A 71,257-nucleotide genomic window follows, 5' to 3' on the forward strand; every position below is an offset into this window, starting at 1 on the left:
CAGATTCCTAAAAGAGTGCAGAATCAACACTAAATGTTGCAGAGAAAAGCATATAAACTATTTTTAAAATTTTAATCCAAAGTTATATTTAACTTGGGTCCTATTATGTGACTTGGTCACATTATGTTCTTTGTTTATTTGTTTGTTTTTGTTTTTAGCAGATTTACCTTTTCAATTCAGTCTTGCTGGTGCTAATAGCAAAAATCATTCTGAATTTCCTGAGCATAGGCTGGCTAGATTCTGCAAGATGAGGAGCTCCGTAGGGAGCTAGCTGGACCGGAACTATAACCACAGATAATCTGCAATGCACACAGTTCCCAGGAGGAGGCTCAGAGGCCACTGACATGAAGACGTCTCCTGATTTTCCACATCGGATGTTATTTCACTTTTACATAGACCAAAGAGCCACAGAGAAGATAGCTCTTTCTGTTGAGATAATCCCCTCCCCAGCCTGAGAATTGGATCTAACCTACCCGAACTGGATTTTTTAAAGGACACACTGTTCTCACGTAAAGCCAAATTGCTGACTTAGAGTGACTGTGTGTGATTGCCTCCTTGGCTGTCTCTCATCATTTAATTTTGCTAGTGGGAGATCACAGTTCCATCTTCAAAAACAAATTATATTGTAATGCTTTCTTAATTAAAAACCCTTTGAGTCATGCTTACTGAAATCTGTTACATGGATTTAACTGATCTGCAGGGAAGAGATTTTCTGTTCTCTGTGGAACTGAAGAACTTAGAAAGGAAATGAATAGATGAAAATGTTCCAGTCATGAAATCCCTCCCTTTAATAATACTTGCCACAATGAAGTATTATCTACTGGTAAGTTTACTTAACTTCAGTCAAATCAGAAGAACTAACCAGTCGCTCAGAGAGCCCAGGCCCTGGGGAAAAGTTGCGTTCATACCCAGCTCCTATAGTTACCAACGTTTTTCTTTGAGATGTAGAAACTGAATTTCCTTAACAGTAACATGGAGAAAATATGAACCATCTAGTTGGGTGGTTGAAAGAATGATAGATATTACATGTGTCTTCACGTGTGAACATACGTTTTAGGAACAAGGAACTATTCAATGAGGTAAAGCAATATTTTATCTATTTGTGAACTTTCCCAAAAGCCAAAAAGTTTTGCCTGGGAGGCAGAGGTTGCAGTACATCTTCACACCCCCCAAGCCAGTCCACATTTCTGGCTAGGGACACTTTCCAACATGTTACTCTTCAACATGGCACTCTGAGCCTCTGACTACCCCTCCACTGAGTACTGACCACTTAATGATAGATTGAAAATAGTCTTGATTCCATACCAAAGACAGCAAGTAGATTATGCTTGGTCAGTAATTTAAAAACTTTTAATGTATGAGAAGCTATTGTAAACATCAAAATATTTTACATAACCCCACTGGAGTACCTGTTAGACTTTTAATATGTATTGATTGAAAAAATTTACGGCTGGGCATGGTGACTCATACCTGTAATCCCAGCACTTTGGGAGGCCGGGGCTGGTGGATTACCCGAGGTCAGGGGTTCAAAGCCAGCCTGGTCAACATGGAGAAACCCCGTCTGTACTAAAAATACAAAATTAGCTGGACATAGTGGTGCATGCTTATAATCCCAGCTTCTTGGGAGGCTGAGGCAGGAGAATCACTTGAATCTGGGAGGCAGAGGTTGCAGTGAGCCGAAATCGCACCATTGCACTCCAGCCTGGGCAACAAGAGTGAAACTCCGTCTCAAAAAAAAAAAAAAAAAAGAAAAGAAAAAGAAAAAATGTATATTCACGCATGACCTGTGCAATAAAGGCTCCAGGCTCTAACACCTGCCCAAAGGGAACACCTGTTCATCTTTTCTTCTCCCATTCGCCCCCACAAATACAGTCTTTGAGTGCATTTAAGAAAAAAGTATATTTTTCTTTTTTGATGCAAGCCATGAGAAGCATTTTCTCATAGAAAAGTGTAAACGGGCCAGGCGTGGTGGCTCAAGCCTGTAATCCCAGCACTTTGGGAGGCCGAGACGGGCAGATCACAAGGTCAGGAGATCAAGACCATCCTGGCTAACACGGTGAAACCCCATCTCTACTAAAAATTACAAAAAAACTAGCCGGGCGAGATGGCGGGTGCCTATAGTCCCAGCTACTCAGGAGGCTGAGGCAGGAGAATGGCATGAACCCAGGAGGCGGAGCTTGCAGTGAGCTGAGATCCGGCCACTGCACTCCAGCCGGGCGACAGAGCAAGACTCCGTCTCAAAAAAAAAAAAGTGTAAATGGTAAGGAGAGCCCTAGGAAAAAAAAACATAAAAGCCTATTTTACCTATGCTGTTGCTATGTGGCCACCATGTACACTATTATTTTTCCTATATGTGAGTGAGAAGGGAAGCCCAAGTCATTAGGAAGTTGTCTCCATCTTCCCTTTATCTCTTTTCACCCCACAACCTTTACCGACAACCCTGGAAATATCTTTTCCATGCCTAGCACAGTGTCAGGCACACAGAAGGCCCAAGCATGTTATTGAATGTCCCACACTTTTTACCTCCATGGTAAGAAACATACTGCCTAAACACAGTGAGAAAGAGATTACTTTTAGGCACTGAACTACAGTTGATGATTATCCTTTGCCTACCCACATCTCCTTCTAAGGGATTCTTCTTTGCCTACAGATCTTTCTGCTCTAAACAGGCCCTCATCCCTCTCCATAAAACATAATTTCATGCATCAAAGTTGAGTTTCTGTCCCAGGGCAGTGCTTCAGTTGCCTACTGGACAACTTCCTGCTGGTATGGTCACTTGAAAGAAGGAGCTCAGCCAATAAGCGCTCTTCTAAGAAGGGGTTTGGGAAACACAGAAGCTGGGTCAATTAACGGAGGAAATGAGCTGAAAGGTCACATGGGGGAGGTAGGCTCAGGGCTGGGGTGGCCATCAGGCACTACAGCTGAAGTCAGCAGCTAGATATTGGTGAAGTGGAGAATGGAGTTGATGCTGAGAAACATTCTGTAAACCAAAAATAAAATTCTAAGCCCTACAACTAGCTGAACGGGACCACGGGGATTCCAAAGAAACCTGAAAAACTAACCTGAACTCAAACCACCGGAAGGAGGAGTCAGACATGCTTTATTATACCCTCCTCCCTTTAGAATTTAGACACAACTGACCAACATTAACATTAAAACACAGATCTTAAGACCTACCAAATGAACTCTTTAGCAATAAGATACCAAAATCCAACCTGACTCTAGTATAGCATCACATGACAGATAAAGAAGGAAATCAAAATATTTTACCCCAAAATATGTTTCTTTGCCACATTTTGGAATGACTATTTGCATCTGTAAAGAATCTCAATTAATGTAACTAGGTATTTCCCCTTCCAGGTCCTCCCAACCCCAAAGAGATCAACTAAATCTGGCACCATTTAAGGTCTGAAAAGAGACATTTATCATCTATTCTTTCTAAAGCCTGCTACCTGGAGGCTTCATCCATAACAAGAACCTTGGCTTCCACAACCCCTCTTATCTTAATCCCAAGTATTTCCTTCTGCTGACTTCAACTTTAGGGAAAGCTTAACTCTTTTAACTAATTGCCAATCAGGAAATCTTTTAATTTTACCTATGACCTGAAAGCCCTTACTCCCTTGGGTCTGGGCCAACCTAGTGTGTACCTCACTTGTATTGATTGATGTCTTATATCTCCCTAAAATGTATAAAACCAAGCTGTCTCAGGACTTCTTGAGGCTGGGTCGTGGGTCATGGTACTCACATTTGGCTCAGAATAAATCTCTTCAAATATTTTATAGAGTATGGATTTTCTTGTCAACAAGAACCATGCTGAGTGAGACTTTGCAGCTCCTAAGAGACAGGGAGAATAGTGGACTTGACCTTTTTTGAAAGGCCAGTTTCTGTTTTGGTTTTGGAGAATACTTACTATATTACACAAGGAGGTGTTTGGGTCATGGGTGTGGATCCCTCATGGCTTGGTGCTATCCTAGGGATAGTGAGTTCTCACATGATCTGATCATTTAAAAGTGTGTGGCACCTCCCCCCACCCCACTCTCTTTCTCACTCCTGCTCCTGCCATGTGAGATTCCTGCTCCCTCTTTGCCTTCTGCCATGAGTGTAAGCCTCCTGAGGCCTCCCTAGAAACAGATGCTGGTGCTATGCTTCCTGTACAGCTTACAGAACTGTAAGCCAATTAAACCTCTTTTCTTTATAAATTATCCAGCCTCAGGCATTTATTTATAGTAATGCAAGAATGGACTAAACCCCCCCTTCACCATCACACTCTTTCCCATTTCCCTAAAGAAACTTGAAACATTTTCCTCAAGAAACTCTGTACCTTGGAAGTAAGATGGGAGAAGCTCTGTGCTGCACCTAAAGGACATTACTGCTGGCAGCCTTTGCAAAGACTCAGAACGAGTCTGTAGCTGCCCTCAGGTTGGCCCAAGACTCGACCAGCGCTGGGTCTCCCCACAGCTGCTCATAGTTTCCACTCTGGCCCTGTACAGCATAGGACACATAATCCCACACCATTGGGCAAGTCCGAAGCAGATGTCCTGCATATGTTTGGGCAAATCTAGTCCTCAAGTTGTTAGTCAATAGATTGGGTGAAAGAAAAATATCTGAAGAGTCTCCATAAAGTTCTTTTTTTTTTGGTTTTGGTTTTTTTGTTTTTTTTTTTTTTTGAGACAGAGTCTTATTCTGTCGCCCAGGCTGGAGTACAGTGGTGCAATCTCGGCTCACTTCAACCTCAGCCTCCTGGGTTCAAGTGATTCTCCTGCCTCAGCCTCCTGAGTAGCTGGGATTACAGATACCCGCCCCCATGTCTGGCTAATTTTTGTATTTTCAGTAGAGACGGGGTTTTGCCATGTTGGCCAGGCTGCTCTCAAACTCCAGACCTCAGGTGATCCACCCGCCTTGACCTCCCAAAGTGGTAGGATTACAGGCATGAGCCACCACGCCTGGCCTAAAGTTCATTCTTGAGGGCTTTCCTACAGCAGCATAAAATTTAGAAATTAGATGGCATTAGAAGGCTGTATTTCAGCTATATGATCAGCTATATATATAGTTACTGGGAAAATTGTCAGTACCAAAATGGAGTCGCTTATATCAAATCCTAACAAAATAGAGTCACGAGGCCAAGAGGAAAGGGCCCTCACACACATATACCCTATAACAGGAACTGTGACAAGACTTTTCCAACTGAACTTTCCTGTTAAGCCACTTCTATGAAGACCCTTTTGTAGCCATAGCCAGTACCACCAACGAACAAACGCCACTACCTGCAATAAGTCCCTATAACCTATGATATTTGTTTCCAAACAGTTTACGTGGACTTCTCCTTTTTGCCTTTAAAAGTTTCCCCTTGCTTAAACTCCTCAGATGCACCAGGGGTTTGCCATATAGCACACATATCCCGAATTACAATCCCTTGCTATTCCTGAATAAACTCTTTGTTTTGGGGAGTTGATCACGCTGTAGCTCATTTTAGGGTGACTCTCTCTCTCTCTCCCCATATATATGTATGTGTGTGTGTGTGTGTATGTATAGTCATATATATAGTATATATGTGTGTATATGTTTAGATATATATATATATAGTTTTTGTTTATATATATATATACACACACACACATATAGCTATGTGGACTATCTATGTGACCTTAAATAAATCAGCTAATTATTCTGATCCACAGTTTCTCCACTTGTAAAGGAAGAATTCTGATCTTTATTCAGTTTACATCAGGACTATCGTGAAATGAAATGAGATAAGCAATATGAAAGTGTCCTATAAACTGTCTAGCCTCCATTCAGATGTATGTCTTTGGCAGGATGATAAAGAATCAGGAAGAAGGAGTATCCATGTTAGCAAAGGGTCCAGGCTGTGTCTGCTCTTATATTAGTGACCGATATTGCTCCTGACAGAAGCTATTCTTCAGGAAACATCACATCCAATATGGTAAATCCATCAAACAGGAGCTAAGAAACAGGAATGAGATGGGCACTTGTCCAAGGAAAAATGCCAGGAGAGCAAATAATGATGAAAACTAAACTTTTCCCTTTGTTTTTAATTTCAGGAAAAAAATGATGAGGACCAAAAGTCAATGAATAAGGAAAACAGCTCAGAGAAAAAGATGTTTCTAAATTGGTCATTAAGTATTTGTTCCTTGGGAAGAGACCTCCATGTGAGCTCGACGGAAAAATGGGAAAAATGTCAAAAGCATGATCTGATCAGATCCCAAAGTGGATTATTATTTTAAAAACCAGATGGCATCGCTCTGGGGAGGCAAGTTCAGGAAGGTCATGTTAGCAAAGGACATAACAATAACAGCAAAATAAAAATTCCCCAAATGCAGGAGGAAAATGGGGACTGGGAAAGCTTTCACAACAGGGTGATGAGGCAGTTGAGCATGTTCGCAACACCTCCCATCTATATCTGGGAACACAAAAATTGACTGGGCTAAGGCTGCATTTTTAAGGGAAATATGAAAAACTGAGAGCAAAACAAAAGACACGGTTAAAAGGCAACTAGAACTTTGTGAGCCTTCAAAGCAGCAGTGCCCCTTGGCAGGAACCCTGAGGCATTTGCCTTTAGGAAGGCCAGTTTTCTTAAGGAATCTTAAGAAACTCTTGAAAGATCATGAATTTTAATCATTTTAACTATAAAACAAATATGCGATGCATAATCAGTTTAGACATGGGTCACAATTTTATAAAGTCAGGCATAAAAGGATACTGTGTCCCAGCTCCGGATAGGTTAGAAATCATTAGAAATCACTGTCTCCCCTTCCTCACTTTTTCAGAATGATCTGTCATGGCCCTCACACACAGGCCCGATGTGTCTGACCTACAACCAAGTCTACAACCCAAGAGTCTCAACCATTGTTAACATGTCATCTCAGTAGGTCCCATTACAAATGCCACCTCCCCTGTGCATCCATCCCGCTCCACAGGAAGTCTCCCCACTCTAGATTTCTGCCTCACAATGTTACAGCCAGAAGCTCCATGGGGGTGAGGGTCTGTGTCTTACATATACCCGTATGCTCTACATCTCGGCTCACTATAACCTCTGCCTCCCTGGTTCAAGCAATTCTCCTGTCTCAGCCCCCCAAGTAGCTGGGACTACAGGCACACGCCCGGATAATTTTTGTATTGTTAGTAGAGATGGGGTTTCACCATATTGGTCAGGCTGGTCTTGAACTCCTGACCACAGGTGATCCACCCACCTCAGCCTCCTAAAGTACTGGGATTACAGGTGTGAGTCACCGCGCCCGGCCGAGGGTGGGTGTTTAATAATGAATGGCTTGAATGGTTTACTAAACCAACAGGGAAACAGCCAAAAGCTGTGATAATTTCAGGGGTTCCTAGGATGGGGAATGGTGCCATGAGCTGCCTGCCGCGTCCGAGACCACTGGTCCTCATCACTTCCTTCCCTCAGCCTCATTTTCAGGCTAAGTTACCATTTTATTCACCATGCTTTTGTGGTAAGCCTCCGCATCATTACTGAAATAAGAGTATACATAAACTAGTTCCATTCGGGGCCATCTGTGTGTGTGTTTAGGGGAGGAGGGTGTACCCCAGAGACTCCTTGAAGCCCCCAGCAGAGGTTTCCTCTCCAGCTGGGAGAGCCCTGCAAGCACCCGGGGTCCTGGGTGTCCGGAGCAAACTGCCAGCCAGCGCCACTGGTTGTTCTGGTTTCACTCTTCGGGGGCCTGTTGCTTTCTATTTCTGTGTGACCCATTCATTCATCCAGGCATTCATTGACAATTTATTGAGTATTTATAGCTGCCAGACACCAGAGACAAAATGGTGAGCAAAGCAGTCACTGCCCTACCTTCGTGGAGGTGACAGTTTCTCATGGAAGACGTGCAGAAGAAAATTAATAGCCAGCCAACTTAAACCCAGTGCTGAAAGAAGGGAAATAACCACTACCTTGAAGAACTGTGTGCAGTATCCCTTAACAGCCACAGGGCTGCAGTTGGCCTGCCTCATGTCCCATGAATGGTCCTGGTGCATCTGAGCTAGAGACTCCTTGGCTCCAGGCTGCAGAAAGGAAATGGAGATGGAAACTAGTCTAACGGAGAATCTGGAGGGGACAGTGTTTCCTCACAGGGAAAGGGGCCTCCGCGTCCAGGAGAATTCCAGGAGGTGGGGGCTGCAGGGATTGGGGATGCTGGGGCTGAGCGGGTGCTAAAGGCAGGAAGGTGAAAAGGGCAAGGCTGAAGCTGCCCAGACGTTCAGTGCCGTTCACGGGGTTGGGAGTTTTCCGTTGCTTCCTGTGAGCCTTTTTTTTTTTTTTTCTCTTTTCTCTGCTTGGAGGAGAATACGTCTATTTCATGAAGGGATGCAGTTTCATAAAGTCAGCTGTTAGAATTCCGGGCTGTGCATGGGTTTTCCTTCACGAAGGCCTTTATTTAATGGGAATATAGGAAGCAGCTCATTTCCTAGGCCATTCATTTATGGGAGAAGTGACTGGAGTCTTTTCTTTCATGTCTTCTGGGCAACTACTCAGCCCTTTGGTGGACTTGGCTTATGCAAGACGGTCAAAAACCTTGCAATCAGGAGACTTGGTTTTCTTTCTGGTTCTGCCATGTGTTGGCTGTGAGACCATGGGCAAGTCTCTCTCCTTCCCTGGGCCATAGTCTTCTCGGCTGTAAAGACCCTTGCAGCTGTCGTGTTCGGTGAACACTTCCCTGTGATTCTCTGTGAGGGGGGATGTTGAGAGGGGAAGGAGGCAGAGCTGGAGCAGCTGAGCCACAGGGGAGGTGGAGGGGCACAGGAAGGCAGGCAGAACCTGGGCGATCCATCAGTCCTCACTGATCACATCAGACTCCAGGACTGAGAGCCACAATGCTTCAGGAAAGCTCAATGAACCCAACAGCCACATTTTCTTTCCCTAAGCATATACAATGGCATTTGCCAAGAACCAAAAAGAATGCAGAGACTAACTGGTGGTAGCTTTTGCCTGGCATTCAAAAACTGGGCCAGAGCAAGTGGAAAATGCCAGAGATTGTTAAACTTTTCACCCTGACCAGCACCCACGCAGCTCAGCAGTGACTGCTGACAGCACGGAGTAACCTGCAGAGCAGGGGAGAAGAAAAAGAGAGGGGTAGTGTATGGGCAAAAAAGACAAAGATTCATTCAAGGGCGGTGGGAACTGACCACAGGGATTATAGGCCACATGATCCCGGGTTTTAGGAGGCAGGGCTATATTGTGGGGGGAAAAAAAATCAAGGGAAGGCAGGAGACCCAATTTCTAAAACTATATTTTTCCTTTACAGAGTAATTCTGAGCAAGTCACAAGGTAGTAATTGGAGGCTGTAAGATTACTTACGTTTCTCCTTATTGGAAACTCTCTTTCTTTTAAGAGAAAGAAAACATTCCTATGAGTAAAGCCAAACAGATTCAAGCCTAGATCTTGCTGACTATATGATTGGTTTTTTGAAAAATCATTTCGGCGATGTTCACTATCTGATTCAGAAAGTGAGAATAGTACCCTTTGGTCAGCTGTAAACAGACACCCATTTGTAAATGTCTCGAGTTTAGGCTTAGCTTCAGAACCAATCAAATAAGAATAGAATCTTTAGAGCAAACTGTGTTTCTCCATTCTGGAGGTGAGTCGGCCAGGGCAGATTGGAAATATTTACTTCACAAGTATTGACATTATTGTTGGTATTAACAACATGCAGTTGCTCAAATGCAAGCATTATTTTAAGTGGCTTAAAGTTACTTCCCACAGTTTTGGTATATTTATCGGCTATTGCCATTTGCTTTTGGTTTTTCTCTTTGGGTTTATTAATGTAAAGCAGGGATTATTAACCTACAGTCCAGAAAGCCTGTGAATTTGAATGGGGAAAAAATTACATTTTTATTTTTACCACCTTCTAACTAAATTTAACATTTTATTTCATTGTGAATAAAGCCATAAAGTCAAAGAGGTAATAACAGTACCTGTGATTTTGTCATTACTGATAGAAATCACAGACATTTTACACTACATTACAGTTGTTGCAGATACGTTGTAAGTGAAACATCATTTACACTAAAAACTGCTTTGAAATTAGACCTCCTGCTGGATCTTGTTTTTAACGTGTTAACAAAACATATGTTTATTTTAAATTTTTAATATTTTGATAATTATATTTCATTATCATTTGTTTCCTTTATAATCTATATTTTATATATTTAAAAACATCTTTCTGAGACGGGTCCCCCAGGTTTCACCAGTGAGGTTCATGGCATGCACACACACACAGACACACATACGCATGCACACACACAGGGTAAGAACTGATTTAGAGACTAACATTGACATTGGTGCCTGAGACGCAAGACTGAAATTAGAAAGTTCTCCCAAAGATACACAGTTGTTTTAAAGCTAGGGGTGAGGGAGGAAATCTGCAGATTCCATAGGAATGCTCTCCCTGGAGCCTGGTGGGGTGCCGTCCTTGTGTTCTGGCTGGCTGTTATTTGTCTCTGTCCCTGCTACGTGTCTTAAAGGACTTGTCTGGATCTCCAGTTCCTAGCATAGTGCCTAGCACAGTGCCGGTTCTCAATGAGTTTGTAGAGTGAATGGAAATATACACTAGAAATATATCCTTGTTGAAATCAGCACACCAGTAGTCCTGTTGAATGAGGGGGACATGTGTAAGAGTGTGTGTGTATGTGTTTGTGTGTCTGTATATGTGTTTGTGTTTGTGTGTGTGTGTGTAAAACCAGGTGGGGACATAGGGACTATTATTGGGGTGTGGGTATATAAATTGGGATGTTCTTTTTCAAAAGAAACTCCAAACAGACTTCTGGAAGGTTATTTTCTAAGAATCTTGCTGGCAGTGTGAAGGCAACCCCCGCTGTGCACAGCCCCACCCGGCCTCACGTGGCCACCTCTCTTTTCCCTCATGAAGGGCTGGCTCCCCAGTATATATAAACCTCTCTGGAGCTCGGGCATGAGCCAGCAAGGCCACCCATCCGGACACCTCTCAGCACAGCAGAGCTTTCCAGAGGAAGCCTCACGCAGCGTCTGCACTGAGGTTCTTCTGTGCACGTTGCTGCAGCTTTGGGTCCGAGATGCCAGCTGTCCAGCTGCTGCTTCTGGCCTGCCTGGTGTGGGATGTGGGGGCCAGGACAGCTCAGCTCCGGAAGGCCAATGACCGGAGTGGCCGATGCCAGTATACGTTCATTGTGGCCAGTCCCAATGAATCCAGCTGCCCAGAGCAAAGCCAGGCCATGTCAGTCATCCATAACCTACAGAAAGACAGCAGCACCCAGCGCTTAGACCTGGAGGCCACCAAAGCCCGGCTCAGCTCCCTGGAGAGCCTCCTCCACCACCAGTTGACCTTGGACCGGGCTGCCGGGCCCCAGGAGACCCAGGAGGGGCTGCAGAGGGAGCTGGGCACCCTGAGGCGGGAGCGGGACCAGCTGGAAACCCAAACCAGAGAGTTGGAGACTGCCTATAGCAACCTCCTCCGAGACAAGTCAGTTCTGGAGGAAGAGAAGAAGAGACTGAGGCAAGAGAATGAGAATCTGGCCAGGAGGTTGGAAAGCAGCAGCCAGGAGGTAGCAAGGCTGAGAAGGGGCCAGTGTCCCCAGACCCGAGACACTGCTCGGGATGTGCCACCAGGCTCCAGAGAAGGTAAGAATGCAGAGTGGGGGGACTCTGAGTTCAGCAGGTGATATGGCTCATAGTGACCTGTTACAGGTGCCCCAGGCCTCCCTACCTGCCCTTTCTCTCAGAGACTGCACAGCTAGCACAAGACAGATAAGGAAAGCACAGCGATCACCTTCAAATACTACTAGTAATTTAGCTCCTGAGAGCTTCATTTAGGTTAGTGGTTCAGAGTTCTTGTGCCCCTCCACGACAGTTTTGATAGTCTGTAGCAAAAGGAGAAATAAAAGGCCTGGGTGAGACATGTCTGCATGTGAGCAGTAGAAAGTTGCCTACTGTCCCCTTTGAAAAACACTATCCTTTTTTGAACCTTTGTTTGGATTGTTATTCATACCTTTTGGTGTTAAAATGACCTTTATTTATGAAATTACAATAGATTTAGGAAATGATAATAAGTGGTAAGCTCTTGTTTATTTTTAAATGTTCTTCCTTGGTAAAATAAAGAAGTGGCACCTCTCTGTCAGTTTCCTCAATATGTTGTTCTGAAAGTTTTCTTACTCAGTCCAATCTGAGAACCTCTGCTTTTAAGTCACCAAATTCTTGAGATGACTGATAGGCTCTTCTGTTCATCCTGGTTCCTTCTTGCCTGAAGGTGAGTCTGCGTGTGTGTGTGTGTGTGTGTGTGTGTGTGTGTGTGTGTGTGTTGGGGGAGGGAGAATGCTCCTCTTATTAGCTGGGAAGACAGTATTTGTGTCACTGTGAAAGTGCGCTCCCAAATATTCGCTGTTGAGGAAGTGGTCTAATCACGAGGAACTAAGCAAGTAAATCCAGTTGTTGGACAATTAGTTTGGACGGGTCAAAGATGTCAGTGCTAAGGAAGAAAGAAAAAAGGGGTTGGGAAGGGCTTTTTCTATATGAAAGATACTAAAGAAATGTGTTAACCAAATGTAGTGCATGAGTCTTGATTGGTGTCTTCATCCAAGGGGGAAAAAGGCTATGAGGAACAGGTTTGGGGTAACTGAGGCAATTTGAATATAGACTGCTCATTACTATGTTACTGTATTAATGTTCAGTTTCTTGGTGAGATAATGATACTGTGGTTGTGAAGGATAAAATCTTTGTTCTAAGGAGATACATGCTTAAGTACCCAGGGGTGAAGCGTCAGGATGTCTGCAATTTGCTTTCAGATGGTTGAAGAAAGACTGCAAATATATAGATAATGAGAGAAAGAAAGGTAAAACAACTGTGGCAACATATTAATAACTGGTGAATTGCAAACTGGTGAGTCTAAGTATATGGGGAGCTTATTGTACTATTCTTTCAGTCTTTCTACAGGCTTGAAAAACTTCTTTTGTGGTCATTTAACAAGTCTTTGGGGATTTATTAGATGTGTTTCCTAATTTTATATTTCTTCTTGATCTTTCCAGCTACTCCACTTTTGAAATAAGGGCAACATCCCATTATATTGAAGACCAAACATGGAAGTTCTTTTCTAGTAGCGGATGGTTTTCATAAGAAGGAAATTACATTAGTACAAGAATGTGGAACTGGAAAGGGACCTAACGAGCATCCGGTACCACTGGCTGATTTTTGCAGATATGGAAACTGAGGCCCAGAGAGGTTATTCAGTTTGTTGATGGCCACCTACCAGTTAGTGGCAAAGCTAGAATTCTGGCCTCTTCCTCTGAGGTTCAGTGACTTCCTTTTCTTTCCTTTCTTTTCCTTTCTCTCTCTTTCTCTCTCTCTCTCTCTCTTTCTTTCGCAGAGTTTCACTCTTGTCGCCCAGGCTAGAGTGTAATGGCATGATCTCAGCTCACTGAAACCTCTGCCTCCTGGGTTCAAGCAATTTTCCTACCTCAACCTCCTAAGTAGCTGGGATTAAAGGCATGTGCCACCATGCCAGGACAATTTTGTATTTTTAGTACAGACGGGGTTTCACCATGTTGGTCAGGCTAGTCTCGAACTCCTAACCTCAGGTGATCCACCCACCTTGGCCTTCCAAAGCACTGGGATTACAGGTGTGAGCCACTGCACCTGGCCATGAGGTTCAGTGACTTTCAGGACATTTAGCTGACCTCTGGTTTACAGACCCTAAAGGTAAAAGACAGAAAGGTACAGGAATGCTTGGAACAAAAGATCTGTTTCGAGGTTCCAGATCTAGGGAAAAGGGAGCATTCTGGAGGCTGGAATATAAGTCTGTAGGAGTGGCAAGAACTAGGTGTGGAGGTTTGGGTAGAGAAGCTTAGTGAGGCTGAGTGGACAAAGGTAAGGCCTGAGAAGGCAGCCTTTCCGTATTCCACCTGCAGCTCAAATTGTTACCACCACTTTCTTGATCATGTATTAATAGTTGTTATGTAGAAAAAAACTACAATTTTTTCCATTGTAACAATGGAAATCACTTGTTTATACATATATATAATATGACATATTTTACTACATAACTATTATTACAAAGTTATATAGAAATTTTTCTACTCTGGGCTTATATAAAAGTTTCATATATGTACATATATAAATTTTATGTATATATAATAGTTTTTGAAAAGTAGAAAAAATATATAATTGGCCAGGTGTGGTGGCTCACACCTGTAACCTTAGCACTTTGGGTGGCTGAGGTGGGCAGATCACTTGAGGTCAGGAGTTTGAGACCAGCCTGGCCAACATGGTGAAACTTTGTCTCTATTAAAAATACAAAAATTAGTCGGGTGTGGTGGTGGGCACCTGTAATCCAGGTACTCCAGAGGCTGAGGCAGGAGAATCGCTTGAACCTGGGGGGCAGACGTTGCAGTGAGCCAAGATCACACCACTGCACTCCAGCCTGGGTGACACAGCGAGACTCCGTCTCAAAAAATATATATATGTTACATATAATACATATAAATATATATAATTATATATATAATTTTATTGTGTATAATATATAATTTTATTGTATATATAATAAAATATATATAATTGATATAATTTACCAGAAGATAAATTAGAGTTGGTTATTACTGTCACAAGAGAAGGCCTGCTTTGTCTGTTATTTAGCCTCTGCTTTGGACTGGCCTCCTGTTGAACAGAGCCAGGAAGAGGGCTTGTGTGCAGTTGGTTTATATGGACCATGATCCTAGAGAAGAGAAGTGGAGACAGGGGAGAGTGAGACAGGGAAGGCAGGAAAGCCACAAAGTGGGGGCCTTCTCAAGCTGGTCACCACAGTGGGCAATGGAGGTTTGAACCCGTCAAGCCCTTCAGAGGGGCTGTGTAGACTGCGACAGAAGAGGGGAGTGTTTGCCCATGGATTTGATACCCTCTTGGCCAAGGGCTATCCCATGGAGTATATTGCATTTCCATGATACTCGGATGTGGGGACAAGGTTTGTTCTTGTGGACTGTTTTTTTTTTTAGATGGAGTCTTGCTCTGTCCCCCGGGCTGGAGAGCGGTGGCACGATCTTGGCTCACTGCAACCTCCATCTCCTGGATTTCTCTCTGCAATCTCCTGTCTCAGCCTCCCGAGTAGCTGGGATTACAGGTGCACACCACCACGCCCAGCTAACTTTTGTATTTTTTTTTCTTCTTCAGTAGAGACAGGGTTTCACCATGTTGGCCAGGCTGGTCTTGAACTTCTTGAACTCCTGACCTCAAGTATCCACCCATGTTTACCTCCCAAAGTGCTGGGATTACAGGCATGAGCTACTGCATCCGGCCTGTTCTTATAGATTTTCTATGCAGAAAGTCAGAGAAGCTGGGCCAGGGTGGCTGAGGCGAGGTCCCCGCAGGTGATACCTGCAAGAGGCAGGTTGCCTCAGCAATGACTGCAAAAAGGTGAGCAGGATGTGAGTGGAGGGTGGAGGGGAGAAACCCGAGATGTTCAACACAAGTGCTGCAGATTCCCTTTCCTTACCCAGAATAGGATGGGGATGATAATCCCTCATGGGAGTCATCATGCAAATTAGCAGTCACACAGGGGAGCACCCAGTGCAGTGCTGAACAGTGGCCACTCAGTGGATAAAATATAACTAGAAAGGCTTCTTTTGCTTAAGCTCCACCTTTTTTTTTTTTTTGGAGATGGAGTCTTGCTCTGTCACCGGTCTGGAGTGCAGTGGCACGGTCTCGGCTCACTGCAACCTCTGCCTCCTGGGTTCAAGCGATTCTCCTGCCTCAGCCTCCCAAGTAGCTGGGATTACAGGCACACACCACCATGCCCAGCTAATTTTTGTATTTTTAGTGGAAATGAGGTTTCACCATGTTGGTCAAGCTGGTCTTGAACTCCTGACCTTGTGATCCACCCACCTCGGCCTCCTAAAGTGCTGGGATTACAGGCATGAGCCACTGCACCCGGCCAGAGTTCCACTATTGTTTTAAAGCATCATTCAATAATCAATATGGCAACATGTGCATAACATTTTAATAACATGCGTTGATTCTAGAGACAGTACAAGTTAGAGCAGTACTCAGGACAATAGTCTATTAGCTAGTCTTCACTTTCCTAAGATGTTTCTGACAACCTGTAGATATGTAGGCATAGCTTGTTTTATTTCATTCCTTTCATTTATGTAATATGGACTGAACTTTTCAGTGGTAGAAAATATCTATGAAAATTATTACAATGCCTATGTCTATAGGCAAATGAGTTAATAAATTCAGTTTCCAGACTGAGGTCTCTAAAATGCAAGTCTATAAAGAAGTGAGGGCAGAGAACACAGAACATTTCCGGAATTTTGTAATAGACATGAACCTTTAAACCACAGGACTGAATTTAACATTTTTAAAAACCTAGAAAAAAAAAAAAACAGCTGGGTGCAGTGGCTCACGCCTGTAAATCCCAGCACTTTGGGAGGCTGAGGCAGGTGGATCACGAGGTCAGGAGTTTGGCATCAGCCTGGCCAATATGGTAAAACCATGTCTCTACTAAAAATACAAAAATTAACCAGGCATGGTGGCAGGCACCTGTAATCCCAGCTACTCGGGAGGCTGAGGCAGAAGAATTGCTTAAACCCAGGAAGCAGAGGTTGTAATGAGCTGAGATCATGCCACTGTACTCCAGCCTGGGTGACAGAGTGAGACTCTGTCTCAAAAAAAAAAACCACAAACCTAAAACATAAAAACCCTAAAAATGCTAACTATCTGACACAGTCCAGTCCTTATATTTTCACAATCTCTTTTTGGTTTTCCTCCACATTCACAATGAAATGTTAGTGATTTTAAAACATTCCAGAGAAATTTTAGTGTTGACACATCTTTATTGAGGGCCATTTCATTTATACTTATGTGATCATCTAAACAACTCAGCTCAGAACACTGGGACTCAGAGAGGTGGAGTCATTTATCCTAAGTCACACAGCTAGGACGTGGAAGAGCTGAACTAGGAGCTACGACTTCTGGCTTAGGTCCAGGCCCCTTTACGAGATTGCTTCTCTGCCTTTGGGTCTTGTATCCTCTATTCTGGGCTTCCACCCGCATGCCAGATGGCTCCATTCCTGGAGGCTGACCATTGCCAGATGCTCCTGGCTGACATGACCTAGAAGAAGCCAGCAGGCTCATAATTTAACCATCTCCCCTGCCAACTGGGAACTGGCCTCGCAGTCATCCTGGAAGCCATTCCCTGACATTATGTTTTATTGCAGTTCATGTTTATTCCAGCTAATGCACAAAAGGAGTGGCTCCTGCAAGGCACAAACTGAATGGCTCCTTGCTCAGAGCCGTAAGGGCCATGGTGGGAGCCGGCGGGGAACCCAGCACCAGTCAGGCACCTTTGCTGCCTCTTCTTTGCCAGTGAGCGTGGAAGAACTGATAAGAGGATTGAGTGCACAGCCGGGGAGCTGAGAGTTTATAGGGCAACCCACTGGGACCTGAGCTCAGCCCCAGGAGTGGGTCACCGCACAAAGTGGTGAGCAGCATTTTGAGGCTCTTCTAAAGCCTCCAGGAGAAATCTGGGTCCAGTCAGGAGATAGAAATCACACAGTGGGTTAAGCTGGGGAAGTTTACTTTAAAGGATTACTGACCGTGATGAAAGAGCAACTGTAGATAGAAGTGAACTCCACAGGCACCTAGGGCTGAGGGAGGGTGCCGGACAAGCTTGGAAGGGGAAGGTGAGGTTCAGCACAACAGCTAGGAGAGAAGGTGGCTGATGTGCGCAGGCCTCATCTGGTCTGCAGCTGCAATAGGCCGCCTCCCAGTGCAGGTGAGGAGGGCAACCTGCAATGCGTGGCATGGGTATGGTGGGAGTCAGGGCAGGCACAGGCAGGAGGCCTCCCGAGCACTGAGGTCCCTGTGCAGGGACTCTGGGTTCCTCGCTGGGAGGGCTGTGGAAAGGCTATGGCCAGGCTGTGGCTGTGAGGTCACAGAAGAACTTCGCTCTGGGTCCGTGGCTGGGGCAGGACTCCACCAAATGTCCTCACGGTCGCACCACCTATGGACGCAGGGCAGGAAACCTGCAGACATTCTTCCTCCCACGATGTCCCTCTAGCGCCCTCTACTGATAGTTCAATATCGTGCTCACTTTAAAGCTCTTGTTCTTCAGACAGCATGCGTGCAAGGGTGCACTCAGCTCTGAGAGGCAATACGTTTCTAACTGACACACCTCCTCAGCACAGGATAGAAGAGTTCACAGCTGCCATGGCCTTGGAAGACATGGGTTCAAGTCCCAGCTACACCACTTAGCTGTGTGACCTTGGGCATGTTACTTAACCTTTCTGAACCTCGGTTTCCTCATTTGCAAAACGGGATATTAACGTTCACTTTTAGGACCGTTATTTGAAAGTAGTGGGTAGCAAGCACCCAGCACAGTACTGGCTCATAAGAGACACTTAATAAGTGGTAGTGATAGTTAAACTTTATCAGATGCTGTCTGCAGTCTCTCTCTGTCACCCAGGCTGGAGTCCAATGGTACGATCTCAGCTCACTGCAACCTTCGCCTTCCAGGTTCAAACGATTGTCCTGCCTTAGACTCCCTAGTTGCTGGAATCACAGGCATGCGCCACCATGCCCGGCGAATTTTTGTATTTTTAGTAGAGATGGGGTTTCAGCATGTTGGTCAGGCTGGTCTCAAACTCCTGACCTCATGATCCACCCACCTCAGCCTCCCAAAGTGTTGGAATTACAGGCGTGAGCCACCACGCCCAGCAACTCTTATATTCTAAGAGTCGAGACAATGAAATTTGAATTGTCCTGAGGCAGAGTCTGCAGTGATCTGAGAAAAGGTACAGATGAAAGGAAACCAGCTCAATTCAAGGAACTTGCTTAATGCCCTGATTTTGAAAAATTGTCCTGGCAAGAGTTTGCCACATCGTATAAGCCTCTGCACATTGCAGGAGGCTGGGGAGGCCAGGCAGCGGTGGGCTGCTCCTAACAGCCTGGGTGTGTGTTTTGGGCCTAAGAGAGAAGGCGTGGCAATGGGCGAGGCAGCAGCACAGAGGGAGGTTACAGATGGTTCTGCCACCCTGTGTACAGGAAGGAGGTCACGCTCTCTTACCTCCCCCTGGCAGCACAGAAGAACAGGGAACCTCGGGCACCCTGTCCCTCTCCCCCATGGGCAGCACCAAGTCCCTGCCAGAGGTGTGTGGTGCCTGCACAGGGGGAGAAGGGAAGCAGCTGGTAGTGGTCTCAGGTTGGTCTAAGGAACCTCCATTTGACCTAGTGAATCAGTCCCTGCCCTGGATACCCTCCTAGGCCAATGCAACCTTTAGAATGAAGAACAAAGGGGTTTCTTCATCCCCGCAGAACCTCAGATAGGGAGGAGAGGCAGGGAATGAAATAAAATTTCCAGGACTCTTCAGGAGCCATTGGGATTGTCCAAGAGACTCTGGTTTCTGCAGCAGCCCGGAATAAACCCATTTTCCTTCTCGGCTATGAGGACTTTGCCAGATTATGATTTCCTTAAGGGCATGGACCAACTGTGTGTGTGTGTGTTTAACATAGACTAGCCTATTAGACAAACTTGTGTCTTAGACACCTTTTATCTTGAGCACCTAGCACAGCCTTCTACTCAATAGGTGCTCCAGCAATGTGACTCAAAGGATGGATAAATAGCTCTGTGGATTTGAGGCTAGGGATAATGAAAGCCTGCCATGTCCCTGGGGCTACTCCCAATTGCCCCTGGAGTTTGGAAGGCACATTGAGGATGTCGTCAGTTGCCTATACATTTTGGCTTATGAGACTTTCTTTTTTTTTTTTTTTTAAAGACAAGGTCTCACTCTGTCACCCAGGCTGGAGTACAGTGGCATGATCATGGCTCACTGCAGCCTTGCCTTCTTGGACTCAAGAGCCATCCTCCTGCCTCAGCCTCCTGAGTAGCTGAGACCACAGGCTGCACCACCACACCCAGTTAACTTTTTAATTTTTTGTAGAGATGGGGTCTCGCTATGTTGCCCAGCCTGGTCCCAAACTCTTGGCCTTATGCAATTCTGCCACCTCGGCCTCCCAAAGTGCTGCGTTTACAGGCATGAGCCACTGCGCCTGGCCAGCTTATGGGTTTTAACTACTCACATGGTGCACTCTAGACTGAGGGATATCCCAGGGATGGAGGACCCACCCACCTCCAGGGCATTAACACTTTCAGGGAGGCTTGTTGAACAACTGCAGCCACAGAGGCCGGGGTGGAGAGGAGAGAAGGGTAGCTGGGATCGGGGGTAGGCAGCTGCAGCAGCTGCTGAGCTGGCTCACGTGGGCAGCAGGGCTGTCTGGCCCAGCCCGTTCCTGAGAGCTAGCTGAATGTTTTCTTCCGCTCCTTCCAGGGAGAATTTTTTTCCAATACCATAATTTGTTGAAGCCGGACCCCAGCAACTCAAACAACGTACTCTGATTCCGGAGATGTGAAAATGTAAAATAATGTGTGGCTTTGATGAAATGTGGTACAACCAGAGGACTAAGACTGCTGTGGTGATCCTCTCTGCCAGAAATCTAAATTTAGGAGAGTTGAGCAAACAAATGATCAAAGGCAGAACATGTGTTCCTGACCCTCAGCTGTGTAGGCGCCCCGGCCTCAGGGGATGCACTCACTTTCCTCCCACTGTCCTGAACACCGGAGAATCCTGAGTGGGGAATAAGTTGCTCAAAGGGCAGAGAAGTGACTCAGAGGTTCAGCAAGAGAAAAGCCCAGTGAATTAAGCGTGTCTTTTTATTCTGATGCTTTGCTGTCTGGGCCTTGCAAACACTGGAGGGACTGCCCCTCCAGTTCCTACAGATAGCAAAGGACTCGCCTGGGAGCACAGCTTTCATATGCAAACCAACCAGTCCACAGCCCACACCCTGTGACCTCCTCCATCTGGCTCAAACTCAAGGCCACTGTCCCCCTGACCTAATCACCCCAGGGCCTGGTTCCAGACAATTAGAGAAAATGCCTATGACCCCAGAGCCTGCTGAAATTATTCGAACTCCCCAATCCTAAACCCGCTTACCCTGCCTCCCCTTTTCTTCCCATAGAAAGAATAAAGGCTCTTTCCCACACTTTCCCCCGGCACCCTCTTCCTCTGGAGCAACCCTGGTGCTTCCCCAGGTGGCCTCCTGGGCTTAGTGTGGCCCCCTTCCTCTTGGGATCTGTGAGTACAACAACTTGTAAAAATGATTTTTTTTTTAGAGCAGTTTTATGTTCACAACAAAATCGAGAGAAAAGTACAGAGAGTTCCCAGATACTACTGCCCCCCACACATGCACAGCCTCCCTGATTATCATCATCTCCCGCCAGAGCAGTTGTTACAGCTGATGAACCTGCATCACATCACCCAAGGTCCACAGTTTAAATTAGAGTTCATTTTTTGTGTTGCGCCTTCTATGGGTTTGGACAAATGCATAGTGCCGTGTGTCCACCATTATAGCATCATACACAGTATTCATTGCTCTAAAAATCCTCTGTGCCTCACCTTGTCATCCCTTCCTCACCCAAAAACTGCTGATCTTTTTACTGTCTCCATAATTTGGCTTTAACTTGCTTTTCAGTGACAATTGCCTCCTGGGATGTTGGCCTTGCCATACCTGAATATTCATCAAACCTGCGTTTTATTTGGTTTTGTGTGCACGTGATGGGTTTTTTGGGAGGTTGGAGGGGAGGACAGGGTCTCACTCTATGCCAGGGCTGGAGTGCAGTGGTACGGTCACTGCTCACCACAGCCTTGACCTCCTGGGCTCAAGTGATCCTCCCACCTCAGCCTCCCAAGTAGCTGGGACTGCAGGTACACATCACCACACCTGGCTAACTTTTTGTATTTTTTGTAGAGATGGGTTTTCACCATGTTACCCAGGTTTGTCTTGAACTCCTGGGCTCCAGTGATCTGTCTGCCTTGGCTTCCCAAAATGCTGGGATTACAGGTGTAAGCCACCATGCCTGGCCAAACTGCATTTTAAAACAGCCAAGCGTGTTCCTTGTGGCTATTGCCTCATCCTCGTATTCAAGAACTGTTGTGAGATCATAATCCTAAGCAAGAGTAGAGACATGTAGCACACTGTGATCACTTACTGTCTAACCAGTGCTGCCCACCCGCTTCCCTTCTGTATGGCGCGCCGCCCCCACCCCAAACTCCTGTAGGAACTGTGCGCACACTGCCTCTCCATTATGCAAAACTGATCTCAGAAAGGAATCAGGCAGAATATTTCTACTGAAAGTATAAAGCTTAATATGTTACTTCTTACAAGAATATTTGCATATAACAAGGGAAGAAACCTTAAGTCATGCAGTACAGTTTTATCTTTTTTTTTTTTTTTTTTTTTTTAAGAGAAGGAGTCTCCCTATGTTGCCCAAGCTGGTCTTGAACAGCTGGGTTCAAGTGCTCCTCCTGTCTTGTCCTCCCAAAGTGCTGGGATTACAGACATGAGCCACAATTAAATTCTTTTTGTTGTTGTTGTTCTTGAGACAGAGTCTTGCTCTGTTGCCCAGGCTGGAGTATAGTTGCACAATCCCGGCTCCCTGCAACCTCTGCCTCCTGGGTTCAATGATCCTCAGCCTCCTGAGTATCTGGAACTACAGGCACGTGTCACCACACCCGGCTAATTCTTGTATTTTTAGTAGAGATGGAATTTCGCGATGTTGGCCAGGCTAATCTTGAACTCCTGGCCTCAAGTGATCCTCCCGCCTTGGCCTCCCAAAGTGCTGGGATTTCAGGCGTGTGTCACTGTGCCTGGCCTCTTTTTTTGTTTGTTTGTTTGTTTTTGAGACCGGGCCTTGCTCTGTTACCCAGGCTGGGGTGCAGTGGCAGGATCATAGCTCAATGCAGCCTTGAACTCCTGGGCTCAAGCAATCCTCCCACATCTGCCTCCCAAGTACCTAGGACTGCAGATGCTTACCACCATGCCCAGCTAATTTTTCGTGAATTTTTAATTGTTGAAATTCAGACATCTAAGAAGATGCTGAGGACTGTCTCCATATTCCTGAAATTACAGCTCACCTATTCACAAATCAGCCCTTCTAGTGGAAATTAATTAAAACCTTATTTGATTTTGAATATCCTACTGTAAGGCAGGCACATTGCTATGCAATTTATTATTTATGAGATTTTTAATTATGGGATTGTTCAAACATTCACAAAAGTATAGAGACTACAATGAACTCCAATGTAGCCATCACTCAGGCCCAACCGTTATCAGCACAGTCCAATCAGTTTTTATCTTCCCTTCTCTGACCCCTACCCCATCCCCTGTCCTTATTTAAAATCAAATCTCAAACACCATATCTTTGGGAGCCTACTTATCTAGTTAGTTAGTTTTGAGACAGAGTTTCATTCTTGTTGCCCAAGCTGAAACGCAATAGTGCAGTCTTGGCTCACTGCAACTTCCACTTCCTGGGTTCAAGCAATTCTCCTGCCTCAGCCTCCCAAGAAGCTGGGATTACAGGAGCCTGCCACCACACCCAGCTGGTTTTTTGGTATTTTTAGCAAAGACAGGGTTTCACCATGTTGGCCAGGCTGGTCTCGAACTCCTGACCTCTGGTGATCTGCCTGCCTCAGCCTCCCAAAGTACTGGAATTAAAGGCATGAGCCACCATGCCCAGCCGGCAGCCTATTCAAATGTCATCCTCAACATAGTCAATCCTTGGGCCATATTTTTCTTATAGTAAAATTTTGTCTCTTTCTTTTAATGCAGTTTCTACATGGAATTTGGACACTTTGGCCTTCCAGGAACTGAAGTCCGAGCTAACTGAAGTTCCTGCTTCCCGAATTTTGAAGGAGAGCCCATCTGGCCATCTCCGGAGTAGAGAGGGAGACAACGGTATGAAGTTAAGGTTTCTTCCCTTTTGTGCCCACATGGTCTTTATTCATGTCTAGTGCTGTGTTTCAGAGAATCAGTATAGGGTAAATGCCCACCCAAAGGGGAAACTAACTTCCCTGGGAGCAGAGGGAGGGGAGGAGAAGAACAGAACTCTCTCTCGCTCTGTTCCCTTGTCAGAGCAGGTCTGCAGGAGCCAGCCTTTCCCTAACAAAGCCCTCTATCCAATCACCCACACTTGGGAGGCTGGGCTGGGCTGCACAGGGCAAGATGAGAGATGTGTTGATTTCATCCCCTTGATTGTCATGTAGAATTAAGTATACTTGAGAAGTTACATTTTTCAGTAGCGCCTTCATATCTTTATTTTAGGGACAGGTGTACACCAAGCACCATCTCAGCCACAATCTGTTACTAACAGTATGTTTTCTGAACTTTGGCCACTTAGGAAAAGTACAGTTTGGCTCTCTTCAAAGTGTTCCCTGAAAGTCCAACTTTATGACTAATACTGTGATTTCCAGAAACTTTGACTATCCATGTTATTGACAATGATTACTGGCACTGAAGGGCATGCACGCAAAGAGTGGTTATAAAATATTTAAAACACGGTTCTCTAAGATATGAGCAGCAAAGTGTTTCTACCTTCTATGAGGAAACCGAAGGTGCCCATTAAAAGTAGAGAAATCTGGGCCAGGCGCGGTGGCTCACTCCTGTTATCCCAGTGCTTTGGGAGGCTGAGGCTGGCGGATCACTTGAGGTCAGGAGTTCAAGACCAGCCTGGCCAACATGGTGAAACACTGTCTCTACTAAAAATACAAAAATTAGCCAGGCATGGTGGCACGCACCTGTAATCCCAGCTACTTGGGAGGCTGAGGCCAGAGAATTGCTTGAACCCAGGAGACAGAGGTTGCAGTGAGCCAAGATCACGCCACTACCCTCCAGCCTGGGTGACAGAGTGAGACTCCGTCTCAAAAAAAAAAAAAAAAAAAAAAAAAAATTACAGACATCCGTTGTGATTCTGGTAACTCTAAATTTTCAACAGTCTCTTCACTACATTTAAAAAATTATTTTCTAAACCAAATTAGCCAGGAGTGGTAGCAGGCACCTGTAGTCCCAGCAACTCAGGAGGCTGAGATGGGAGGACTGCTTGAACCTGGGAGGTCGAGGCTGCAGTGCACTGTGATTGCACCACTGCACTCCAGCCTAGGTAACAGTGCAAGACCCTGTCTCAAAAAAATAATTATTTTCATGTTTATTATATTAAAATGATGTATGAAATATATGACTCATCAGATCGGGCTCGAAAAACTTTGTTGTATGGAGATTATTCTTATGAGTTGATTTTTCTCTCTCCTATCTTATAGTAATGAAACAAACCAGGCATGAAAGTCACAATAAGTAATACAATGAATACCCATGAGTCCCTGCTCAGCTTAAGTAGAATATTACAAACGCAGTTGAAGCCCTCCGTGCAACTTTCATCCTTACAACTGATACTGAGTGAATTGTACTTTAAATATTTGTAGCTCCCACTCCCATGCATGCCCCTGAGTGGTAGCAATAATTGTCAATAACATGAAACACAGATTGATCACATAGCATTTACCACATATTTACTCTATACCAAGCACTTAACATATATAATTACATTCAAAATTTACAACAGCCCTACTACCCAAAAGACTATTAGTATCCCCTTTTACAAATGCGATAACGGAGGCATAGAGAGCTAAGTAACTTACTGAAAGTCACATAGCCAGTGGGTGGCAGAGCCTGGCTTTAAACCCAGACGATTTGTCCCTAGGGCTCTCACATCTACTGGCTCTGCCAAGCTTCCGCATGATCACTGTCTGTGTTTGGAAAGATTATGGATTAAGTGGTGCTTCGTTTTCTTTTCTGAATTCACCAGGATGTGGAGAACTAGTTTGGGTAGGAGAGCCTCTCACGCTGAGAACAGCAGAAACAATTACTGGCAAGTACGGTGTGTGGATGCGAGACCCCAAGCCCACCTACCCCTACACCCGGGAGACCACATGGAGAATTGACACAGTTGGCACAGATGTCCGCCAGGTTTTTGAGTATGACCTCATCAGCCAGTTTATGCAGGGCTACCCTTCTAAGGTTCACATACTGCCCAGGCCACTGGAAAGCACCGGTGCTGTGGTGTACTCGGGGAGCCTCTATTTCCAGGGCGCTGAGTCCAGAACTGTCATAAGATATGAGCTGAATACCGAGACAGTGAAGGCTGAGAAGGAAATCCCTGGAGCCGGCTACCACGGACAGTTCCCGTATTCTTGGGGTGGCTACACAGACATTGACTTGGCTGTGGATGAATCAGGCCTCTGGGTCATTTACAGTACTGATGAGGCCAAAGGTGCCATTGTCCTCTCCAAACTGAACCCAGAGAATCTGGAACTTGAACAAACCTGGGAGACGAACATCCGTAAGCAGTCAGTCGCCAATGCCTTCATCATCTGTGGCACCTTGTACACCGTTAGCAGCTACTCCTCAGCAGATGCAACCGTCAACTTTGCTTATGACACAGGCACAGGTATCAGCAAGACCCTGACCATCCCATTCAAGAACCGCTACAAGTACAGCAGCATGATTGACTACAACCCCCTGGAGAAGAAACTCTTTGCCTGGGACAACTTGAACATGGTCACTTATGACATCAAGCTCTCCAAGATGTGAAAAGCCTTCAAGCTGTACCAGCAATGGCAGAAGGAGATGCTCAGGGCTCCTGAGGGGAGCAGGCTGAAGGGAGAGCCAGCCAGCCAGGGCCCAGGCAGCTCTGACTGCTTTCCAGGTTTTCATTAATCCACAAGGATGAACATGGTCACCATCTGACTATGCAGGAATTGTAGTCTGAGGGCATAGACAATTTCATATGAGAATAAATATCCTTTTCTTCTGTCAGCATTTATGGGATGTTTAATGACATAGTTCAAGTTTTCTTGTGATTTGGGGCAAAAGCTATAAGGTATAGTAGTTTCTTCCTGAAAACCATTGCTCTTGCATGTTACATGGTTACCACAAGCCACAATGAAAAGCATAACTTCTAAAGGAAGCAGAATAGCTCCTCTGGCCAGCATCGAACATAAGTAAGATGCATTTACTACAATTGGCTTCTAATGCTTCAGATAGAATACAGTTGGATCTCACATAACCCTTTGCATTGTGAAATAAAATTTTCTTACCCAACATTCTCTGCCTTGAACTTTGTGGGAATCTTTGCTTAAGAGAAGGGTACAGATTCCAACCATCAAGTAATTCCTTCAGGTTGGGAGACGTGATTGCAGGATGTGTGTGTGTGTAACTGAGAGGCTTGTGCCTGGTTTTGAGGTGTTGTGCAGGATGACGCCAAGCAAATAGCAGCATCCACACCTTCCCACCTGCATCTCCTGGTGCTCTTGACACTACCTGAGCAATCTTTCCATCTCTCCCCTGAACCCACCCTCTATTCACCCTAACTCCACTTCAGTTTGGCTTGTTGTTGTTGTTTTGAGACAGAGTCTCACTGTTGCCCAGGCTGGAGCACAGTGGCGCAATCTCAGCTCACTGCAACTCCGCCTCCCAGGTTCACGCCATTCTCCTGCCTCAGCCTCCCAAGTAGCTGGGACTACAGGTGCCCGCCACCATGCCCGGCTAATTTTCTTTTTTTTTTTTTTTTTTAGTAGAGATGAGGTTTCACCGTATTAGCCAGGATGGTCTTGACCTCCTGACCTCGTGATCCGCCCACCTTTGCCTCCCAAAGTGCTGGGATTACAGGTGTGAGCCACCACACCTGGCCCTTCCACTTCAGTTTTTATCAGTCATCAGGAGCATGAATTTTATAAGCCACAACCTCAGGTGGAGAAACCTTACAGCATTGTTTTGTTCTTCCAACTCTTAAAACTGCAGTAAAATGTAACAAAATGTACCATCCCAGCCATTTATAAGGGCACAGCTCAGTGGTGTTAAACACATTCATATTATCGGGCAACTATCATGACCATCCATCTCCAGAACACTTTTCATTTTGTAAAACTGAAACTCTACACCCATTAACAAGTCCGTTATCCTCCCAGCCCTTATAGCAATATTATTTTCTAAATTTTTTTGTAGAGACAGGATTGCACTATGTTGCCCAGCTTGTCTCAAACTCCTGGCCTGAAGTAATCCTCCCACCTCAGCCTCCAAAGTGCTGGGATTACAGGCATGAGCCACCACACCTGACTGCATTATGTTTTAATGACAAACTTAATTTCCCTCTTCAGTTGCCATCTTACCTAATGGTAGAACACTTCCTTTGCCAGTTCAGCTTGGATTCCACCACATCAGTGTGTTGTCAACCAATTCAGGCTTTTCGTCTCCCCACGTCTTTGAGGTGGCATCTATGCTTGAGACAAGTGAGGGTGAGGGCACACTGGCACCTGGCACTCAGCGGGGAGGACCCAGGCAGAGTGTCTCACACCTGATTTTAACCATCAGGCAGATTCCAGCTTTGCTGCTGGCATCCACATCTCTGTTTCCAGTTCCAGATTTGGTGTCCTCTGAGTTCCAATGGCCAGACCCATGAGGCAGCCTTTTTTTTTTTTTTTTTTTTGAGGAGTCTCACTCTGTCACCCAGGCTGGAGTGCCGTGGTGCTATCTCGGCTCACTGCAACCTCCACCTCTGGGATCCAATTGATTCTCCTGCCTCAGCCTTCCATGTAGCTGGGATTACAGGCATGTGCCACCATGCCTAACTAATCTTTGTATTTTTGGTAGAGACAGGGGTTTCACCATGTTGGCCGGGTTGGTCTCAAACTCCTGACCTCAAGTAATCTGCTTGTCTCAGCATCCCAAAGTGCTGGGATTACAGGCGTGAGCCACTGCACCAGGCCTGGCTTTTCTTTTCCCCTGGGAGTTTATTCTCATTAAGGTTACACATGCCATGAATGAGGAGGGAGAGGATGAGATCTCAAAATGCCTCTCCACTGGTGTATTAATATACTTGAACCCCCATAACAAATACCACCGACAGGGTGGCTTTTGAACCCTGAATAGCTGAGACAAGTCTCAGTTAATTTAGAAAGTTTATTTTGCCAAGGTTGAGGGCACCATGACAGAGCCTCAGGAGAGATCCTGATGACATGTGCCCAAGGTGGTTGGGGAACAGCTTGGTTTTATACATTTTAGGGAGACATGAGACACCAATCAAGATGTACATTGGTTCTGTCCAAAAGGTGGGGCAACTCAAGAAGGGAGGGGGCTTCCAGGTCATGGGTAGGTGAGAGACAAACAGTTGCATTTTTCTGAGTTTCTGATTAGCCTCTCCAAAAGAGACAATCAGATATGTATTTGTCTCAGTGAGCAGAGGGGTGACTTTGAACAGAATGGGAGGCAGGTTTACTCTAAGTAGTTTTCAGCTTGACTTTTCACTTTAGCTTAGTGATTTTGGGACCCCAAGATTTATTTTCCTTTCATAGCTTAAACAACAGAAATTAATTTTCTCACAATTCTGGAGGCTGGAAGTCCAAGATCAAGTTGTCAGCAGGGTTGGTTTCTTCTGAGGCCTCTCTCCTTGGCTTATAGATGACTGGCTGTTCTCTACATCTTCACATTATCTTCCCTCTGTACATGTCTGTACATGTACAATCTCTTTTCACCCTAATGACCTAAGCTTAGCTTAATCACCTCTTTGAAGGCCCTATCTCCAAAGACAGTTACATTCTAAAGTATTAGGATTAGGGCCAGGTACGGTGGCTCATACCTGTAGTCCCAGGATTTTGGGGGGCCAAGGCGGGAGGATCACTTGAGGTTAGGGGTTCAAGACCAGCCTGGCAACATAGTGAAACCCCGTCTCTACTAAAAATATAAAAATTAGCCAGGTGTGGTAGTGCACACCTGTAATCCCAGCTACTTGAGAGGCTGAGGCAGGAGAATTGCTTGAACCTGGGAGGCGAAGCCTGCAGTGAGCAGAGATCATGTCACCACACTCCAGCCTGGGCAACAGAGCAAGTTTCTGTCTAAAAAAAAACCTAAAAGTTAAAGATAAAGTGTTAGGATTAGGACTTTCAGATATGAATTTGGGGTGGGGATACCATTTAGCCCATAACATCTGGGTGCCAACCACTCTCCCCCACTGACAGCAGACTCTTAAAAACTGAAAAGTCCAGAAATCAGAATGCATGAGCTCATTGATCCTACTAAGCACCTCTACCTGCCAGGTGTTTGAATGAAAAGTGGAAGGTAGAAAGACACTGAGATGCTGAGATGAGCCAATCCTGTTTGCACAGCCCTTCCCATGGCTCCTGTTCTTTCTCTCCATAACCTACTGCATCAGGCTTTGGGAGGGAAGAAGAGGGTAGAGGAGAAGAAACAGGAAGAGGAAACAAAAGGAAGAAAAACTTTTTCTTCATGAAGCTTCCAGAATGTTAGACTCCTCTTCCATTTTTGACTGTTCCTTCTTTGTTTCTTTTGCTGGTTCCTCCTTTTAACCCCGACTTTTAATTTTAATTTTAATTTTAATTTTTTGAGATTAAGTCTCGCTGTTGTTGCCCAGGCTGGAGTGCAATGGTGTGATCTCGACTCACTGCAACCTCTGCCTCCCAGGTTCAACCGATTCTCCTGCCTCAGCTTCCTGAGTAGCTGGGATTACAGGCACCTGCCACCACACCCAGCTAATTTTTGTATGTTTAGTACAGACGGGGTTTCACCATGTTGGTCAGGCTAGTCTTGAATTTCTGACCTCAGGCAGTCCATCCGCCTCAGCCTCCCAAAGTGCTGGGATTACAGGTTAGCTCCCTCTCAAGATTGAAGCACCCCAGGGCTCAGTTTAGGGTCTCTTCTTATCTACTCATTCCTTTGGGCATTTCATCTAACATCAGGGCTTTAGATTCCAACTCACATATGCTAACGAACCTCATGTTTATGTCTCCAGCCTAGTGATTACTCCTCAACTCCAGATTCACACATCACCTGCCCCCTTGGCATCTCCATTTAGATGTCTGTTAGGCATGTCAAACTAGCACATATTGAACATCTGACCTTCTCCTCTTTCCTCATCAGACACATCAAATCTGCTGGTTTTATTACTATTTTTTAATTTTTTTTTTTTTTTTTGAGACAAAGTCTCACTCTATCACCCAGGCTGGAGGGCAGTGGCAAATTATAGCTCACTGTATCCTCAAACTCCTGGGCTCAAGCAAGAAGCAGCTTGAGCCTCCCAAGTAGGTAGGACCGCAGGTTTAGGCCACTATGCTTGGCTTTTTTTTTTTTTTTTGTAGAGACAGGGTCTCCTTATGTTGAAGAGGCTGGTTTCAAACTCCTGGCCTCAAGCAATCCTCCTGCCTCAGCCCCCACAAGCATGAACCATTGCACCCAGGTAAATCTGCTCTTCTTATGGCTGAGGAAACTCCATCCCTCTAGTTGCTCGGGCCAAAAATCTTGGAGTTATCCTTTACCCACCTCTCTCTCATACCCCACATCCAATCCATCAGCAGCTTTTGTAGGTTTCATCTTCAAACACATAGATCCAGAATCTGCCCATATTTCTCATCACCCCAATTGTAACTGGTCTAAATGACCATCGTCTTGTTCCTGGATTACTACAATAGCAGCTGACCTGCTTCTGTTCCCCCGACCAATGCAGCCTACTCTCAATGCTGTAGCCAGAACAATCCCATTAAGACACAAACCAGATCACGCCTCTTTTTCTGAAAACCTCCATGGCTTCCCATCTCATTCAAAGTCAAAGTCAGAGTTCTTACAAAACCCCACATCATCTGCCTCCTTCCTCCACCACTGTGCCTCCATCCCACAAAACTCCCTGATCCACTCTACTCAAGCTTCCTTGCTCTCCTTGAATGCACCAGGCACACTTCTACCTTTGAATCTTTGCACTAGCTCTTCCCTCTGTCCCAAATGTCCACACACCTAACTTCATCACTGGCTTCAAGTCTTTGTTCAAATGCCACCTTCCTCAAGAGGCCCTACAGACCTGGAGTCAAAGGAGATCATTTTCGAGCTTTAAAATTTGACTACCCCGCTGGATTTCAGACTTGCATGGGCCCTGTAACCCCTTTGTTTTGGCCAGTTTCTTTTATTTGGAATGGCTGTATTTACCAAATACCTGTACCCTCCTGTATCCAGGAAGTAACTAGCTTGCTTTTGATTTTACAGGCTCATAGGTGGACTTGCCTTGTCTCAGATGACACTTTGGACTATGGACTTTTGGGTTAATGCTGAAATGAGTTAAGACTTTGGAGGACTGCTGGGAAGGCATTATTAGTTTTGAAATGTGAGGACATTAGATTTTAAGGGGCCAGGGACAGAACGATACGTTTTGGCTGTGTCCTCACCCAAATCTCAACTTGAATTATATTCCCTTAATTCCCACATACTGTGGGAGGAACCTGGTGAGAGATAACCTGAATCACGGGGACAGTTTCCACTTACACTGTTCCCGAGCAGTGAATAAGTCTCTCAAGATCTGATGGTTTTATTAGGGGTTTCTGCTTTTGCATCTTCCTCATTTTCTCTTGCTGTCACCATGTAAGAGGTGCCTTTTGCCCTCCGCCATGATTCTGAGGCCTCCCCTCAGAATCATGTGGAACGTAAGTCCAATTAAACCTCTTATTCTTCCTAGTCTCGGGTATGCCTTTATCAGTGGCGTTACAATGGACTCATACACCTACCCAGACCACACTGTTTAACATGACAACCAACCTGCACTTTCTAATCTCCCTTACCCTGTTTCACTGCTTTAACACATCTTTTCCATTATACTTATCACCTCCTGATGTATAATTCACTATTTCTTCATTGTGTATTTGTCTTGTTTTTGAGAGACGGTCTCACTCTGTTACCCAGGCTGAAGTGCAGTGGCATAATCTCAGCTTATTGCAACCTCCACCTCCCAGGCTCAAGTGATCCTTGCACTTTAGCCTCCCAAGTAGCTGGGACTACAGGAGCCCGCCACCATGCCCAGCTAAATTATTTTTGTATGTTTTTGTAGATATGAGGTTGCTACATTGTCCAGGCTGGTCTCAAACTCCTGAGCTGAAGCGATCTGCCCACCTTGACCTCCCAAAGTGCTGGGACTAGAGACGTGAGTCACTGCACCTGGCCTTACATTGTGTATGTTTTTTGTTAGTCTTTCCCCATTGGAATATAAACCTCATGGGGTAGGGATTGTTTTGTACAGTGATATATCCCTAGAACAGTGCCATGCTCACATAGTAGGTACTCGATATTCGAACAAATGAACAGAGAGAACATCCTAGAATGTGTTCAGAAACCAAATGGAAATAAAGCACAAGAATTAGTCTTTCCCAGCCTGACCTCTCTTTGATTCTGTTGCTAACTGGCTGCGTGTCCTCGGACATGTTTAACCTCTGCCCCATCACTGTTTAACAGAACTTTTTTTTTTTTTTTTGAGACAGAGTCTCACCCTGTTGCCTAGGCTGAAGCACAGGATGCAATCTCAATTCACCACAACCTCCACCTCCCAAGTTCAAGTGATTCTCCTGCCTCAGCCTCCCAAGTAGCTAGGATTACAAGTGTACACCACCACACCCAGCTAATTTTTGTATTTTTAGTGGAGACAGGGTTTCACCATGTTGGCCAGCCTGGTCTCAAACTCCTGACCTCAGGTGATCCACCCACCTCTGCCTCCCAGAGTGCTGGGATTACAGGGGTGAGCCACCACACCCAGCCACATAGCACTCTCTTTAATGGCAGTCACATTCTATATCTGCAACATCCCATAGGGAAGCCACTGGCTGCACAAAGCTACTAAGCACTTGAAATGTGACTAGAATGACTGAAGAACTGAATTTATTTTATTTTATTTTAATGAATTTAAATCGAAGTAGTCACAAGTGGCTAGTGGTCGTCCTATTGGACAGTGCAGGCCCGTTTCCTCACCAGACTGAGGAGAGAGAGATGTGTATGTCCAGCATCCAGCTGGCAATGACAGACACTCAGTGCAGGCTCCTTCCCTGCCCCACACTGCTGAAGGCCACAGGTAAGAAGCCCAACTTCCACACCAACGGCACAGTCCGCTACTATGGGGGTAGAAGGACTGGAGCACTTTTTGTTTTTAAAGAAGGCACGTTGGTTTTACTAAATGCATGGGGTCGGGGGAGATCACAGAGTGATTGCCCCAACTCCACAATGGGGTACAGAGGTTTTGACTCCCTTTCTCATAGGGGAGTCAGAGCACAGGTATCAGCGCAGGCCCGGAGAGAGAACAGCTGCAAGGACTCTAGGAAGAAGCAGATGAAATAAAGGATGACACGTGGGGATATTTTTTATATGTATATGTATGCCAGAATTGTCACATTTTTGATGCCTTCATACAATTTTGAAGAGCCCTGGAAGTCCTTAGAGGTGCACTGGGGCCTGTCAAGGAGCTTGGAGAGGACTCAAGCAATAGACTTCTCCCCAGCAGAACCACTCTACACTTGGCTGCTTTTCAGGGTAGAGTTTTCTGTTACAGAGTTTGAAAATCACTTCAAATCTCCCGGAAGCAAACTTTAAAAACACTGTCAATAAACGTGAAAGTCAACCACCGTAGCCCCAGCACATGGCATGGGAATGCAGCTCCAAAATACAGGGCCACACAACTGTAGTGTCTCAGGTTGTGTTTTGAAAATCCAGCTACCTCAGGCTTCCCAGGACCTAAGATCTTTAAATTCTGGACTTCAAAGGCCTAGACTTTTCACTGATTCAGATTTAGTAATAAACAACGAGGCCTGATAATTGTTTATTAATTTGAATACAACTGACTACAGCAACAGTTCTATAACATAACATAAATGAAAGATCAAAATATATGCATATCATATCAGAGACTTGGATTGAAAAACCAAAAACGGCTAAGTATATTAGCAAGGGTAAACCATGCTCTATAGTGGTTCTAGGTGATGAAGAAAAATAGGAAAGAACAAAGATCTTCAAGAATCTTCTAAGACAAACCTCAAGAATGCCACTGAAACTGTTTTCTGGAGTTCTGTGTAAGAATTCACTTCAAAATAAGTTTCACATCTTAGGAGACTGTGGGATCCTCAGCTGGAGAAGGAGGTGGGGCAGGAGGTACTGTGAGGTGGGTCCTGCGAGGGGGAGGGGTTTGTTCCAAATCCAAGTGGGAGAGCATCTCCTTGGCTTCATCACTTTTCTGGGTAATTATCTCTTTTCTAGGAAGAAAGGCACATTGAATGCCATTTGAATAAAGATAGGGGTTTATTTTTTTTTTTTTTTTTGAGACGGAGTCTCGCTCTGTCACCCAGGCTGGAGTGCAGTGGCCGGATCTCAGCTCACTGCAAGCTCCGCCTCCCGGGCTCACGCCATTCTCCTGCCTCAGCCTCCCGAGTAGCTGGGACTACAGGCGCCTGCCACCTCGCCCGGCTAAGTTTTTGTATTTTTAGTAGAGACGGGGTTTCACTGTGTTAGCCAGGATGGTCTCGATCTCCTGACCTTGTGATCCGCCCGTCTCGGCCTCCCAAAGTGCTGGGATTACAGGCTTGAGCCACCGCGCCCGGCCCAAAGATAGGGGTTTAAATAAATAGAGAGAAAGAACAGACTGGGCATGGTGGTTCATGCAGATACAGATAATCCCAGCACTTTGGGAGGCTGAGGTAGAAGGATCACTTGAGCCCAGGAGTTCAAGACCAGCCTGGACAACATAGGGAGACCCCCTCTCCACAAGAAAATAAAAATTAGCCAGGTATGGTAGCATGTACCTGTGGTCCCAGCTACTCGGGAGGCTGAGGTGGGAGGATTGCTTGAGCCTGGGAGATCGAGGATACAGTGAGCTGTGATTGTACCATTGCACTTTAGCATGGGTGACAGAGTGAGACCCTGTCTCAAAACAACCAAAAAGAAGGAACAAAAGAAATACCCCAGATGCCAGCATCTAAAGAGAATAGTTAACATTTTAGAGGACATCCTTTCAAGCTCCTCCAGCCACACTCACCTTGCAGAAATGAGATCTACTTTATGAACACTTTGTCAGTCAGCTCTCCTCAGAGTGAGCTCAGCTGTCCCCGTTGGTGCCATGGAACCAACAGAGTTGGAGTCTGCACCCTCACTCCTCCACCCCCATCCTCCAAGGGTCTCTTAGGATTAGAGCAGGAGTTCTTCCCATCAATTAGCTTTCTCCATCCCCTACTGGCCTCTGTGCATTTCATCCTGGGACAGGCTGTGTCTAAATCTTGCATTTGCATTCCAGCTATTCGTAGGGCCAGTCCATTCTCAGGTTCACTTCACAGCTCCCTTTGGCCTAACTTGTCCCCATCGCCAGGCTGCGAGGTTCACCTCCCCTTCTGCTGGAGTATACCAGGGTCTTCCCATCCTCTCCAGGGCTGGGCAAACCTTGCCTTGCAAGCGCATAGGACTAGCCTGTCAAGCTTTTACAGGTTCAGATTTAACTGTTCCCTGAACATTTACTATGTTCCAGGGACTAGAAATTACCTAGAAAGTAACCACATGTAGAATCTCAGCCCCCACATTAAATCTTTCAGCTGAGCAAGCTGAGACAGAAGGTGATTTACCCAGATCATGTGACCAGAAGGCAGAACTGGAATCCAAATTTAAATTTTAATCTGGCCACAAGTTCACGGCTGCCATCTCCCAGTCAAAGCTGATCCCTAATGTTGCTGAAAGGATGTGGGATGATAGGAAAGGAATTGTTTGGTGGCTAGGACAGGCCGCAGAATTGTGCCATCTCGTCCTTGGATGGACATTAGAGCGCAGGGACCACACTTCCTGCAGACAATGCCCACTCTCACGGTCTAAACCCGTGGTGTCAAACTGGCCGTGCACCACTATCAACAAGGAGTTAACATTCCCATGTATGGTAACTAAGAAATGGTACCTAATTCCTATTCATTTGTTAGTATCTTAAATCCTAATAAATTCTAAGGTCAAAGGGCATTGTAAACAACATTAGATGGAATCTGTATTTTTTATTTCAAATCAATAATTTTGATTTTTTTGACCAACTTCTTAACAGATTTAGTAAGATTATTATTTTTAATCTCATAATGTACCCAACGAAGAGCTCAAGCTAGAGGTGTCAGCTTGGGCCAGGCACAGTGGCTCTCGTCTGTAATCCCAGCACTTTGGGAGGCCGAGGCAGGTGGACCACTTGAGCCCAGGAGTTTGAGACCAGCCTGGGCAACATGGCAAAACCCTGTTTCTGTTAAAAATACAAAATATTAACCAGACATGGTGGCGCATGGCTGGTGGGAGGCTGAGGTGGGAGGATTGCTTAAACCCCAGGAGGTTGAGGCTGAGGCTGAGGCTACAGTGAGCTGTGATTGCACTACTGAACTCCAGCCCAGGTGACAGAGCGAGACCCTGTCTCGAAAAAACAAAACAAAACAAAGTGATCCCCACTCCCCACCCTCTATCAAGAGCCACCAATGTGAAGTTTATCCCACCACCACCCACGCAGTGAACATACACAAATGGGTGTCATCACCCTTTGAAGGGCCATGTGAGAAAAGTCTGTTTTCCACAATGGATGACAAAGCAGTTTCCTCTTCTGTGAAACGTGTCTTGCAGCAGCATTAAATACATTTAAATAACCAGTGCCAGCTACAGTTTCAGGCACTTGCTGGGGCTCAGTGTTATGCTCCATCCCAACCCCACAAGCGATCCAGAGGAAAGATTTTAGGTACCTCGTGGTCATGGTGACTCGGCGCCTGGTTACCTCGGAGGTCAAGTCCTTGTAGGGGAGATTAATGCCGTTGTCTGCAGGGCTTCTCTGAGCCATGGCCTTGCACTCAGGGGATTTGAGGAATTTAAAGTTACTGCACCTGTGAGTGTAAAACACACATGCTAGCACCCATGCTTCAGGGGTCAGGAATGCTCCAGCTAGGTCCAGCATGACGCAGTTTGCAGAGAACATTCACTGCCTTACTCTCAGTGGGTTTTCTGGACAGCCTGGCCATCATCCTCCTTCCCCCTAGGTCAAGAGGCAGATATTTCCTCAAATACCTATTATGAGGAGTGGGCGGCTAAGAGTAAAATCCTTGTTGATTGTTTATATATAACAAATGTGATTATTCCAATCGTGCAATGGGCGGCTCTCATTACCCCCAGATAACACCGAGGACATGGAGGCACAGAGAGGTGAACTGAATCTCCCCAGGTTGCACAGCAGCCCTGTCTCATGCTGGTTTCCCTCTAATGGCGCCATTCCAGAGGAGCCCTTTCCTCACAGGGCTGTTTGGCCTCACTGACACGTGCAGAGCTTTCTTCCTGGAACACTTACCTTCTAAAAAGTAGGAAAGGGACATAAACAAGACTGCGGCTGGGAGCCAAGCAACTTGTCCAGATACGCACATGGCATAGAGACTGGAGGATCGATTTTGATAACAGAAATAGCGGCCACCCATTTACTGTCAGCCACCTTGGGATGTCCTTTTACTTTGTCCCCCTCCTCCTTTTTTTTTGGGTTTTTTGTTTGTTTGTTTGTTTGTTTGTTTTTGAGGCAGGGTCTGGCTCTGTTATGAAGGCTGGAGTGTATCGGAGCCATCTCGGTTCACTGCAGCCTCCGCCTCCCAAGTAGCTGAGACTACAGGTGCATGCCACCATGCCCAGCTAATTTTTGTATTTTTTGTAGAGATGGGTTTCACCATGTTGCTTAGGTTGGTCTCAAACTCCTGAGATCAAGAAATCTGCCCTCCTTAGCTTTCCAAAGTGCTGGGATTACAGGCGTGAGCCACCATGCCTGGCCCTTTTACTTCATGTTATTTGATAACCACAGTAACCCCACATGTAAGTATTATGATCCTCATTCAACAAATGGGGAAACTGAGCAGTAGAGAAATCAGGTAGCTTTTCAGGAGTCACAGAGCTAAAATTAGAACTAGGTCTGTCTGACTTCAAAGACTATATTCTCTCCACTACAGAGCCAAGTCATCTCCCAATAAACAGAAGATGAATTAGAATAATTCCCATTCCTAGACACCAGGTCACACTCAACGTGGTGACTCTGCCATTCTACAGTATAGATTGCAACAGCCGGAGCTCACCAGCTTGATCTCTTGGCTGGAAAGGTTTGTTCTTATAAGGATGCCCAACTTACCTTTTAATCCCAGGTCAGCTTAGCATATAACCGCTTTTACGCGTCAACTCATGGATTTGCTAAGAAATGTCCTTATGACATACTCTGTACCCACATACCAGCTACTTCACCACTTTGGAAAGAGAAAAGGTGAAAAAAGGACCACCAACGTCAACTTCCTCCCCTTGAGTCTTTTATCCTCCTGTAGTCAGTCTCTCTGAGGAACTTGGGTTAATAAGATTGATTTGCAACCTTAGAAAGCATCAGCTGAAACAAATTACCCCTGGAGCCATGTCCTTGAGAAATCCCCACAGATGTCACAGGGAGAGAACGGGTCTTGGGGGCAGAGCAGGGAAAGAGCTTTCTGTCATGTGAGCAGTGGTGAAGCACTGTCTTAGACGCTAGTAAACACGACATTGTGACCTAGTCTCTTTATCGGCTACTTTTTAAAAAGCTAATTCACATACACCCCGCCTCCCAGTGCCATCAATCATCACTGATCCCACCTCTTCCTGATAATTCACAGCACTTCTGCCATGTTGGCAGGTGTTTCAGCTCTGAAATTAAAGGAGTTGTTTGCGCAACTCCCACTTTTGATCTGAGTGATCTCGGGCAAGTAATTTAACCTCTAGAAGCCTTGGTTTTCTTATTTGTGAAAGAGGACTAATACTATCTTCTAGGGCAGTCGTGAGGGTTGAGAAAATATTTGCAAAAAATTCCTAATTTTGCCTTTCTTGCATTTTTTTACTTTTAAAAATGTATTATTACTATTATAATTATTGAGACAGGGTCTCACCCTGTCACCCAGGCTGAAGTGCAGTGGTGAGATCATAGCATAGATCCCATCAGGCTGAGGTGGGAGGATCATTTGAGGCCAAGAGTTCAAGGCTGCAGTCGATTTCTTTACAAATATAATAAAACCACAATAGAAGAAATGAAGCTGGGATTAAAAACAAGGTTGACATAAGGTCTATATATACATAGATAGATATAGCTATTTCCCTTTGTCAACGAAAAGAGTCAAACTCTGTAAAACATTTGAAGAGATTCTGAGCCAAATATGAGTGACCATCATGACCTGTGACACAGCCCTCAGGAGGTCCTGAGAACACATGCCCAAGGTGATCGGGGTGCAGCTTGGTTTTACACATTTTAGAGAGGCAGGAGACATCAATCAAATACATTTAAGAAATACATTGGTTTGGTCCAGAAAGGCAGGACAACTCAAAGCAGGGGGGGCTTCCAGGCTATAGGTGAATTTAAAAATTTTCTTTTTTATAATTGGTTGAGTTTTCTAAAGACCTGGCGTTGATGGAAAGAGAATGTTCAGGTTAAGATAAAAGATGGTGAAGGTCAAAGGTTCTTTCAAAGTCTTATAGTGACTGACCTTAGAGACAATAGATGACAAATGTTTCCTATTTAGATCTCAGTTAATCTCTTTAGGATTGGGAGGGTCTGGAATAAAAAGCTCTAGCTATGTTAATAGAGATTCTTTACAGATGCAAATTTGCCCCCACAAAGAATGGCTTCGCATGACCATTTCAAAATATGGTGAAGAAACATGTTTGGGGGTAAAATATTTTGATTTTCTTTCTTGTCTCATAATGTTATGCCAGAGTCAGGTTGGAGAGTTTAAGCCACGATTAGTGTTAAATAAAACCCATCTGAAGAGAATTTATGATTTGCAGGGCTTGATACCCCACACCCCTTAGATAGGAATTTGGGCAAAATAAAAATCAGAGTTTAGTCCTCACCTTCATATAATGGAATGAAGGTAAGCCCTGTCCCCTGTATTAGTCAGGGTTCTCTAGAGGGAAAGAGCTAATAGGAGATAGATAGATAGATTTTATACAGATAGATTATATATATATAAATATATATATACATAAATATATATATAAAGGGGAGTTTATTAAGTATTAACTCACATGATCACAAGGTCCCACAAGCTGTCTGCAAGCTGAGGAGTAAGAAATGCCAGTCCGAGTCCCAAAACTGAAGAACTTGGAGTCTGATGTTGGAAGGCAGGAAGCATCCAGCACAGGAGAAAGATGTAGGCTGGGGGCTAGGCCAGTCTCACCTTTTCACAGTTTTCTGCCTGCTTATATTCTAGCTGGCAGCTGCGTAGACTGTGCCCACCCAGATGAAGAGTGGGTCTGCCTTTCCCAGCCCAGTGACTCAAACGTTTTTTGTTTGTTTGTTTGTTTGTTTTTGAGACAGAGCCCTGCTCTGTCGCCCAGGCTGGAGTGCAGTGGCGCAATCTCGGCTCACTGCAACCGCTGCCTCCCAGGTTGAAGCAATTATCCTGTCTCAGCCTCCCCAGTAGCTGGGACTACAGGCCCACACCACCACGCCCAGCTAATTTTTGTATTTTTAGTAGAGACGGGGTTTTACCCCGTCACCATATTGGTCAGGTGGTCTCAAATTCCTGACAGGCGATCCTCCCACCTCGGCCTCCCAAAGTGCTGGGATTACAGGTGTGAGCCACCACGCCCGGCCCTAACTCAAATGTTAATCTCTTTTGGCAACACCCTCACAGACATACTCAGGATCAATGCTTTGTATCCTTCAATCCAATCAAGCTGACACTCAGTGTTAACCATCATGTTACAGGAAAGGGGTCCTGAACCAGACTCCAAGAGAGGGTTCTTGGATCTTGTGCAAGAAAGAATTCAGGGCGAGTCCACAGTGCACAGTGAAAGCAAGTTTATCAAGAAAGTAAATGAATAAAAGAATGGCTACTCCATAGACAGAGCAACCCCAGGGCAACTGGTTGCCCATTTTTATGGTTATTTCTTGATGATATGCTAAACTAGGGGTAGATTATTCATGCCTCCCCTTGTTAGACCATATAGGGTGACTTCCTGACATTGTCATGGCGTTTGTAAACTGTCATGGCGCTGCTGGGAGTGTAGCAGTGAAGACGACCAGAGGTCACTCTCGTCACCATTTTGATTTTGGCTGGCTCCTTTACTGCAAACTGTTTTATCAGCAAGGTCTTTATGACCTGTGTTTTGTGCCAACTTCCTATCTCATCCTGTGACTCAGGATGCCTTAACTGTCTGAGAATGAGCCCGGTAGGTTTCAGCCTCATTTTCCCCAGCTCCTATTTAAGATGGAGTTGCTCTGGTTCACACGCCTCTGACAATCACACCCTCCAAGCCCAATTAGATACTTTCTGAAAGCAGGGGCTGGGTGCAGTGGCTCATGCCTGTAATCCCAGCACTTTGGGAGGCCGAGGCGGATGGATCACGAGGTCAAGAGTTTGAGACCAGCCTGAAAACATGGTGAAACCCCATCTCTACTAAAGATACAAAAAAAATTAGCCGGGCATGGTGGTGTTCACCTGTAATCCCAGCTGCTTGGGAGCCTGAGGCAGGAGAATCACTTGAACCCGGGAGGCAGAGGTTGCAGTGAGCTGGGATAGCGCCATTGCAGTCCAGTCTGGGTGACAGAGTGAAACTTCGTCTCAAAAAAAATAAATAAATAAAGAAGGAAAGAAAGGAAAAAAAAAAGCAGGAGCCCAGTATTTTTCCCTTCCTCCTATCTCAGGGGTTGGCCAGGCTGAGCTCCTAGTGGGGACCCAACAATTACTTACATTGAATCAGAAGATTCAGAAGCATTGTCTTCTCATCTGTTCCTTTAGCTATATGATTCCCAAAGTCTCTAAATCGTGAAGGGTTTTCAAAGTATAGACAAATTTTTGCATTGTATTTGAATATGTCAGAAGCAATTATTGTATGTAAATTTCAGGAGATATACAGCCACAGTAATAATTTGTTTTTGTTTGTTTGTTGTTTTTGAGATGGAGTTTCGCTCTGTTGCCTAGACTGGAATGCAGTGATGTCAGCTCACTGCAATCTCCACCTTCCGGTTTCAAACAATTATTGTGCCTCAGCCTCCCCAGTAGCTAGAACCACAGGTGCCCACCACATTTTTTTATTTTTAGTAGAGATAGGGGTTTCCCCACATTGGCCAGGCTGGTTTTGAACTCCTGACCTTAAGTGATCTGCCCATCTTGGCTTCCCAAAATGTTGGGATTACAGGCATGAGCCGCTGCGCCCAGTCTTGATTTCTTTAAATAATCTGTTTTGTGTGTGTTTGTTTGCTACTGTTTTAGTTCAATGACTTTTGAAAACAAAATCTGAGCTTTAGCTAGGAACCCTCAGGGAGTCTGTTGTAGTTCAGATACATCTAAAGTGTTGACAATAGTATAATCCAGAAAAAAATCACTATTTCCCACACTAGCCATCCTTTAGGATGTGTCATACTTCGCTGAAACATGTTCCTGAATCCTGACGTCTAAACATGAAGCTTACATTTCATACAAGGAGAGGTCCTGGTAATAAAGCCGTTGAACAATAAGAGTCTATTTCTTTACATTGATGATAATGAAAGCACAATAGAAGAAATTTGCTATTTGGGAGGATAAGATGTAATGAGCTAGGATTCAAAACAAGGTCTGCTTGATACCAAAGTCCATACATTTAACAACCACATTTTCCACTCTCCAAATACATATATGGGTAAAATAAAGCAAGAAAATGCATACTTTAGAAGCAATAGAAAAGTATCCAACGACAAGATACTGTTACCAATTTTAAAACAAATTGGGGGCACCAAAAGCTCTCTTAGATTCTTAGTTACTTGATAAATAGATTGAAATTATCTCAAATGATAGGGGCTGGTTGAGAGGATACTCATGTCAAAAGATACTCAGGTCAAAAAAGAGGGATACTCATGTCAAAAAAAGGAGATAGTGAGGCCAGACGTGGTAGCTCACACCTGTAATCTCAGCACTTTGAGAGGCCGAGGTGGGCAGATCACTCAACGTCAGGAGTTTGAGACCAGCCTGGCCAACATGGTGAAACCCCGTCTCCACTAAAAAATACAAAAATTAGCTGGGTGTGGTGGCGGGCACCTGTAATCCCAGCAACTCAGGAGGCTGAGGCAGGAGAACCGCTTGAATCCAGGAGGTGGAGGTTGCAGTGAGCTGAGATCACGCCACTGCACTCCAGCCTGGGTGACAGAGCAAGACACCATCTCAAAAAACAAACAACAAACAAAAAGGAGATAGTGATCCTCTTGAAAGAACAGGATGGGTGACCCTCGTGGGCCTTGCAGGAAGAATTGAACTGGAACCCCAAAGGCACATATAGGAACTAGATTACCTTGTCATCCCCTCAACAGCAGAGGCTATGGCACTAGATCACTATCACATATGTGACTCAGTTATCCTCAATCTCTGCAAAATGTCTAAGGCCAACATAACTTTTTCTAGACATATATGCATATCTGAGATAAAGGACAGTTAGCACTAAGGTGGGGTTATGAGTCTGTCAAGTGTACTATCAGCTCCCTTGACCAGCTCTTGAGTCTCTCAACTTGGCTGGTTGAGTGCCAACCCAGGTGACATTCACTTCTCTACCCACTCAGCACCTGCACCTGTGCAGCTGTACGTGGCTAGTGGAAAACATACAACCTTGATAGCCAGTCTTCCTTTAAATTCATGAGTGCAGCTGTCAGTGCATGCTCATCCTAGGCCTAGATACCTTCTCTTCTGTCCTCAAACCTCCAACACGTCTTCCCAATTCTCATTCTTAGCTGAGGAAAATGGAAGCAGTTATAAGAGAATTCCATACTCACCACGCCTACCCACCTTCCAACCTTCGTGCCCAAGTTCTCTGTCTCCTCTCACCTTACTCTAGATGAACTATTGGCACTCTTTTCAGGGGCCAACCCTTCCACTCCAGCACTAGATTCCGTTCCCTCTCATCTACTCGAGGTCTTCGTTTGAACAATTCTCCCGTCTCTTTATTAACAAATTTCCCCTCTCTGTTGGAACCTTCTCATCAGTGAACAGCCATGTTATTTCTCCCATTTTAACCTTCTCTTGTTCCCACTTTTCCCCACCACAAAACAAAGACAAAATTTGCTTGTAAAAGACTTGTCTATATTCATTGCCTCCAATTCCTTTCCTTCAATTCTCTGTCAAATCCACTTTAAAAAACATTTCTCATATCACTCAGTCACCAGCAGTAGCTGAAACAGTAAATAACTCACTCCTCCTTGAAGCATTGTCTTCATTGACTTCCAGGACACCGCCCTCTCGCTTGGTCCAAAGTCACTGGCAACTCTTTCTCAGTTCCCTCTGCTTGTTTCCTCTTATTTCGCTATACTCGTAACAGGACAGCATCCAAGCCTCAGCCCTTGAATCTCTTCTATTCTCTACACTCATTTCCCTGTTGATCTCACCTAGTCTTATCACTTAATTGCCTGTCAGGTTCACAACTATGCCAATTATCATGCTTGGGGTCAGCTTCCAGTCCATGCTGAGGTCTGAAGAGAGTAGGTAGATGAGCAGCAAGAACATTTGGGAAGCTGTAGGCAGGTGAAAGATGATTTTATTCAGCAGCAGCTCTCATCAACAACTTTCTCACACTGTCTGCCCTGTCTCAGCTGCTTAGTCCAGTGGCTCCCACACACAGCTGCCCAGACAGCTCCCCTCTGCCTCAGGGTCAGCAGCTTAACTCTTTCTCTCTCCAGGCTCAAGCTGAGCCATGCTGTGCCCTGGCTTCCCACTGTCTGCAAAATGGACAGCTTTGGTTCTCTTTCTCTAGGTGCCAGCATGCCTGTATAGTGTCAGCAGGGCAATTATACCTTTTACAGACAACAGTGGCTTAAAGCCAAATGATGAGCCTTTCCATGTTATGGCTACATGGTTGTGATAACAAGTGGAGATATATGCCTGCACTCTAAACTCACTGAGTCACTCTGGATGTTTACCTCGGCCTATCCTTGACCAAAGCACAGCCATGTTCCTTACAATGCCATCCATCTATAGGAGATGACATCTATTGATCTGTCTCTCCAGCCCCGATCTCTCTCCTGAACTCAACCAATATATCAGCTGCTGACTTGACATCTCAATATAACCAATAAACCTGTAAATTCCACGTGTCCAAGACTGAACTCCTGATCACCTCCTTCAAACCTGTTCCTCTTCCTCGTTGTTGTTGTTGTTGTTGTTATTTATTTGAGACAGAGTCTCACTCTGTCACCCAGGCTGGAGTGCAATGGCATAGTCTCGGCTCACTACAACCCCTGCCTCCCCGGATTCAAGCGATTCTCCTACCTCAGCCTCCCCAGTAGCTGGGATTACAGGTGTGCGCCACCACACTGGGCTAATTTTTGTATTTTTAATAGAGACAGGGTTTCGCCATGTTGGCCAGGCTGGTCTCAAACTCCCGACCTCATGTGATCCACCTGCCTCGGCCTCCCAAAGTGCTGAGATTACAAGCATGAGCCACCGCACCCGGCTCTTTGTTTTGTTTGTTCGTTTGTTTGTTTGTTTTGAGATGGAGTTTTGCTCTTGTCACCCAGGTTGGAGTGCAGTGGCATAATCTCGGCTCACTGCAACCTCTGCCTCCGGGGCTCAAGTGGTTCCCCTGCCTCAGCCTCCCGAGTAGCTGGGATTACGAGTGTGTGCCACCATGCCCGGCAAAGTTTTGTATTTTTAGTAGAGACAGGGTTTCACCACGTTGGCCAGGCTGGTTTCGAACTCCTGACCTCAAGTGGTCCACCTGCCTCGGCCTCCCAAAGTGCTGGGATGACAGGTGTGAACTACCACGCCTGGCCCCTCATTTCTGTTAATGGCAACCCCATCCTTTTGGCAGCACAAGCTCCAAATCTAGAAGTCATCTTTGTCTTATCTCTTTCTCTCTCTCAAACCAACATTCAGTCCGTCAGCAATAGATTTTCAACTATACTCTTTAGTTATACTTAGAATCCAGCCACTTCTTATCACCTCCGCTGTTACCATCCTGGTCCAACTCACCATTATCTTTGGCATAGATTAAGCCTGTCTGGTTCCCTGCTTTCATCCTTGTCACTTTCAATCTATTTGCAACATGCAGCCAGAGCAATCTTTAAAATTATGTCATGTTACTACTCTGTTCCAAACTCTCCATGGCTTTTTATTTCACAGAGTAAAAGCCAAAAGCCTTACAATGGCCTTCAAGGTCTGATAGAATCTGTGTTCTTCCCCCGACCCCGATTTCTTTGATCTGTCAACTCCTATTACTCTCCCTTTTCTCAGTCAGTTTCAACCATCTGGCCTCCTTACCATTCCTTGAACACCCAGAGATATTCTCCCTTCAAGTCAGGTCTTTGCATTTGCTCATACCTCTGCCTGGAATATGCTTTTCCCAAATATCTTGATATCTGTTCCCTCTCTTCCTTCAAGTCTTTGCTCAGTGTTGTCTGCACAGTGAGGCCTTCTTTGACTACTCCACCTAAAATGTAGAAAAAAAGCACGCATTTTTGTCTACCATGTTCACTGCCATATCTCAACACCTAAAACAATGATGTTGCAGTGAATGCTATGGGGCTCCCATCCACATCCCCTTTGCAGCTGAGGCAGTTGTTGCCCTGCTGGGAGTGTTGGTGGTGATGACTCTCAGCTGAGTGCCTCTCCAGGCATTGCTCTCAGCTGAAGAAAGTTGCCTTAGCCATGTTTCTGCTCCTCTCCTAGAGCTAAAGGCTAGCCCGCAACAAATGACTTGCCCACCACTGGGGATATGAAGGCTCAGCCCCCTTGCCTCAACTTGGGATGACTCTAAAGATTCATCCCCAGCTGCAGAGCTGCCAGTAGGGTCAGCTGAGGCCTTTATTGTAACTGCACCATGGTTCAACGGCTCCCTCTGCCCAATCCTACTTACTTAATTCTCCCAGATATTGATGCATAGGGTACTCCCTCAATGAGCTTTCTGCACATAAATCGGTGATTTCAGTGTCTGTTCCCAGTATTCTGTTAGAAACTTGACCTAACACCATTTGTATCAGTAGGGGATAGAGGAAGTAAACTCTAAAAAGACTTTTGGCACTAGATTACCAAGTAATGTGGACCTCATCACTGGCAGTAATTGAGCATTAGTATCCCTTGGAAAACTGTAATGGCACAATTGTTAAATTTTTCCCTGGTGTTGAATTGGGAGGGGATACTGTTGGAAGGGGACAAACTGGCAGGTGCATTATCTCAAGCTTTTGCGAGATTCAGGGGGAAGTACTAAATATAAGGACAATGCCTCTTGCTGGGTGCTATTGATGAATTTGAGAAAGACAATGAAAGACTGGACTCCCAATCAGTCATTGCAGGTGAAGTGATCAAGTCAGAGGCCTCTTTGGCAGCATAATAAAGAGGCTTTCATTTCCCACAGCCAAAGGGCAGTAAAAGCTGAGGATAAGGCTGAGGATTTAGGTGTGGTGGCTCACACCTGTAATCCTAGCACTTTGGGAGGCCAAGGCAGGAGGATTGCTTGAGCCCAGGAGTTCAAGACCAACTGGGGCAACATAGTGAGACCCTATAATCTACAAAAAATGAAAAAGTTAGCCAGGTGTGATGGCATGTGCCTGTAGTCCCAGCTACTCAGGAAGCTGAGGTGGGAGGATCACTTGAGCCCAGGAGTTCAAGGTTGCAGCAAGCTGTGATCGTGCCACTGCACTCCAACCTGGGTGACAGAGCAAGACCCTGTCTCGCCAAAAAAAAAAAAAAAAAGCATCACAGAGAATGTTGAATTCTCAGTCCCAGCAAGTCAAGAAAAAGTGGGATTCTGAGACTGAGATGAAGTCTTAATGGGCTAATATACTTGGAAACCTTGAAACCCAGATCCCCCTGAACCCTCCAGGCCTGCAGAAATGGTTTGGTCCTCTCTGTTAAACAGAGACTAGAACTCACGTGGCTTGAAGATGCTGCAGAGGCTTCTACCTTGTAAGGCAACACGTGTTTTCCTTGGGACCTCCCTTTGCGCAACCAGATGAATATCTAGGGTCACCATCCTTTGTTCAGTTTCTGGACTCAGAATCCACTGGGTAAAAGATAAATTGGGTCCTCAGGAGGAAGGATCTTATAATACCATGACAAGTGTATAGTAATGATTTCCCACAGAGATCTAGGGACATTTAGTCAAGGAACCATCCACAGGAGACAGAGGAACACCCATACATTTTGAAGGTTGTGGAATGTAACATTCAAGATGACACTGGTATTCAAAGTGTAAACATGGACCCTCCATCAGAGTTGAAGACACATGAAGGCTAGAAATAAATAGAATTGTGGCCCAGTTCTAACTCACAGTGAGTCCACTTGGTCCAAGTCCTATCAAGTGGTTATTTCCTTGCTCTTTGAATGTATACTTGGAATGGACATACTTGGAAGTTGATAGTACTCCCACATTAGGTTTTGTTTTTTTGTTGTTGTTTTGTTTTGTTTTGTTTTGAGATGGAGTTTTACTCTTGTCGCCCAGGTTGGAGTGCAACAGCACGATCTCAGCTCACTGCAACCTCCTCCTCCTAGGTTCAAGTGATTCTCCTGCCTCAGCCTCCCAAGTAGCTGGGATTACAGGTGTGCACCACCATGCCTGGCTAATTTATTATTATTATTATTATTATTATTTGTATTTTTAGTAGAGATGGTGTTTCACCATGTTGGTCAGGCTGGTCTCGAACTCTTGACCTCCTGATCCACCCGCCTTGGCCTCCCAAAGTGCTGGGATTACAGGTGTGAGCCACCGCACCTGGCTGCACATTCGTTTTTGATCTGAGGTAGGAATTATTGCAGTGGGAAATGCTAAGTTGCTAAGTGAAAGTCTTTCGGCTTCCGCCCAGTCAATGTAGTAAATAAAATGTCATGCGGTGGGTAGGAATAGCTCTGACTGATGCCACTGTTAGAAACCTAAAGGGTACAGGCCGGGTTCGGTGGCTCATGCCTGTAATCCCAGCACTTTGGGAGGCCTAGGCAGGCGGATCGCCTGAGGTCAGGAGTTCGAGACCAGACGAGTCAACATGATGAAACCCCATCTCTACTAAAAATACAAAAATTAGCCAGGCATGGTGGTGGACGCCTGTAATCCCAGTTACTCAGGAGGCTGTGAGGCAGGAGAATTGCTTGAATCCGGGAGACAGAGGTTGCAGTGAGCCGAGATCGTGCCACTGCACTGCACTCCAGTCTGGACTACAGAATGAGACTCCATCTCAAAAAAAACAAAAGAGAAAAAAGAAAAAGAAAAAGAAAACAAACCTAAAGGATACAGGGCCAGCAGTTCTCATAATATCCCTATTGAATTTATTTCTCTGGCCCCTACAAAAACCAGCCTGAAGACTACTGCAAATTTAACCAAGTTGTAGCTGTAATTGTAATTGCTGAGACAGAAGTAATATATTTGTTAGGGTAGATTAATGTCAGTTTACCCATCAGTCAAATTTTTGTTTTAGGGATCCAGAGGTCTGGGGCATGATTTTCCATCCCCTGCAAATTGAAGGACAAAATGTTGCACCTTGTACCTCCCACCACTAAGAAAGAAGCACAATGCCTGGTAGGCCTCTTTGGATTCTGAGGTAGCATATTCCATATTTAGGAATACTGCTGCAACCCACATACTGACGAACATGAAAGTCTGCTGACTTTGAGCAGATATTAGTGCAGGAAAGGACCCTGCAGGTCCAGGCAGTGGGGCAAGTGGTCCCACAGCCACTTGGTTGATACTAAGCAGAAGACGTTCTGGTAAGAGGTATTGGTGACTCACAAGGATGTTTTGTGGCAAGCTCCAGTAGGAGAATTACAATGCAAGTTCATCTGCAACGAAGTTTGATGCAAAGTTCCTGGGAGGTGAGCAAATGGCCAGGACAGCCCATTTTGAGTAGTTCTATTAGATCCTGAAAACCATGCTTTTGAGCAGGCCCAGGAGCAATCTACAAGATGGAAGTGGTACATTGAGAATTGTGCACAAGTAGGGCCCAAGGGAACAAGCAGGTAGCCCAGACCCCCATATTATTCATTCATATTGTACCAGCACCTCTCCCTCAATTTATCTCTTTGTTTGCCCAAGGAGTCTCTTATAGTCAGCTTAAAGACAAAAAAAACAAAAACAAAAACAAAACAAAACAAAAAAAACAAAAAGAACCCCTCAAGTTTGGTTTTGTCAATTCAGTAGGTAAGTGCAAGCCAGCATTGGAAAACTGCCGCCCTGCAGCTCTTCTCAGGGTGGCCCTAAACGATAGCAGCAAGGGAAAATTGTCCCAGTGGGCAGTTTCAAGCAACGCATTTGATCATCTACTTTGTGTGGAAAGAGAAGTGGCTGGCCCAAGAGAAGAACTCATACAAACTCATGAATGATGGTAAATGGGTTGGATGATTGGTCAGAGGCTTCTAAGGAAAACAACTGGAAAACCACCCAACCACTGGATGACTAGATTTGAAACGTATTCTATGTAAAATTGGGCAAGACCTAAACTAGCACCATTATCAGAGGGCTTAAAGTGTTAAGTGTTTGTTTTACCTTCATGAGATCCAGCATAATACCTCATTGGACAAAGGTACCCACATTACAATGAAGGGGATTGGCAGTGACTGAATGCTATGGTTTGAATGTGTCCCCACAAAATTCATGCATTGGAAACTTAATCCCTAATGCAACAGTGTTGAGAGGTAGGGCCTTTAAGAGGTGATTAGGCCATGACAGCAAAGCCCTCATGAATGGATCAATGTCATTATTGCAGAAATGGGTTACTTATCACAAGAGTGGGCTTGTTATACAAGCAGCTCTCTCTCTCTTTCTCTCTCTCTCTTTCTCATGCTCACTTGCCCTTCTGCCATATTATAACTCAGCAAGAAGGCCCTCTCCAGATGCTAGCACCATGCTCCTGGGCTTCCCAGCCTCTGGAACTCTAAATAAAGTTTTCTTTATAAAGTATCCAGTCCTGTGGTATGCAGCCTTAGCACTTAAAGCAGACTAAGACAGATACTAAGCATGAGTATCTAGTGTGGCATTATCACATTCTGTAACATCTAGAAGCTGCCAGCCTGATAGCATAATGGAATGACCTTTGAAGATAAAATTGAGGTACTAACTTGGAGACAATACCCTGCAAACATGGTGGGACAAGCAGCCTCTAAGATGAGACTCAGTGATCCCTGACTCCTATTATTCACATCTTCGTGTAATCTCTGCCTCTTGAGTGTGAACTTATTGACTGACTTATAATAACAGAATATGGTAGAAGTGATAGGCTGTCACTTCTAACACTAAATTATAAGAAGATTTGTTTCAGATGCTTTCTTTTTCACCATCTTTTGGCTTGCTTGCTTGGAAGCTGGATGTCATAATGTGAGGTATCCCTGTGGACAGACCCATGTGAAAGGGGGCTGGGGCCTACTAACAACCATGTGAGTGATCTTGGAAAATAATTTTCCCTCATTTGAGCCTTACAATGAGACTGCAGTCTTGGTCAAACAACCCGACAGCAAATTCATGAAAGATCTTGAGCCACAGGGACCTAGTTAAGCTGCACCTGTATTCCTGGCCCATAGGAACTGTGCAATAACAAACACTTGTTGGCCGGGTGCAGTGGCTCACGCCTATAATCCCAGCACTTTGGGAGGCCAAGGAGGAAGGATCACTTGAGGTCAAGAGTTGGAGACCAGCCTGGGCAACACTGACATACCCTGTCTCTACGAACACAGACACAAAAAGAAAGAAATATGTGCTGTCTTGAGCTACTAAGTTTCGGGGTAATATGCTACACAGCAATAGATAATAATAGATTGCCCTTCAAGGAACTAAGTGTGGAAAGAAGTGTCTCACCATCGCTCCCAGTGACCCACTTGGGGTATTTGTGTTTCTTATCCTTCTCAACTCTGAGACCTGTATGTTTAGAGGTTCTCATTTGCAGGAGGGGAGTACATCCACCAGAGACACAGGAAGAGACATAGCTTCCACCTAGTCACTTTGAGCTTATTTTGCCAAGAGACCAGTAGGTAAGGAAAGAAGTTATACAGCAGGGATACTTGACTCTAGTCACTAGGAGGAGATAGGGCCAAGGAAGAATACATGTGGCTCCCAGGTTATCTGTGATGGATCTTTTTTAGTACATGCTTGTCCAGTTTTGACAAGAAATAAATGTAGCTTCCAGTCATAGAAAGGCAAAGTGACTAAGGGATTAGACCCTCTCAGATATTAGGGCCCGGGTAAGCCATCAGGGGCAGTAGAGGTGCTAGCTGAGGGTGTGGGAAATCTAGAATGGCTAGGAGAGGAAGACATCAGCTGTGGCTGAGACCAGCTGTAATGGCAGGGTGTATACTTAACCCACTAATCTTCTTCAGGTTTCCCAGGAAGAGACCAATCCGAATCTGGAGGAGTTATTTCCAGAGCTTATCACTGAGCAGCGAAAGGTGAACTAAAGTGGATGCTATGTGCACCACCTAGATCCTCTTCTGGACTGAGGGACTCATTTCCCCAGCTGCTGGGAGTGTTGGCTCTGGTTCTGAGCACAATCCTTTCTGGGAATTGCCCTCAGCAGAGAATGACTCATCCAAGATCATGTATTCCCTTCCCACATGCCCATCCTTGGGCAATAACTGGAAAATGTGAGGGTATAAAAGTCTGGTTCCCCAGCCAGGTGCGGTGGCTCACGATTGTAATCCCAGCACTTTGGGAGGCTGAGGCGGGCAGATCATGAGGTCAGGAGATAAGACCATCCTGGCTAACACGTTGAAACCCCATCTCTACTAAAAATACAAAAACAAAATTAGCTGGGCATGGTAGCAGGCGCCTGTAGTCCCGGCTACTCGGGAGGCTGAGGCTGGAGAATGGTATGAACCCGGGAGGCAGAGCTTGCAGTGAGCCGAGATTGAGCCACTGCACTCCAGCCTGGGCGACAGAGCAAGACTCCGTCTCAAAAAAAAAAAAAAAAAAAAAAAGTCTGGTTCCTTGGCCTCAAGGCCAGATAATTCTAAAGGAGCATCTTATTTCCAGAACTTACCACAAGATTTACTGAGGCATTTTTTCGCATTAGCATCTCAGTTGAATTAGCATCTCAGTCTCCCCCTGCCAATCCAATTTTATGCTCCACTATGGTGTGATCTCAAGGGCAGGCCTAATAAACTTCCTGTACACATCTCTTTTGCAGTGTATTCTGTAAACTCTGACTGATATGGTTTGGCTGTGTCCCCACCCAAATCTCATCTTGAATTGTATCTGCCATAATTCCCGTGTGTTGTGGGACAGACTGGGTGGAAGATAATTGAATCATGGGGGCAGTTTCCCCCACACTGTTTTCGTGGTAGTGAATAAGTCTCACGAGATCTGACGATTTTATAAGGGGTTTTCTCTTTCACTTGGCTCTCATTTCTCTCTTGTCTGATGCCATGTAAGACGTGCCTTTTGCCTTCTGCCGTGATTGTGAGGCCTCCCCAGCCACATGGAACTGCGAGTCCATTAAACTTCTTTTTCCTTATAAATTACCCAGTCTTGGGTATGTCTTTATCAGCAGCATAAGAACAGACTTGTGAACACAGACTGCACTGTTTTCTGTACACCCTGGCCAAAGATAAATACAGAATTGCTGAACAAACAAATAAATGATTACTATTTGGAGTTGAGGAATTTCATGCTGCCTTAACCCATATGGACAGAAGGGCCTAAGAACTACCAGAGACCTACAAGTGTTGGAATGGCAGGGAAAAATCCAGAGCTCACTTTGGGCCCATGCCAACATCTCAGAATGAGTATAGAAACCATAGAATAAGAAAGGATGTCAATGGTTTTAAGCATCTTTTTTTTTGGAGAACCACATTTTAGAAGTTCAGTCTTCCATGGTACCCTAATACACAGATGAAAATGGAGAGAGGGCTTACATTTATTTACCAAGTTGGCTTTTCTCATACTTTGAGACACCTCTGAGGAGCCTAGGACCTCTCAGCATAGTTTGAAGTGGGAGAGAGAAACAATGACCTAAATTTTGTATTTACAGAAGTTACTTAACTCTGGAAAAATCCAGCTTTCTGGTAAGTACAGATGCTGGTTTAGACTTAGATATGTATATTTAACAAGGCAATTAAGTGATCTTACTGTAACCTAATAACCTACCAAACAAGCATTGTATATGTATATTTCTAAAAACCCCTTTATGTCATTTAATCAAAACTCCGTAAGGAAGATAGAATCATCTCCATTTTAGAGGTAGAAAAACAGACATATGAAAGTTGAGTGATTTTTTTTTTTTCTTTTTTTTTTTTTTTTGAGATGGAGTCTCACGCTCTTGCCCAGGCTGGATGGAGTACAGTGGTGTGATCTCTGCCTCCCGGGTTCAAGAAATTCTCCTGCCTCAGCCTCCCAAGTAGCTGGGATTACAGGTCTGTAATGCCTGCCACCACGCCCAGCTTATTTTTTTGCATTTTTAGTAGAGATGGGGTTTCACCCTCTTGGTCAGGCTGCTCTTGAACTGCAGACCTCGTGATCCACCCACCTTGGCCTCCCAAAGTGCTGGGATTACAGGCCTGAGACACTGCACCCAGCTGAGTGATTTTTCTTAGGTTACTCAGCTAGCAAGGGATACCTTGAAGAAATTGTGGGTTTGGTTCTAGACTACCACCACAATAAAACAAGTCACATGGACTTTTTTGGTGTCCAGTGCATATAAAACTTATGTTTACATGGTTGTTAAGTGTTCAATAGCATTCTGTCTAAAAAAAATGCATACACTTTTATTTAAAATACTTTATTGCTAAAAAAAAAAAAAATGCTAATGATCATCAGAGCCTCGAGTGAGTCATATCTTCTTTTCTGAGACAAAATTTCGCTCTTGTTGCCCAGGTTGGAGTGCAATGGCGCGATCTCAGCTCACTGAAACCTCTGCCTCCTGGGTTCAAGCGATTCTCCTGCCTCAGCCTCCCGAGTAGCTGGGATTACAGGCATGCACCACCACACCCGACTAATTTTGTATTTTTAGTAGAGATGGGGTTTCTCCAGGTTGGTCAGGCTGGTCTCAAACTCCCGACCTCAAGTGATCCACGTGCCTTGGCCTCCCAAAATGCTGGGATTACAGGCGTGAGCCACTGCATCCAACCAAGTCATACCTTTTAGTTGGTGGAGAATCTTGCCTTGATGGTGGTGGCTGCTGCCTAATCAAGGTGGTGGTTGCTGAAGACCAGGGTGGCTGTGGCAATTTCCTCAAATAAGACAATGATGTTTGCCACATTAATTGACTCTTCCTTTCACGAATGAGTTATCTGTACCACGTGATGCTGTTTGATATCATTTTACACACAGTAGAACTTCTTCCAAAGTTGGAGTCAATCCTCTCAAACCGTGTTAATGCTTTATTAACTGAGTTTGTGTAAAATTCTAAATTCTTGTCATTTCAACAACACATACAGCATCTTCACAAGGAGTAGGTACCATCCCAAGAAACCACGGTCTTTGCTCATCCGTAAGAAGCAACTCCTCATCTGTTCAAGTTTGATCATGAGATTGCAGCAATTCAGTCCCACCTTCAGGCTCCACTTCTAATTCTACCTCTCTTGCTATTTCCACCACATCTGCATTTACTTCCTCCGTTGAAGTCTCCTTGAATCCCCAGGGCTCTGTGAGGGTTGGAATAAAACTTCTTCCAAACTCCTGTTCGTGTCGATATTGACATCCTCTCATGAACCACAAATGTTATTAATGGCATCTAGAATGGTAAATCCTTTCACATGGTTTTCAATTTCTTTGCCCAGATTCATCAGAGGACTCACTATTTATGAAAGCTGTAGCCTTACAAAATGTATTAGTACTTTTTTTCTTTTTTTTTTTCTGAGACAGTCTCACTCTGTCACCCAGGCTGGAGGGCAGTGGCGTGATCTCAGCTCACTGCAACCTCCGCCTCCCGGGTTCAAGCAATTCTTCCGCCTCAGCCTCCTGAGTAGCTAGGATTACAGGCATGTGCCACCATGCCTTTTTTTTTTTTGTACTTTCTGAAGAGATGGGGTTTCACCATGTTCACCAGGCTGGTCTCGAACTCCTGACCTTGTGATCCACCCGCCTCGGCCTTCCAAAGTGCTGGGATTACAGGTGTGAGCCACCACGTCTGGCCTAGTATTTCTTAAATAAGACTTGAAAGTCAAAATTATTCCTTGATCCATAGGTTGTAGAATGGATGTCATGTTAGCAGGCATGAAAACATCAATCTTCTTGTACATCTCTATCACAGCTCGAGTGACTAGGTGCATTGTCAACGATCTTATCATATTTTGAGTGTTTGGTTTTTTTCTGCCCCTGAACAAGAGGTCTCAACAGTGGGCTTAAAATATTAGATATGCCACACTATAGAGATGTGCTGTTGTCCATGCTTTGCTGTTGTATTTCTAGAGCACAGGCAGAGTGGATTTAGCTTAACTTTTAAGGGCCTTAGGATTTTCGAAATGGTAAGTGAGTATTGGCTTCAGCTTAAAGTCACCAGCTGCATAAACCCCTAACAAGTCAGTTTTTGAAGCTTTGAAGCCAGGCATTGACTTCTCTCCAGCTATGAAAGGCCTAGATGGCATCTGCTTCCAATAGAAGGCTATTTTGTCTACATTAAAAACTTGCTATTTAGCACAGCCCCTTCATCAATTATCTCAGCTAGACCTTCTAGACAACTTGCTGCAGTTCCCACATCAACTCTTGCTGCTTCACCTTGCACTTTAATGTTATGGAGATGGGTGCTTTCCTTAAACTCCATGAACCAACCTCTGCTAGTTTTAAACTTTACTTCCATAGCTTCTTCACCTCTCTGACTTCAAGGAATTGGAGTTAGGGGCTTGCTCTGGATAAGGTTTTGGCTTAAGAGAATGTTGGGCCTGTTTCGATCTTCTATCCAGACCACCAAAACTTTGTATCAGCAATAGGGCTCTTCTGTTTTCTTATCATTGTGTATTCACTGCACTGGAGTAGCACTTCTAATTTCCTCCAAGATTTGTCTTTCGCATTCACAACTTGTCTAATGAACCCAAGAGGCCTATCTTTCTGGCCCATCTCAGATTTTGCCATGCCTTCCTCACTAAGCTTAATCATTTTCAGCTTTTGATTTAAAATGAGATGTGCGACTCCTCTTTTACTTTAACACTTACAGGCCATTGTAGGGCTATTAATTGGCCTAATTTCAATATTGTGTCTCAGGGAATAGTGAGGCCTGAGAAGAGGGAGAGAGGGAACAGTCTGTTTGGGGAGCAATCAGAACATGTGCATTTATGTTCACCGTCTTATGGGTGTGGTTCATGAGGCTCCAAAACAATTACACTAGTAACGTTCAAGATCCTGGATCACCATAACTTGATAATTTAAGTCTGAAATAATTTTGAGAGTTATTAAATGTGACACAGACAGGAAATGAGCACACATTGTTAGAAAAATAGCACTAATGAACTTGCTCAACATGGGGTTGCCAAAAACCTTCAATTTTTTTTAAGAAAAAACCCTGCAGTATCTGCAAAGTGCAGTAAAACGAGGTATGTTTGTAACTTCAAGTACAGTGTTTTCACAACAGTGTAGCTTAGTAAAGAGCTTATGCTTAAGAATTAGACTGTCTGGACCAAAAAACCCTGCCTCCTCTGCTTACTGTGTATCATTGGGCAGGCTATCATACCTCATTCTCTGCATGTGTAAATAATATTACCTACCTTATAAAGGTGGGGGGTGGAGGGAGCAAGTGGGTGATATTTATGTGTAATTTCCAGTTTTTCCCTGTAAAGTTCTAAGCTGGAGATACAATTCTGATAACCGAGTCATGTCACAGGAAACTTTATAGCACCCATTCATGTTCCCAGGTTATAGAAAGCTAAGGCCCAATCAGTCTCCTCAATGGGTATCACTATCAGCTTCTGTGAAGAGTGTGGTTTTTACTCCCAGTACAACCTTCTTCGCAGCTTCTCATACTAGAGAGGGTGTCTCCTCCCCGGAACCAATAAACCTTATTCGCATTGGTAATTTTTAAAAAAATAGCCACTGAATCCTTTAGCCAAGCAAAATTTTAAAGTGGAATTGCTTCTGTTTAATAGTGTGTACTTCTAATCTGAAAACCACTGCCCTAAGTAAACCAGATTTTATCAGTTCCACAGAACTGTCTGAAATTAACTGTTTTGCCTCTTGGCAAATCTAACCCTGGAGGGCCAGAATGCATCTCTGTCCCTCTATACCATCCTTGAACTTAAGACTTATTCACCTGGAACCACAGGCTCTGCTTATTGAAATTCCCTCTGTTCTCCACTGAACATTAGTGCATTTTTCAGCTCAGATAAGGAAATTATTGAATTGCTTTCTTTGCTCATATACCAGTAAGACCCAAATTTACACGCAATTCTACTTACTAAATATTGGCCAGTATGTGAAGAAATGGTGAGAAGGCCAGATCGGGACTGACTAAAAACTTCTGAAAGATTTAGAAGGTTAAGTAGTACAGGCAAATAGATTAGGGGGGAAAACTTAGACTGGAAGATGGGGTTTGAGGCATCCATGAAATAAGGGCTAGGTATCTATCAGTGACGAAAACCTGAAAGGCCTCAAAGCTACCACATGTATCTCCACTCACACTCCAGACTGTGTTAAGAAACTGTCCTCAATATTCCCAGCACCTGACACATACAGAGTTAATACTTGACTCCCTGCCTGATTATACCAGAGACTCACCTCTTGCTTAAACTCTCTGCCTCAGGTAAGTTTTCCTTTTCCTGTAGCACATTATTCCTTTCTGTTGAGAGAAGTTTTTAAAAAAATAATTACATTACATTATGAAGTAAATTTGTGGTTCCTAATCAAACTCTATTTAACACTTCCAAGGTAATACATGCTGACTGATGACTATTAGCTAGTAGGTAGTTTAGTTGTCAATATTACTTGATTTCTACAATTTTTACTGTTAAAAACTGTAGTCAAATTAAGGGTACGAGCAAAGCTGGAAAACTGAGGGAAGGTATCTGTGGTTCAAGGGAATTCTCTATTCAGATTTCTTTAAGACAAAACTGAAAACTATAGATGATGCATATGTAATAGATCTAGGCAGCAGACATCTCAAAGAAATGGTGTAGACCTTCCTCTAAAACAAGCAATCAAAGTATCTAGACTCTGTGACTTTCCACTTTAACTAACTAACCACCAATTCTAGTTCTGCTTCTAAAGCACCTACAAAATAATTAGGTCTGTCAAACTATGATATAGTTTTATATTTATTCATAAGATGGAAAAAAAGTTGCAGGGGAATGTGAAGTCAGTACTGAAAACGGTAAGCATCTATGAAATATGCTGCAATGGCAACACGAAAAATCACTTTACTTGTTAGAAAAGACACACTTAAATAGCTTCTGACTCATTCTACCTTCTGTATCTTGCCTCTGGCCAAGAGTTTGTTGGAACTTTATAAACGATCCCCTCCTCTCATTCCCCAACCCTCCTCCCCCAATCACTCTTCTATCATAAACACTATTTGTTACTAACTAGGGGCAAGGACCTGGACTCCCCTTACCTTCTACCAGGGCAGCTCAAGGGACAGAGAATGTTCAGAAGTTTATGTGACCAAATATCTACAGTCAACTATTAACTGCAACACCTTTTGGGTTATTCTGTCACATGTCAGAGAAGCCAGAGACAAAATTGCATGGCCAAACTGCAGAGAGACATTAATATACATTACCTTACTTTCATTCGATATGCTTTTGGTGCCATTTTTCCACCACAGGTTCTAGCAAAGGACCCAAGGTATTAGTGATATTTTAACAGTGAATACAACCAAATAGCACATGCCTGCTGGTTTGCAAGTGGGGGTAATGCAAGATGTATAGCTGGTCACCTATTAAGTCTTAAAATTTAGGAGGATTAAACTTAAAAACTAGAATATGAAAAATACCGACAACTGCAGTGTATTTGATAAGGCAAGTATTTGGTAAGGCAAGTATTTGATTCCCATTCTTACCCATCATACCTCTTTCCACAATTCCCTGCAATAAACCACAGCTTTTAATTTAGAGCGTATCTTGAGAAAAACCCTACACTGAAAACTTGGATCAAGGCAGAGCCTACTAATAAGTATCAGACCTGGTGCGGTGGCTCACGCCTGGAACCCCAGCACTTTGGGAGGCTGAGGCAGGCAGGTGGATTGCTTGAGATCAGGAGTTCAAGACCAGCCTGGGCAACATGGAGAAACCCTGTCTCTACCCAAGACAAAACCATTAAAACTTGGGTATCTTATGTTTAAGAATTGCAGTATCCATGAGTTAAGAAGGCACGTGTCATTAGTGACTGAATAACTAGTTTTCTTAAAGCTGGGTCTGGAAGCAATATGTTCGGAACATGGGATTTTAGGATAAGTAACTACAATCCCTCAGTACTTCATTTCATAAATTGAGTAAACGATACAAATGCCCTATAGCCTTTTAGGGCAGGTGATGATGTTCGTGAACATGCTAACAAAGCTATGAAAAATACAAACGTAAATAATACTGAGATCTATTTTTGGTCCTTCAGCTTCTGACCAAAAGATGGTGAAACTCTTTTCAACATCTGGCACTATGCATCAAGAAAACTTCTTTCTCCTTGACATCTCCTGCTTCGGCCTCCCAAGCAGCTGGGACTACAGGCATGCGCCACTACGCCCATCTAATTTTTGTACTTTTAGTAGAGACGGGGCTTCACCATATTGGCCAGGCTGGTCTTGAACTCCTGACCTCAGGTGATCGGCCCACGTCAGCCTCCGAAAGAGCTGGGATTACAGGCATGAGCCACCACACCCAGTGGATAGATTTGTTTTCAATATGAGTTTGGCTACCTCAGAACAGGAGCCATGACTGCCACTGACAATAGTTACTTTAGTTGAATAATTTTCAGAGTTCTTCAAAGCAAGAAGTCAAGGCTTTGGATGATAATCCTTTTCTAGAGTATAATGTACTTTTTTTGAGACAGAGTTTCACTCTTTCGCCCAGGCTGGAGTGAAGTGGCATGATCTCGGTTCACTGCAACCTCCGACTCCTGCCCTGGGTTCAAGCAATTCTCCTGTCTCGCTTCTCAAGTAGCTGGTATTATAGGCACCTGCCACCAGGCCCAGCTAAATTTGTATTTTTAGTAGAGATGGGGTTTTGCCATGTTGGCCAGGCTGGTCTCAAATTGCTGACCTCAGGTGATCCACCTGCCTTGGCCTCCCAAAGTGTTACGATTACAGGCATGAGCCACTGCTCCCGGCCGTATAATGTACTTTTTGTTTTTTTGTATTTTTAGTAGAGATGGGGTTTCACCATGTTGCCCAGGCTGATCTCGTACTCCTGAGATCAGGCAATTCACCCACCTCGGCCTCCCAAAGTGCTAGGATTATAGGCGTGAGTCACTGTGACCGGCCAGTACTCTTGACCACTATTTTTAATACATGACAAACCCTCTTTTAGGAAATGATTAGAAGCTCCAAGAATCATTATTTAGAGAATACTTTATTAGTTTCTGTAATCAAACCCATGTAGATAAGACCTTACATATTTAATACAGTGCGTCACCCCTGTACAAATGGAAAAAATTAAGTTTAACGTTTCTAGACCAATATGGCTGTTAATTTCTGTACAATGCCAACTCAACACAGTAAACTGGGATACTTTTTCCAAAGTTGACAGCACAGCTAAAGTTTCCAAAAATTCAAATTATATATATATATGTATATATATATATATTTATATAAAAAGACCAATAGCAGTATGTTATGCATCAATAGCAGCAACAGCTTTTCCAGGTTCTGCAGTCATCTGAATAAAATTATAGAGACATCCAGCACACTCCATTTAAAAAAAAGGGGGGGGGGAAGGTAAAAAACAAAACCCCAGAAAATTGCAAAGTTCTGTTACTGTTGTGGTACCTGGCACCATTTTTTAAAATTAGCTTCTGAATCATCATCTGGAAATAAAACATTCTAGAATAACATCATTAAAAACAGCTCTGATAAAGCACGGTCACTACTACGTATCATAAAGCAGGTACAAGATATTTTACATTCACAGAGGTATGATACAGTACTGTCCTATATCTATAATACTAGAGGATACAATTAAAAAGGCATTATTTGAGACTTGATTCTACTTTTCCAGCAGAGGGCCCAAAGGATGGCATGACACAGCTCTGTAAAGAAATGCACCTTCTTAGGATTTCCTTTAATTAGTGGCACAGTTCTAGGTACTCACTGTTCTTCATAAACACCAGCTAAAAACTGGTTTTAAAAAAAAAAAAAAGAAAAAAGAAAAAAAGAAAAAAAACCCAGAACCATGGGATTCATACAAAGATGACTGAGTGGGGCAAGGAAGACTCAACCTAACTAGCATTTTACCAAATCTGTCATGTTTGAATGGTGAGAGCTCCATGGAAGAAAGGAGATGCTAAGTAGCGCTTTAAAGCTTCGGACCACAACCAAAACAGCATCATTTCAAACAGAAGCAGTAGCCAAACACTGCTCACTGTGATATGGTTCAAGGATGCTCATATCAGTATTTAATCATCTGCTCATTCATCCAGGAAGAAGGGGAGATCAGTTACTACTGTACTTTGATTGTGTTCGACTCAATCACCATGTTATAAAAATAGCAAGCTGCCATAATAAAAAATAAGGCTCCTCTATCCAGCACCAGTTATCTTCAGTTCTTCACCTCCAAGCCTACAAATGCCATAACCATATCCAAAGAACATAAGGGAGCAAAAAAACCGCATCTGATGTATTAGCTGGGACCATCACACTGTTCAGGCTGAGCTATTCCTCTGCTGTGTTATTTTCCTTATATTTTTGGTGTTTCATCTAATCATAAGGATTTTTAGGTCTAAATTATATGCACTCAAAAAAATGGGTGCATATATTTATATATAAATTCTGACTGAAGATGTGTGGCCATCAACCGAGCGCATGTTATATAGTAGGTACAAGCTTGCAAAGCCTCATTTTTACTGGTACAGCAGCTATGTGTCAGTGTAAATTGCTCCTATGTCCCTTGTATATCTCCAAGCTCTGAACAGGATAATGTCACAGACCATTTTGCCCCTTTGGCTGCTGGCATTATCTGATTTAATTCTCCATGTTTTCCCTCCCCCCACCCCCAATCCCCTGCAATAAACCATAGCCTTTAAGATTTTGTTTCTTCGGTTTTGATCGCCTGAGGTTTGATTGGTCCAGTTCTAACAGGTTTGGTGGCTATGGAGGGTGCAGGGGGTGGCTTTTCTTCTACTTTTTCCTGACAGACACCAGGAGGGTCGGTCAGTGTTTCAGGAGGTTTACTTGAATCACTGTCCACTTTCTGGGCTTTGCCTCCTATCTGTTTGCTCTGTTGCTGTTCAGAGAAGAACCGTTGCGTGGACTGAAGAACCTCTGCTCTCTGCTTTGCCTTAAAAAATAAGAAAGAATAACTGAAAATACTGCAGCATTACCAAAGCCTGTCAAATCAATCTTGGTTCAAATTCTTTTACCAATCACAAATCAGTTTTCCCCACACTGGTTTGGCCAAAGCCAAAAGGTACCTCATTGATCTTTGAGCTTTTAATGCATAGATTTCTTCCTATTTTTGAAATATTCCATGTGATTAAAAAAAAAAAAAAAAGGAAACCACAGGACCACCTCCCACCACCTTTTCAAGGTTTGCCCTCTCATAAAATAATAAAATATAAATTGCTGCTGATTTGTATCTTCTCTGGAACAATAAGCTTATTGATATTACATTTTATTTAGGGAACCTGTTTGCAAATCTGAAAACATACATGTAACACTTAAAACTTCTAGTTATCAATATGTGGTCTACAATAAAATGAAAAGGAAGCACTTATATTGTGGCATTACCAACACCTAGGACCAAATGTCTTGTGGCTGAGTCCTCTTCCCACAGCTCTCTTCTGCAGGGGAAGAGCATCAGAAATTAGTAACTACGACTTCACTTGATCACTAAGTTCTGATAGCTCCTACCACATTCTGAGCTGGTAAATAATTTCTTAGTTTTGACTATGTGCCCCCAAAAATATACTTACGTCAATCTGTAAATTTTACCACTGTAACATTCACAATTAAAACTTAACTTTCCATCCTTCTTGCATATAAAAAAAAAAAATGCTTCATGTTCTACAGGTAACCTGTACTATCCAAAGATCTGAAGCAATTTTCAAGAAGCTTGTACCCTTTCCCACCCCATTACGATTATAAAGCTCTAATGTTATTTCCAACATGGGAATATGTGAAAATCAAGGGCCAAGGAGCCAGAAGCAGAACTGGAATCCAAGGCCAAATAACTTCCGAAGATTTTTACTCACACTGGTATTTCTAATTATAACAAACAGATGGAAATCCTAGGCATACAGCCTTAATAAAAGTAGATAATTATTTAATAAAAGTTTTGCTGCTGGGTAGTCTTTAGGGATTACTCAGGATCAGAAACACTAGGGATGTCGCCCCCAGAAACTTTAATCAATCAATCCATCAATCAAATTTTCGAATAGGATTATCATAAACATGTTTCTAATTCAGAGTAAAGCATTACTATGCACATTTCCCTGTTTGAAAGCGGTAAGCTTTTCTTTCTTCTAGTCTGATCTCATGACATATATAGTGATAAAACAGGCAAAATTACTAAGATCCCTGAAAGTCAAGCCTAAAGTAAATATAGAAATAAATGGATTCAACTGGCTGTACTGGCAGACATGTAAGGTTTATGCTACAAAACTGTCCCCACACAGACTCCTAAAGGCACTCTTTCTGCATTAGCAAACCCCATGTTTATCAGTGCCTTTCATCATGAAGGATCCCAAAGTGCTTTTCTGAGTTCTTCATCTAAACTGCACAATCCACTGTGGAATACAGCCACCTCATGTGGTGGGCCAAAAAGGCTATGAAAACAGTTTGAGAAGAAAACTGTACTTCGATGACTCATAATGGAAAAAATACCAAGATAGGTAACACATCTTACCCATTCCAGAGTTTTCATATAACCATGATTTATATTTTAAGCTGCTGGGAGGAGGAGAGTCAGGGGAAAGGGGGGAAGAAAATTAAAAAAAAAAAAAAAAAAGAAAATGGGGAAGTCTATAATAATTCATATTACTTCTTTGCTATTCCAAAAAAAATTTTGCATCTAAACTCAGATCTCCCTCAAATATTTATCTGATAACAATTCATTTGGCCACAGTTTAAGACATTAATGCGTTTCCTGACTACAGTTGCAAAAAAAAAGAAAAAGAAACAAAAAGAAAAAAAAGATGAAAGGAATGGGAATGGGGCAAAAAAAAGAAAAAAAAAGGGGGAAATGAATAAAAGTAGTTAGCTTGGTTAAGTCTACTAAGACAATGAATGCCTGGATATACAGTTATGGGTCCAGAGGCATTTTAAGACATGGTTCAGAGACAGATTCTTGATCTGTTGGCTGTTAACACTGTACTAACCTTCATGTCTTGTTCAGCCTTCAACGCAGCCTGGGCCTGATTACCTCTGACTCCAGATAGTGATCCACAAGGACCCCTGGCTACATGTGGCAAACGAGCATGGCTCATGAGGCCTGTGGTCAGCGGAGGAGGCATCTGACTGGCCAGTGCCATTGGTGGCCTCTGAACAGGCGCTGGGAAGGTGTTAGTATGTGGGGCTCTTACCAATGGAGGGACCAGGTTAGGCTGAGAGAGAATCTGAGTGAAAAAAACAAAACATACAACATTGAACTGTTAAAAAAAAAAAAAAAAAAAAAAAAAAGAAAAAAAAAAACTGCCAACTAGACCAGGTTGGCTTATCCCAGAGTAAATCTGTGCCCATCCTACCAGTGAAAGGAAGTGTATGGATTGTGCCACTTCATTAACAAGGACAAAGAATAAACAGGCCATGCTTGGAGAGTTTAACAGAAAAATTAGGCAAAGCATGCTATGGCACTTCAGTTGGTCCTAGTATCTCAGTTGTAAATTCTGAAGGGGGGGATAAAGACTTTTAATTAGGCTATCTTTTTAAAAGGTACAGTTACAGAAAAGGCACACACCTGTAACAAATGTAATCTGAAGATAAATAAAATCAATACTAATTCAATAAATGTTAATTTCTCAGGAACCAGTTCTAGTTTGTGAGAGTTCTTAGTTAGTCCTTTTATATGATCAGCAAGGGGAAGAGAAGCCAATATTTTTATACATATATTAAAACACCTTCTTGGAAATTTTATCTCAATTGCACATAAATATCTTAAAAACAAAAACAAAAACCAACTTTAAACCTAGAAAACTTCAAGCACTGGGACCCTTCGCTGAAAAGTCAACTCCTTAAAAAAAGTTAAAAGGAAAAGGACTCAAATTATCAGAGCTGTGTGGGGAATCTTAAAACTATTTCTCTTGTCTGCTTTAGAACTAAACAATTACTATGTCTGGCTATAAATCGCAGACTATCTTTATAAAATAAATTTATTGTTAAATTCAGAAACTTTTTATTAAAAACTGTACTTAACTGGCTAACATAAGGCAAGATCACAATTTATCCAGATTAGCAACTATTTTTAAGTCAATAATACTCATTTCTTAATTATATCTGCCCACCTGGGGTGCAAACTGTGTAGGAAATGGTTGTGTCATTCTCACAGTGGCAGGGGCTGACTGGAACTGCTTCTGGTAGACAATGCTGTTCATTTTGCTGGACTGGCTGTTCGGACTTGTAGAAGTAGCCCTTGGGAAGAAGCCGTTACTAGTCAGTATAGTAATACCAAGTAAATAATGCTGTTAGATTTTTGCAAACACTGTTCTTAGTATTTTCATCATACTTGGTAGTTGGTAAAAATTACTGTGATGAGTTACCAAAACATTCTGGTAGAAGAGAGACATTGGAGGAGCAGAGGTAAGAAAGGATACCAGTTACCAGTTAAGATTGGCTGGTTTGAAACCAGCTTGGACAATATTTTTTAAAAAATTAGCCAGGTTTGGTGGCATGTGTATGTAGTCCCAGCTACTCAGGAGGCTGAGGCAGGAGGATTGCTTGAGCCCAGGTGTTTGACATTGCAGTGAGTTATAATCATGCCACTGCACTCTAGCCTGGGTAACAGAGTGAGGTTCTGTCTCAAAAAAAAATAAAGGAAAAAAAGATCTGCTCTGTAACAAAAGAATTTACTTAAAATATAGTACAATAAACAAATAATTTAAAAGCTTAACATTTTAGACAAAACTATCAAAAAGAATGTCTTAATAATTCCTTTTCTGCTTGGAAAAGGGATTATGTCACACAGGACTGATAAGTATTTAACAAATAGTGACCAAATTGGAATTTCATAAGCAAATTTAAATGCCCATTTTACCGGAAGGGACTAGATGTTGGTGTGGTGCTTCTACCAGCGATTGGAGGTGTGCCTGGTTTTATATCAATGCCACTTCCAAAGGCTTTTAGTTCCATTTCAGACATCTGAGGAAAAGCATAAAATAAACTTAACATTTCTTTAATTCCATAAGCTAAGTGCTGTGTTTACATGTCCTATATGTGAAGACGTAATCTAGGAAAGGGCAAAAAACCTTAGTACAAAACTCCTATAGTCTTATTATGGAATTACCAGACCAAAGAGACTTGTAATAAAATAAGCCCAAGAGACACTATAAATCCAATTCTTCCAACAAATTTGTGAATTCTTTGTTATTAGGTAAAAACTAGATGGGGCCAAACACATGAAAAGTAAACAGATAAAATGTAAATACACTGGGGTTTGAGATTTGTTTTGCAGGGTGGTAAGAACCGACACATTTTAGTTTTTTAGATAACACAAATGTATAGATCTGAACACACTACCTTAAATTCTCAAACAACCTGTGCAAATGTCTCTTTACTTACTTTTCCTGTGGTTGCAATCATGCTATGCTGTGTTCCAGCAGGAATTAATCCTCTGAAAGGCTGGCTTACTTGTGCAGGACGGCTCAGACTCTGAGCCTGTGCTTGGGGAGTGGTATGCTGTAATGGGGGCTGAAGAGTCTGAGGCAAAGCAATTAGAGGTTGCCCTGTAGATCCAAAATTAGGCAAGGAAAGCTGGGATGCTGGTAAAGGTACTGTAACCTAGAAAATAAGTAAAGAGAAACTGAAGCAATTTGTTTCTGTTTACTGCAGACATACTCATACAACTATACACAACTCTTCAAATACTTTTGAGTAAGATTTAAAATAGAACACATCGGCTGGGTATGGTGGCTCATGCCTGTAATCCCAGCACTTCGGAAGGCCAAGGGGGGCAGATCACGAGGTCAAGAGATCGAGACCATCCTGGCCAACATGGTAAAACCCCATCTCTACTAAAAAAAAAAAACCATACAAAAATTAGCTGGGCGTGGTGGTGTGTACCTGTAGTCCCAGCTACTTGGGAGGCTGAGGCATGAGAATTGCTTGAACCCAGGAGGCAGAGGTTGCAGTGAGCCAAGAGCGCACCACTGCACTCCAGACTGGCGACAGAGCAAGACTCCGTCTCAAAATATAAAAAATAAAATAAAATAAATAAATATAACACATCCATCTACTAATATATTTCACATATTTCTTTTGCTTAGTGACTACAAGTTGAGTATCTCTAATCTGAAAATCAAAATCCAAAATGCTCCAAAGCTTTCTGAGAGGCTGATATGACACCACAAGTAGAGAATCTGACACCAAGTCCAGGCACGGTGGCTCACGCCTGTAATCCCAGCACTTTGGGAGGCCAAGGTGGGTGGATCACTTGAGGTCAGGGGTTTGAGACCAGCCTGGTCAACATGCGGAAACCCTGTTTCTACAAAAATAAATAAATAAATACAAAAATTAGCCAGGCATGGTGGTGGGCGCCTGTAATCCCAGCTACTCGGGAGGCTGAGGCATGAGAATCATTTGAACCCAGGAGATGGAGGTTGTAGTGAGCTGAGATCGTACCACTGCACTCCAGCCTGGGTAAGGGAGACTCAGTCTCAAAAAAAAAAAAAAAAAAGAATTCAACACCCTACCTCATGTGACAGATCAGTCGAAGTGCGGTCAGAACTTTGTTTCATGCATAAAGTTATTTAAAATGTTGCTTAAAATTACCTTCAGGTTATATGTATAAGGTATATATGAAACAGGAATTTCAGGTTTAGACAGGCCCCACATCCCAAGACACCTCATTATGTATACGCAAACATTAAAAAAAAAAAAAAAAATCCGAGACACTCCTGGTCCCAAGCATTTAGGTAAGAGACACTCAACCCTCAACCACATCTCCATTCTTCTATTAAAGGTACAACGTAGTTTAGTTAATGCTACTTGTAGTGAAGAAAATAGAAAGTGAAAGAATTAGAACTATCTTTGAATTTATCCACAGGACATGTCAAATAATCACAAAGTACATGGGGACACAATATAAGTAGTATTCACAAGTTTCCAAACAGATATTTTATATAATGTTTTCAAGGCTGGTCAAAATGAGCTATGAGAAGAACAAGAATCTCTGTTTTCATATAAACACTGCATTTAATCTGAATGTCAATAAGATATTCCCGAATTATCACTCCCTAAAATAGCAAACAAAAACAGTTATAAGAAAATGACTAATGACTTGTTCCCCCACCAGCCCTCCACCACTTTTAAAGAATAAGCTAATGAAATTATTAGAGGAGATAGTTTTAAATGCACCATACACTTTTCACTGAAAATTATTATTGCATTCATACACTTAAGAAAGTATTTGCCATTTATACTCGATCACACTCTGCCACACTGTTGTATGTATGCTAACCTGTCAGATGGGTCTTTGGGAGGCTTCTCCCTAGCACTAATGGGTAAGCCACCTAAATCACACTTACATGTAACTATATCCTGGACAATGGTTTTCAAAGTTTTATATTCATGGAATCCTTTGTTAAAATAGAATAAATAATTACACGGAAACCTAGCAGCCAGGTGTGGTGGCTCAAGCCTGTAATCCCAACGCTTTGGAAGGCCGAGGCAGGTGCATTGCTTGAGCCTAGGAGTTCAAGATCAGCCTAGGGCAACGTGGCAAAACCTTGTCTCTACAAAAAATACGAAGAAAAATTAGCCAGGCATGATGGCATGAGCCTGTAGTCCCAGCTGCACAGGAGGCTGAGGTGAGAGGATTGCTTGAGCCTGGGAGGTGGGCTGCAATGAGCCATGATCACATCCACTCTGGCGTGGGTGACAGAAAAAAAATAAAACCCCCCAAACCAACAAAAAACCTAGAAGATGTAAAAATACAGGAATGACTGAAGTAGGGGGTGATGGTGGTGAGAAGAGGGGTGTCATGAACCTGAAACCCCTTCTATGTGGACCCAATGGAATTCTTTATGACATCTCAGTGAACAGTTTAATGACCACTCCTCCATCTTTCCTTCATGGTTCAATTTAAATTCCCAAACAATCACAAAAGCAATAAAATTAGTAATAAAGAAAATTGAGGAAATTTACCATGCCATAGTTTACCTGCTGGAGAGCACTTGGTGACTGGGCAGTGTTATAAAAATTTGTCTGACCAGGCTGTTGTACTTGTCCAGAATAAAGATTTGAAGCCTGGGTAAGATTTGCTCTAGCCTAGAAAAAATTTTGTAAGAAAACATGAGTAAAACTGAAAAAAATTTCAAATTCAGAGACGGAGATTATGACTTCAAAGCAATGTCTAGCAATTTTTAGTATCAGATAAAATGAAAGGACTTTGTTTT

The 71,257-nt window shown here is 43.9% G+C and overlaps 3 protein-coding genes and 1 long non-coding RNA gene across 13 annotated transcripts in view; 1 reads left to right on the forward strand and 3 right to left on the reverse strand.

The window, feature by feature from the left end:
- Nucleotides 1-10,763: 10,763 nt before the first annotated feature.
- MYOC (myocilin) lies at nucleotides 10,764-26,965 on the forward strand. Its single transcript, XM_031658635.1, has 3 exons — nucleotides 10,764-11,614; nucleotides 23,642-23,767; nucleotides 25,671-26,965. The coding sequence occupies exons 1-3, from the start codon at nucleotides 11,050-11,052 to the stop codon at nucleotides 26,453-26,455; spliced, it is 1,476 nt and encodes a 491-aa protein (XP_031514495.1). The 5' UTR covers nucleotides 10,764-11,049; the 3' UTR covers nucleotides 26,456-26,965.
- Nucleotides 16,793-17,736, reverse strand: LOC110741876. The gene is made up of 2 exons (XR_002518857.2): nucleotides 17,575-17,736; nucleotides 16,793-17,090 (listed from the first exon to the last, which is right to left on the reverse strand). It is a non-coding gene; the product is annotated as an uncharacterized LOC110741876 (long non-coding RNA).
- A 6,382-nt stretch (nucleotides 26,966-33,347) lies between the features above and the next one.
- Nucleotides 33,348-42,669, reverse strand: MYOCOS (myocilin opposite strand). Of its 3 annotated transcripts, none has more exons than XM_031658637.1 (3): nucleotides 42,403-42,669; nucleotides 37,414-37,551; nucleotides 33,348-34,926 (listed from the first exon to the last, which is right to left on the reverse strand). In XM_031658637.1, coding segments are annotated over exons 1-3 (288 nt in total). In that variant the 5' UTR covers nucleotides 42,405-42,669; the 3' UTR covers nucleotides 33,348-34,778. The 3 variants fall into 3 exon arrangements, with proteins under 3 accessions (XP_031514497.1, XP_031514498.1, XP_031514499.1); XM_031658638.1 differs by lacking the exon at nucleotides 42,403-42,669 and adding an exon at nucleotides 40,733-40,759; XM_031658639.1 differs by lacking the exon at nucleotides 42,403-42,669 and adding an exon at nucleotides 38,826-39,058.
- A 19,379-nt stretch (nucleotides 42,670-62,048) lies between these two features.
- PRRC2C (proline rich coiled-coil 2C) overlaps nucleotides 62,049-71,257 on the reverse strand; it is a 35,293-nt gene continuing 26,084 nt past the window's right edge. For 2 of the 8 annotated variants that reach the window (XM_031658652.1, XM_031658644.1), the window contains 5 exons: nucleotides 71,022-71,129; nucleotides 68,424-68,642; nucleotides 67,900-68,003; nucleotides 67,151-67,277; nucleotides 62,049-63,990 (listed from right to left, as the gene is read on the reverse strand). In XM_031658652.1, coding sequence (XP_031514512.1) covers nucleotides 63,733-63,990; nucleotides 67,151-67,277; nucleotides 67,900-68,003; nucleotides 68,424-68,642; nucleotides 71,022-71,129 — 816 coding nt within the window. In that variant the 3' untranslated portion in view covers nucleotides 62,049-63,732. Of the gene's footprint in view, nucleotides 63,991-64,439; nucleotides 64,493-66,028; nucleotides 66,266-67,150; nucleotides 67,278-67,899; nucleotides 68,004-68,423; nucleotides 68,643-71,006; nucleotides 71,130-71,257 lie in introns of all 8 variants that reach the window. The other 6 variants (XM_031658642.1, XM_031658640.1, XM_031658641.1 and 3 more) reach the window with 6 other exon arrangements.

This window comes from Papio anubis, chromosome 1 (genome assembly GCF_008728515.1).
Source record: "Papio anubis isolate 15944 chromosome 1, Panubis1.0, whole genome shotgun sequence".
Classification (NCBI taxonomy): domain Eukaryota; kingdom Metazoa; phylum Chordata; class Mammalia; order Primates; family Cercopithecidae; genus Papio; species Papio anubis.

Excerpts from the sequence above, each read along its gene's own strand:
- MYOC (XM_031658635.1), top strand. The coding sequence starts at position 11,050 with ATGCCAGCTGTCCAGCTGCTGCTTCTGGCCTGCCTGGTGTGGGATGTG. Across the intron at positions 11,615-23,641 it reads GCCACCAGGCTCCAGAGAAG|TTTCTACATGGAATTTGGAC; the intron begins GTAAGAATGCAG and ends CTTTTAATGCAG. Across the intron at positions 23,768-25,670 it reads GAGTAGAGAGGGAGACAACG|GATGTGGAGAACTAGTTTGG; the intron begins GTATGAAGTTAA and ends TGAATTCACCAG.
- MYOCOS (XM_031658637.1), bottom strand. Across the intron at positions 34,927-37,413 it reads CGAGTCACCATGACCACGAG|AAAAGAGATAATTACCCAGA; the intron begins GTACCTAAAATC and ends CTTTCTTCCTAG.